The sequence below is a fragment of the Sinohyriopsis cumingii genome, chromosome 4 (assembly GCF_028554795.1).
Source record: "Sinohyriopsis cumingii isolate HCF-2022 chromosome 4, ASM2855479v2, whole genome shotgun sequence".
In the NCBI taxonomy this organism is placed as follows: domain Eukaryota; kingdom Metazoa; phylum Mollusca; class Bivalvia; order Unionida; family Unionidae; genus Sinohyriopsis; species Sinohyriopsis cumingii.
Genome location: NC_142964.1, coordinates 76,013,177 through 76,064,504, shown reverse-complemented (window position 1 = coordinate 76,064,504; position 51,328 = coordinate 76,013,177). Strand labels below are relative to the sequence as shown.

The 51,328-nt window shown below is 34.6% G+C and overlaps 2 protein-coding genes across 4 annotated transcripts in view; both read left to right on the top strand.

Moving 5' to 3' along the window:
* The first annotated feature begins 893 nt into the window (after nt 1-893).
* Nucleotides 894-22,884, top strand: LOC149801481 (uncharacterized). 3 transcript variants are annotated; one of them, XR_016420656.1, is made up of 4 exons: nt 894-2,109; nt 15,871-16,051; nt 16,444-17,202; nt 21,553-22,884. XR_016420656.1 is itself a non-coding variant. In XM_089955628.1 (4 exons), exons 1-4 carry the CDS (start codon nt 1,959-1,961, stop codon nt 21,936-21,938), a joined length of 915 nt encoding a protein of 304 aa, XP_089811754.1. In that variant the 5' UTR covers nt 894-1,958; the 3' UTR covers nt 21,939-22,884. The 3 variants fall into 3 exon arrangements, 1 of the variants encoding a protein (XP_089811754.1); XM_089955628.1 differs by having other exon boundaries at nt 17,006-17,202; XR_016420657.1 differs by lacking the exon at nt 894-2,109 and adding an exon at nt 11,698-11,829 and having other exon boundaries at nt 17,006-17,202.
* Nucleotides 22,885-43,686: 20,802 nt separating this feature from the next.
* The window catches only part of LOC149801480 (uncharacterized), a 22,344-nt gene continuing 14,702 nt past the window's right edge, over nt 43,687-51,328 (top strand). The window contains exon 1 of the mRNA XM_089956806.1: nt 43,687-44,088. Coding sequence (XP_089812932.1) covers nt 43,687-44,088 — 402 coding nt within the window. The remainder of the gene's footprint in view (nt 44,089-51,328) is intronic.

Genomic DNA, 51,328 nt, shown 5'->3' with positions numbered 1-51,328 from the left:
CAGCAGTGATGTCTGAATCGGATCGAGTTAACATGGCTTTGGGGCGCTCTTCATCACAACTGTATGTACCAAATCCATACAGATATGTTCAAATCACGTTAAATGTTGCCGTGCATATTCTGTAACACAACTGTATGGTGACCATGTGTGTCAATATAAATTATGATGCCTATATTATCTCTAATAGATTGAACTTTGCCACGGAAGAAATTTGCAAACATGTCATGAAGGTAGACTGGAGAGGAGGTCGCTGGAAGTGGTGTACATTTATTCCTTGACATTAGTTTGTTCGTAATCTCGTTGTGCTCTTTTTGCAGATGGAACTTTCAGCGAGCTTAGTACTGTAGTGTGCTGATTTTGCTGCATGAACTATGTTTGTAATATTCTTCTTAAGAGCTTCACTGATCTGCTTATAAATAGTGAAACTGGTGGAAGACAAATCCACTCAACCTTACAACGTTCTCTTTTAGCAGTGAGATGCTGGTTCTTAACACTACTGTACCATGGAGAATACGTTTGCATTTATACTCTGCACCTGGTTGCTGGGCATGTTTATCAAGCAATAAGCGCAAGTACTTGTCAATCTGTACAGCTGTAGGGTGTAACGAAGTTAGTTTGGTTCTGTTTATCATACGAGGGTTTCTCTTAGTAGCAAACAGAGATGGATGCCTTCAGACTGACACGTTGGGATGGCATACGACGCAGAGGTGATCTGATGCATGTTCTTGGGACACCAAAGAAGACTGTGTAATATTATCGTCAGGTCTATGAAATATCCAGTCTAAAATATGACCATGTTTATATGTGAGTCTGCTAACTGTTTAAGGTTGAAAATGTGAATAGAATCTTCAAGTCTGAATCGTATTGATTGTCAGGACAGTTAAAGTGAAATTTTCAATCTCCAAGAATAATCAGGTTGACATCTATCGAATGTCCATATTCCAGGAGGTTAGAGAACTGTTCCAAGAAGAGAGATTCGGTTAGCTTGTTTTTTGGATTAGGAGGAATGAATTAGAGGTATAAAAAATGGACTGACCATTGTTCCATTGTGAGTGAGGTATGGACCAGCTCAGATGATGTGTGTTCGAATTCGAAAGCTGTAGTATAGTTAAGACGGTGAATTATGGAGTTCTTTGCGATGACAGCAATTCCACCTCCACTGAAGTGGCGTGGGAACGACTTGATGGAGCAACTGGAGGGTGTTAGATCCACACACTTTAGATGATTACCTGATTTTTAACTATGTTTTTGTTCGGGAAAAGCCATCAGTATCTTGAACATTGAATATGGAGGACATTTTGAATATCATTTTGAATAACTTTTAAAAAAAGTATTTGGAGTGATGTCACGAATAGTTTCGTGATATCGAAGCAATAAATTGAAGATATGTTCAAATCATTAAAATTGCTTATAATTATTTAGAAAAATACCATCGAAACTAAAAAAAATATATTCGGGTTTCTAAATGCCCATCACAGCTTCGTTTTGATTATTTAAACGGTAACAAACAATCCTGGCTGATAATAGTCGATTCTAACCGGTTCCATATTCTACAATAAATGCGATCAATACTTTTTATCAAAACTATCTGCATAAAATCATATCTGTAGGCTCTTTGATTTGAATCGAATAATTATGATGGTATTTGTTTATCTGGATTTATATTTTTAGCTAGGCTTAACCGTTTTTATGACAAAAGTATCACTGTAACTGATGGACTTGTCTTTGAACAATATTCCTGGCATCCATCATCCGCAGCCATACCTTCTAGATTCTCGTAGCATATCGGATTATTCCGTTACAATTCTTCATTATTTTTGGAGCAATAAAAATGTCACCCTTGTTTTAATCAGTACGTGCCCCACGGTAGTTACGTTAATTGCAAGATTAGTTTTTATTACATTAGCTTCAAGGATATGTAAAATTTAATAAGGTCATAATAATAATAGTAATACTGGATGAAGAACATTTACAACCTAAATATGACACGAACAGGTCGTAACAACTTCATAATAACATCCATTGATAGACGCCTGAAAAAGAAAATTAGTGACACGTTCCCAGTTTTCTTTGGTATATTTCTGGTGATAGTCTCTTCCAGAGGAAATGGTAAGTTTGCCATCTAGTCTGATGTTTTCAAAATTCTTTCTATTGATTCTGTGCGCATGCCCCACATTTTTAATAGTCTTTTGTTAATTCTAGTGTCAACGTAACCAAACAATCTTCTACGCACTCAATAAAATCCAAACTCAAAACATAAGTGATTGATATTGGCTTCATATTCTTGTCTTGAAATATACTTGTTTTTATTATTTGCTTTTGGTTTCTATTTTTGCCATCTCGTAATTTAGAAACGAGAGTATGGATGACATTAATTTTGTTCTGTTTTCATTCAGTTTCTTATAGCTCGCTTTGTTCTAAATCACAAATTAGAATTTGCAGCAAAATTATTATTAAACCTTTTTCCCATGTGGGTTTATGTGATTCTGTCTATTAGGCAAGTATTTGGGATATGTCAATTTAACTAATTTAATGTGTGGTTTCCTTTTGTCGCAATTAAAAGAAAAGACGTAAATGCATTTCTTTTGCTTTTCTAGCTGTATTCTAGCTGTATTGACGAAGTATGATCGCATTCATATGCAAGCAGAAATGTCACATTTCTGAAAGAGTAAGTTCCAGAAAGCATGAAAACCCTGAAAATTTCATTACAATTCGACAAAATCCAAGTTGTTTTGACAAAATGATCCCATGAGAAAAGGGAATTGTCGATGTGGTTTCGAAAATTCGAATTTCTTTTTAATATAGGTCTTAAGCATTGACATCGTATCTTAAATGGCCGTGTGACATAATATAATCTCTGTTCATTTGGATCAAATCTTGATATAGGCCCAACTGTTGGCTACATTCAACGGTTAGATTGTTACTTTTTCCAGCACATGTTTGTCTTGAATATCTGACCAAGTGCAAAATTCTTTTTGTTTATCAGCATGTATATGAAGTCGGAATGTTATTTAAAAAAACTGTAACTAGTTGAATACCCACAATTAATTTTATGATAAAATATATCACCATGTTGTCATCCTCAGATTACTAATCATTCTATCACTTGTTGAGACAGAATAGAGAAGAAATTATTCTGAAGTGTGGGCCACCAGACCAGTATCCAGCTACCAACAACGTGTTTCGCTCACGTGAATAGAAGTGCAAATTATATGGAAATAATTTCTTGATGAAAATAACTGCTATTATACCCCAAGAGCAAACTTATGTTCATGTTTCTTAATGCCTCTAAAATTTATTTTGCGAGTTGTGGTATCACGTAAACACTGTCATAATTCTGAAGGGAATTATATTTATCACTGCATGAAGATTTTACTTTTAATGAATATGCTGTTTTCTAAAAAAAAATGGGTTCGCCGTACGAAGAGAAATATTCGTGCTCCATGAGAGACGGACAGAAGACACATATTCGTTCGTATTTCTTAATATTAATTTATCTCACCTGTTTTGTCATAGAGGAGTGATTAAAACTGCTAAGACGTACAAGAGCGAGAGTCAGATAAGTGATATTTAAAAAAAACTATGACAGATAATGATATACTGACCTCTGGATGAAGCAGCTAAACTGATATGCGATATTTTTATAGCAAGGAATAATGTTTAATCTTTTGTACAAAAGATGAAATGTTAATTTTCATCTTCAATCTCTTACGACTTCTACAAAGTGCGAGACTGTATTACAAAAAGAAACTGATTTATTTTATATACCCAATATTTATATACCCAATATTTTCTTCATCATCAGATCAGTATAACAATGATATTGGCATATGAATGTTATATATTTTAGTAACGTAGTTGATACCCAGGAAGGTTACCTATCACCTTCTCCAAGTGCCATAAAAGTATTGGATTTAGGCTGTTCGTACATCAACCTATTCACGCCTACTGGTACATGAGCACATTAAATACTTGGAATTCATTCGGAACGCTCTATACATTTTGACACATGATAGAACATTTTGGATTATTTGGGATTTATTTCACAATACTAAAAGCTCCTTTTAAATTTTCCCTTTGTGTTCTAGGGAAGTAAATTATTTGTTGAATTTTACAAAACCTCTTGGTTTTGCTTCTTTCTGTTACATAGTTTTAGACCTTAGAGTTGTAACATTACTCAGTACCCGAATCATGCTGCCACGTAACTGACCGCTAGACTATTTTAAAACAATCGGCTCCAACCTACAACTTGCCGATTATATTTCTTCTTCCTTGAATGAAATATTATGTGTGGAGAATGCCAATTTAAATTTTAAATATTTTAAAATTATTTTCGCTCTATTACAATTCGCATCAACAAGATGGCCGCTATCGCTTAACCAGCTTGAAGCAGCTGTTCCGTTTTTTGTGCCGTTTTCATGATATATGTGCTTGTTGCCTGTCTTCGTTTACGTTATTGTGTTCATCGTGTATTGGCTGTTCTTTTCTTATGTGTTTCTTCATCTCCTTGTTTTGGAAACGAGAACAATTAGACTTTTTCTCAGCTGTCTTGCTCCACTGCTACACCTTCCTTTATTTTTGAACAAACCGCCATCACATGATACTCGCCAATCAACCCGTTTACTACTCCTTGGCTCTCCACACTACATTGTGCTCTAGACTAAACGAACTGGGAATACATTCATCATTACCTAAATGTAAACAGAAGCGAAAAAAGAAACGTTGTTTCAAAGCTGGCCGGCGTAGAACAGGAAGAATAATTCCAGTTATCTCCCTTATGCCCTTTCCGGCTCAACAATTTTAAAATTCGACCGTTAATTTAGATAACCTAATTCAAATCCCTATTAAATCGTCAACATTTGTGTCAACTATCCAAGAGATACCTTTGCGTATTGCATTATTCAATTCTCAATCAGTAGGACCGCCGGAAAAGCGCACAGAAATAGTTAATTTTATCAACAACTAGAATATCGACGTCTTTTTCCTGATAGAAACATGGCTAAAAACATCAGGCGATGAGCCCAAGTGCGCGGATTTTACACCCACTGGTTACTCCATCAATTCGTTCCCCCGTAACTCTCGCGGAGGTGGAATTGCTGTCATCACAAAGAATTCCATGATCAAACGTATTAACCACACCACAACATTCAATTTCGACCACACATTGTTTGAACTAGTCCAAACCACACTTACACTGGAGCAAAGGTCAGTCCATTTTGTCGGCCTATACCACCCTCCTCCTAGTAGAAAAAACAAGCTGACTGAACCTCTCTTTTTGGAGCAGTTTCCGAATCTCCTGGAGTATGAAAATTCGATAGGTGGCAACCTGATTATTCTTGGAGATTTCAACTTTCACTTTGACTGTCCCGGAAATCCAAACACATCAAAACTCCTAGATTCCATTAATGTTTTCAACCTCAAACAGTCAGTTAACCAACCTACCCATAAACATGGTCACATTTTAGACTGAATTCTTCATAGAGCTGATGATAATATTTTACGGTCCTCCCTGGTATCCCATTAACTTGCATCAGACCACCTCTGGATTATATGCCATCTTGAGGTATCAGTCCCTAAACCTCCACCTTTTATCTGTACCTAAGAGAAAGTTCCGTATGATAAATAGAACCAAATTAAGGCACGACATCCAAGCAAACCTAACAACTTGCTTACCTCGTACAGCAGAACAACTCGATAATTGCCTGCGTTCATTGCTCGACAAACATGCCCCAGCTACCAAGTGCAGAGTATCAATTCAAAAGTGTTCTCCATGGTATAGCATTGTTAGGGACCAGCTTCGCACTGCTAAATGAGACGGCCGTAAAGCTGATGGGCTTTGGCTTTCCACCAGACTCACTATTCATAAGAAAATCTATGAAGCCGCTAAGAAGAATGTCACAATATAGTGCTTAGATCCAGTGTTGCCTTCACTAACCGATGTTATTAATACCTCTCTTTCATCCAGGGAATTCCCATCATTTTTCAAAACTGCCATTGTAAAGCCTCTGCTGAAGAAACCAACACTAGACCATAACAATTTAAAAAACTATCGCCCAATTTCTAATCTCCCATTCATATAAAAAAATCTTAGATAAGGTTGTTTTATCCCAGTTTGTATCTCATCTTAATTCAAACAGTCTTTTTAGCAATGTACAATCTGCATATCGCCCTTGCCGCAGTACTGAAACTACTCTTCTAAAAGTAGTTAATGACATTCTCTCTGCTTTGGATAGCGGAAAGATAACAGTCCTCACCCTCCTTGATTTGTCTGCAGGATTTGACACAATAGACCATGGTATATTATTTCACCTTCTCCAGCATGTATTTGGCATTCATGATACAGCCTTACTGTGGTTCAAGTCCTACTTGGTCAACAGGACAAAACGTGTGTCCGTAAATGGAATACACTCCAGCCCAGTTGATATATCTTGTGGTGTTCCACAGGGGTCTGTTCTTGGAACTGTTCTCTTCATTCTGTACACTCAGTCGCTCTCAAGTGTCATAGATCATTATCCAGTGTCTCACCAATTGTACGCTGATGACACTCAAATATACAAATCAAGCCACCCAATTGAAGTTGATGCTACCATCCAAGGTGTAGAGAGGTGCATTTCTGATATGAAATCATGGATGACATGTAACAAGCTGCAGATGAATAATGATAAACTGAGGCAATTCTGATCACAACACAAAGGCTTTCTCATTCACATCCTTTACATCAAACAATAAATATCAGCAACACCAACATTAAATTCACACAATCAGTACGAAACCTAGGTGTTAGACAGTACTCTCACATTGCACCAACATGTCATGAACATATGCAAGGCTGCATATCTTGAGCTGAGACGCATCAGTAACATTCGCAAATATCTTTCAGTTGATGCCACTAAAACACTTGTGTGTTCATTAGTACTTTCAAGACTGGACTATTGTATCTCGATTCTGTTTGGTTCATCTCAATATCTACTCCAGAAACTTCAGAAAGTTCAAAACACAGCTGCTTGGATCATACTTTGAGTACCACGATCAGAGCACACCTCCCCGATGCTCTGTACCCTACACTGGCTATCCATTCGATCCAGAATCAAACACAAAATTTGTTCTCTGTGCTACGTTTCACTGTCGGACTCTAGTCCAACATACCTCTCTGACCTCACCCATGTGTACACACCAACAAGATACTTAGGCTCCTCTTCTGACAATCGTATACTCATTATTCCCACTATGAAAACAAAGTCATATGGACAGCGTTCTTTTGCATACCAGGGCCCAGCAACATGGAATGAGTTGCCCACTGAACTTAGACACAAAGACACAGTGATCCAGTTCAAGAGTGGTCTGAAAACTCACTTTTTTCGACTGCAAGAACAAACTTAAAGACCTAATAATGTTTCCTACCTTAAATATTTTCAGCATGTTTTTTATGTTTCCTAATTTTATGGTGTTTTGTTTTTGTAATCATAGCATTATATATGTTTTTTATGTTATAGGTGTTGTCTAATGTTGTAAAGCACTTAGATCTTCCAAAGATTAAGCGCTATACAAAGTCCTCATTATTGTTGTTGTTGTTGTTATTATTATTATTATTATTATTATCTTGAACTTACTGCATGGTAGTCATCTCTAAGATTTTAAATTAAACTAAAATTGCTAAATCAGAAATGACTATTATTCTCAGAGCGGTACGTGCCTTTCTTCTCTGACAAGCATTGTGTTTCTACTATATACATCTCGTTGCAAATACACCAGAAACAAAAATTTACATAAAAGACAAGGATAATTAAAAGCAGTACAGATGAAGGTGTTACAAATAATCTATTAGTGACATGGGCGTGTAAACGCATGACGACAATGACAATGTAAAAATAATATTATAAAGTCTGAAAAAAAGCATTATATACTTAGACAAATTAATCATGGTTTGTAATGTATGCGAGACACAGGAAGAGCATATCAACATACTCACAGTAATGAAGTATTACACGGAAATATGTACAGTTGAACTGACAGTATATAAGGGCATTGATTCTTATCAATTTATCCGTATCAACGAAACTGTCCACGTGATAAGTAAGCATGAAATTCGGTATTTATTTAAAGCCTTATCTTAAATATTTACGCACCACCCATAATAAATTTAAAGGTATTAAAATGTTATAGACAGTTTTAACAATATTTCTTGAAACCTTTTAAAAATAATAACTGATGTAAAATCTTTATAATCTAAAACATATCATACATTAAAATGTTATCATACGAAAAGTTATTTCAAACACCTTTCTGTGACGCTACACTATACTACAGGATGCTACACCCGCCAATACTAGACTACACCATACACATGAACTTAAATACTAGTAGTAGTAGTAGTCGTAACAACAAAAACACTACTACTACTACTACTACTACTACTACTAATAATAATAATAATGATGAAATCAGAATTACCCAAGTCGGTTGCCTCAATGTGTTATTGGGAAAGGCGCTTAGCTCCCATTTCCTCATGATAAATATGAATGTATATTTTGTGATTGCATGTGAGTCAGACATGTAAGTATAGTTATATTATTATTATTAATGAGCCGAAAGTGCCGTTGAACTCCACAATAAAAATTTAAACCGAGCACAGAAGAAAACATACATTGTAATTAATTTCAACGAGGTAGGAGTAGTAAGAGTACACTCCTGTAATTAAAAACAGGTCATGTTTAGTCGAGCCCCAAAACATTCACATTCATGTTTTAACTGACACTTAAACATACAATAGTCACGTTTGGTTTACGAACCCATTACATTAATGACCACTATAGTTTGAACACATTAACACTATGACGTGAAGACATCTTCACATATGCTCTTCGGTACATTCATAGGGTTGTTTCAAACTTTCAAATATTTTGGACTTTTGCTATTTTTAGTGAAGTTTTACAAACAAGAAATTGGTTGTCTAGTTTCAGTTAAATAAATAATTTTAACTTTTAGCAGTTCCCATAATGTAATACATGTATTCCTTCTATCCATTAGAATTAATTACAATATATAACGTACATACTCGCTTTTAAGTCGAGTCAAACTGCAAACAACAAAGATCCCGATCTGCCATAGAATAATGTTTGTTTTACTGAATAATCCAAACAAACTTGCATAGACCCAGAACTGCCGGCGTTTTATGCGACGGCAGATCTGGGTCTGTACAGTTTGCAGTTGGACTCGACTAATAAGCGTCTATACACAGTAGTTTATAATGTGCTTATTGAAGTCATTGTCTAAATACATAGTTTAATGGCCAAATTGAGTTTATTTAGCTTAACCACAGGTACATGATCCGTGTCATATCCAGGGCCTGTCCAAGGGTTTTTGGGGCCCTAGGCGAACTATGACTTTGGCTTCCACCCCCACCCCCCATAAACATTCACTTCCATCAGGCCTTGCGTTCATGGCGACCTCCTAATTGGTCTATATGGTTCGGGCTGGCCCTGGTAATATACATTTCTACCTAGTCGAAGCAGCAATAAATGGAAGGATATTCTAAACGCATACACATTTTGCAACTAAATGTACAATTTCCTTGATAAATTAACACGAGCTTAATTATGACATATTCATGACAGTCGAGGCACGCTCCTCTTTAGTAGCCGTTTGTTGATGGCAGTGGAATATTTTTATTTCTTTAAAACGTGAAAAGATTTATCAAAATTAGTAAACATAAATGCAGCTTCTAACTTTTCCTTTCAATAGTTTATTTATCTTTTCCACGTTGATATTATACAGCTGCAAGTCAGAATCATTCATTTTAGTTATTTGATTTCTGCTTAAAAATGACAGTGTACACCGTGTCAGCACGGAAAATAGTTAATTATGTAGGTATATGAATTGTGGTGTATTTTCTTAAATCTTATCTTCAAGATCTTTTTATTGGTGTACTTACCTTTTACTTTGATGATTTAAGTTGGATCAACACCATCCCACTTTGACAGGCTTACTCATCCTAAATTGGTAACTTTTTCATCCCTGAGTAGCACTAAACTGACCCACATTAACCCATGCATCTAAACACGAACTTGGCCTAATTCCCGGTAATTTATGCAAAATGAGACAAGCACATGAGTGCAATATCACAGGAGTACATCACGACCACGAAATCATAGTGAAGTCAAAGTTTAGAGGATTTAGTCGTCATTCGTGTTTTATGGAAGTGTGCATATTTTTCGGTAGTCCATGGTGAAGTCAAAAGTTTAGTGGTCATCCGCGTTTTATATGAAGTTGTGCATGTATTTCGGTTGACCATGGTGAAGTCAACGGTTAGTGGTCATCCGTGTTTTATTGAGGTGTGCACACATTTCGGTTGTCGTTGATTAGATGCGCGGACACATATATCAGCACTGAACGCAATCACCTCATTATTGACACATTGGTATTTATATTAAGAAGTAAAAATGAGATATTTAATTTTCAAACCCAAATAAAATATAATATTTACCTAAAATCTACATAATTGTGACGTTGAACTTAGCCATGTTTTGTTTTCTCTTAAATATTACTTGAGTTCTTGCATGCATATATTACCACAATGCCATAAATACAGCCTTGGCACAGTGAAAGTGTTCCCGGATTCTTTTCTTGCTCTAATGTCACCGAACCCAAGTTTGTGCCTATTTATGACATCACCTTACTAAAATTGCACTTGCTTCAGGTAGAACTGTGTTTAAATCCTTTTAACATCTGACTTCCGTTTTCACTTATTTTTGGTACGATTGTTCTCGAATTTTTGGGGTACTGTTCCCGTTGCTACTATTCTTGTATTCTGTTTTATCATGATCTATTACCTTAAAGTTTTAACAGATAACTGGTTCCAATTATATACCACATACTCGTACCTTTTCCTTTCTTTTATTATCTTATATTACTTGACATCATATCGGTGTAGTACGATATTCAGTGCAATGCATTATATTGCTATCAGCCATTTTGTATTTTATTTGTTCATGGGACAGTTTATAATGTTCTCCTTATTCTTATCAAATTTATTTTCTTTCCATTGAATACTGGTAGAGAAGACATAACGCTCACAAGAATCCAAATTAAAATGACTGTCCTTCTTGCTACCAAACAAGTTATGTTTGCGTGTATCTAATAGGGCCCTGTCTTTGAGTTCATGCTCGCATTGACTGTCTTCGAAAAGGTGCAGATTTGCCAATCAGGATCAAAAACTTAAAACAAGTATGAACTTGTATTAAAGTCGTTGAAATGGAGTGGGGGGATTTTTCTTTATTTTTAATTAAGAATGCATCGTTTAAGGAATCAATCTTCGTTACCTTCTAAACGGTCCTTCCACCTGCTTCATGACAGGAATATGCAATTATTAAAAATCAAATAAATTATTTCTCTGTCTAAATGATTAAAGGTGGTGATCAGACGATTTGGTCTTTTTATTTTCCTTTTCTATATAAATAAAACAATAATAATTAAACACAAGCTTTGCAGAGTCATTAAGAAATAATTTCTCAACGCTAATCTGGCATTAATGTTGTCACATGAGGCACAAGTAAGACTGAAAGAGGCGAAAATGAGCACACCTAGAAATATAATTAATTCTTTGCGCATCCAGCATGCTAAACCTAGTTCCTGTCTTGATTTTTTTGTTTGGCTATACCATACATTTCCAAGTGATGCACTAGTACAATGCCCCCAAAACAATTACGACTAGCAAGCGTGTCAAGAACGTTGTTTAATCAAGAGTGTAGTGTGCAAATCAAACAGTGAGGAGTGACAAAGTGCAATGTGCAAATTCAACAGTGAGGAGTGAAAAAGTGAACAGTTTTCACTGTGAGTCAAATGTTTTATAATACGATTTTAAAACAATCTAAAATCAGAAACACAGAACCAAAAAATAATAATTAAAAAAATAATCAGCAATCACAATCACAAGTGCAATGCAAACTGAAATCAAAGATAATATTCGCATCGCATTTTACTATAAACATATTATTGAAGTAGAACCGATAGTTATTTCACATATCAAGAACTAGTTAAATTAGAACAATGGATCATAACAGTTTTATTTCTTTTTTTTTTAAAAAAACAAACAACAAAAACCAAAGTAATCTCTTTTAAAAATAAGCAGTCTCTTAATATTTTTTATCTCTTCTTAAAGAGATAAGTAATCATTATTTTAAAAAAAAATAATCTAAATAAAAATTAATGGCATCGGCTAAAAGAAAATAATCTGTATAAAAATTAATGATATCGACAAAATGAAAATAGGGACAATGTACTTTAGATTCATTAACTATGATGATATATTTTCCCAAGAAACATGCTATCTGTTCAATGATTTAATGATATCTTTTTACAAGAAACATGCTATATGTTTAATTTAATGATATCTTTCTCTAAAAAACATGATATATGCTTAATGATTTTAGTTTATATATCAAATGGTGTAGCGCTATTGTATTTAAAAACGAAAGTGAAGAAGAAAGAACATCATAGATAGCTATTTGAGAAAGCAAACAACAGTGTAAGCTACGGTGTAAAATGTTTTTAAAAATAAATTTTCAAGGGACACACTTTCAGATCTAAATCAATTACATATATATATATATATATATATATATATATATATATATATATATATATATATATATATATATATATATATATATATATATATATATTGTTATGTATATCTATTATTTTTGCATGTTTTATTCATGACCATAAATTGTAGTAATTGTCTATAGCTACATTTTGTACAGAGGTACAGGTTACATTTTAAGATCTTAAGAGTGTATATTGTTAGGATCTATAAATAGTTTTTAACGCGGGTGTTTACGACCATAAATAATGATATCAATAATCATACTATACTACTACTACAATTACTACTACTACTACTACTACTACTACTACTACTAATGATAATAATAACAACCTGTTGTCAACTTTGGAGTTGTTCTCATTGATTGGTGAATTCCTAGAAGAAATTCAGTTTATTTCCCTTTGGATTGGTTAGGTCACAGGAATAGGTATTTCTATTGATTGATTTATTGATTTTTACGGAGCACCAACACTGTTAGGCTATTTAGCGCCATACAAATGGTTATATGTATGATCATTTAAAAATGATAAAAGGTTTCATATCGACCAGCGATATCAAAACCAAATAGTTGAAAGTAAAACGATAAGACGGGAAGGGTAATATATAAAGCTTCCCGATCAATGCGGAATGTAAATGGCGTATGTTAGTAAAGACAGATGAAAAGTTATGGAAAATATGGGATGGTATATACATGACATTAAAACGCTCAAGGTATGGCATAAAAGTTATAGCTCAGAGTAAATGTTTACTTGTTTTAGGAATTTTATAACACAAGTGATATTTATTGTATCAACAAGTTCCTTCATGTCATGCACATTATAATACTGATCGCGCGTATGTTGCAGGTCGAAACACTCTATTATAAAGTGCTTAACAGTGAGTGGTTCATTGCAGGAAACGCACTCTGGTGGATCTGTGCCTTTTAGTATGTGGGAGTGGGTTAGATATATATGTATCATAAATGCCATTTGTTTCATACGGTTATTCCTGGCAAAGGGAATATAAACAAGTACGTCTCTTCTCAAATCAAGATGAACCCCATGCATTTTTTCTTTTCCGGATTAAATTTCTGTATTTTGTAATTATATCCACACAAATAATACAAATGCTACATAAAGATATTCAAGCCTGTCGACTTTCTGAAAGGTGAGGGGATGGGGGATCACCTCATATGGCTGCAAAGGTCTGCCAGTTTTCTCATAGCTGGGAATCTGGAGTTGTCCAAGCAAATAAACAATAAATCACATGCATAAAAATAATAGTTATCTGCGTTATTGATAGCAGGAGCTTTTAACGGCTTACTTAGATTTATGAAGAAGAATATTATAGAACAGAACAGAACTTCATTGATTTTCACGTGTGCAAAAAGCACATATTGCAATACATAATTGCATACAGAATACACTGTTACATACATGAATGAATAAATGAATTTATAATGGCAATAGAAACATGTGCACACATAAATCATTTATGGTTGTTGATAATAACAATAGTTTAAAGTAACCAGTTATTAGAATATATCTAATTTCGAATTCATTCATCTTCATTTTTAGACCAATTTTAATATTTATTTTTCTTTTAAATCCGTTTCCTCTAAACACAGTTCCTCGGAGGATTCAAAACGATTTGAATGTACAATAATTCTAAATATATATATTATCTTGCTGTGATTTTTGTAACCTGGACACGATTAGATTTTCTTGTATTTTTCTTTGGGGGGATCTATATATGTCTATAATTTATACTATGTCTAAATATTTCAAGATTACGGTTTTGAGAAAATATATTAAAATGACTACACATCTGTACCGCTCGGTAGACAGATTTGTCGACATAACTCCATGGATGAATAATTATTTTCAAGCGATTCACTTAATCAGAGAAAAATGCAGAAATTCTAATTACCTATAAAAAAATACTAGATCAGCGTGCATAATACAACAAATCAAAACATTTAGGAACAAATTACTGTATGAATTAAACCAACAGTACTACGATTATGCATTGTTACGAAGACGTCATCGCTCCAGACTGAATGGACTTTGATGTGACAGGATATTGTAGCGAATGTACCGTTTTCAAAATAATACACATTAAATGAATCTTTTGACTAAATCATATTTCGGGACTTGTGTTATTTAGGTGGCACGCCAATAAAGCTAATAACTGATCCTCACTTTATGAAAATATTGATCACGATGTTTCTTCAAATCACCATAGTGACAATGTTTCCAATGGAAAGGTAAAAGAAATTAAATATCCCGTTTTAAAATATATCTTTGATTTTAAACAGAACTCAGCTTCTTTATGTGTAGTGTTTGTATCATACGACAAGACATCTTAGATGGTTGCACATGTATCAATATATAAATATTTATGAATGTTTGAAAATTTGTCTAGACAAAAGGTAATAAAGAGAAGGCATACGCCTTTTCGAAACATAGTGCTAATCAGAAGGCCAATTTAAATAAGAATCATGCAACTTAAAATACAAAGAACGAGAAGTTTTAAAGCAGAACTAAAGTTGAATATATGCCGTAGTACGCTATTTAACTAGAGCTACTAGCTACCTGTACGTCACAAAGGGCCCTGCTCCCAACATTTGAGTTGGCATGACCTTACACGGATGAATTTGGGAAACAAATTTAGGACCATGCAGTCAAAGATTAATAGTAAAGATGTGTGAAAAACCAAAGTTAGGAAGATGGATAATCAGCAGGCACAGCCCACTTAATAGTTTTTGGACGCTGGAACTTGAACTCATTCTGTATCTCATCATTGCAAAGCCCCATGCCAAATTTGGTTGGAATCTAACAAACTTTGGTCACTTTATGCTACATATACCAAAGTTAGAGGCTGGGAAATCAGGTGTCATAACTTATGCAAATTATGTCCTGGAATGTTGGAAGTCAAACTCCTTTAAGGTCTCATCAATATAAAACTGCAAGCCAATTTAACTGAAATTCATTTTTCCTTGAAAATAGTATCATGTGGAAAGCAAATTAGGTGTTATGAGAATTAGGGAGCATTGTTAGCGAAAATCCAGTAATTTTCAGTAATGTTATCATAAGGAAACCAAACTGTTTACGCCTTATTAAACTATTTCTAACTTTAAGAAAACTTGAAAATAAAATGTTTTGATGGTTGTCCAAAAACTATGATGTATCATTTTGACAGAATTTCATAGATGATATCTACATCTGTTTACGTATTAAACATAACGTCTTCACGCAAAAAATTAAAAATAACACAATGTCTTATAGAGGCAGGCACGGAAGAAGGTTGCCCTGTGGGTTGGAATATGTATAAGGATAACTGCTACAAAGTGGTACCCGAATATGCTGAGTTCAGCAATGCAGTCGGTCGCTGTAAAAGACAGGATGCGTCGTTGGTTTCTGTATCGTCTGAACAGGAAAATCTCTTCCTTACCGATCTTAAATCAATGTAAGTGTACAGTATTTGTTTTATTCTAGCTTTGTATTTCTTTTCTTATTTCTGCATCCAGACTAACGAGTGAGTTGGAAACAATACCTTTGATTCACATTTCATCGTTGAAATATGAAACCAACATATTTCAAGCCGAATCGTTTTAAGTGAATAACCTGCGTCTTATAGGCGAGAATATACTCTTTCTTTTTTAATGGCTGCCTACTACACAATAATGTCTGAATAACTGGTAAATGCTTAAAACGACAGTGATCTAGGCAAGATTGTATATAGTCCAGCCTTTTGTCCACGTTGTAGGCGACGCTGCTCCATTTGTTTGTAAACGACACTGCAGTAACATGCAATGAGAATAAAATCATACATTTCTGAAGAGAAAATCTCTGTTTCAGGACCTCTAGTGTCAGGTTATGGAATCTCACTTTTCAAACTCGGTTCAACAGTTGCTTCTTTGCTGGACTCCCAGGTTATAGAGGATTGTGGCCATGGACTTCCACTATAAAAATATAATATAGAAAACCCTGATACATCCGATACGTATGTGTTTTTTAAATTTCATTATACAGATATAACTAAGACGTGATCAGATGTAGAGATAAACAAACATGGACCCAAATATATAAAATGCAAACAGCCCATTCGCATTGAATCTTGTTCCTCGTACACTTCTCAGCTTAATATGTATGGGGTAAAAGTCGTACATTCCGGTATCACCTGCAATTTGTATTGGCATAAACATGAAATTCTGATCTTGAAGCAGATCGTCTGTGCAGATTTATTGCGATGTATGGAATTAATATATATCACTTTGTTTTGCGAAATATGTTGCTGATGAATGTACTTGCAAAAGTTTAAACAAAATTAAAAGCAATACTATAAAGCATATGTATTTAAACGTTTATATCTGAAAACAGTATCTTTGTAGATCTATATAGCATGTATACCCTTTTAAAGCTCTGAAGACGATACATTCTGGATTGGTTTGAGACATGAAAGAACCCATCTCCGCTGGTTGGATGGAGCGTCAGTCACGTGGTCAGCCTGGAGCGGCGTAAACGAACCCTCCATGTCATGCGGTCTGATGGTAAGGGGTCGATGGATGGCTGACTTCTGCGGACATTACCATCAGTTCATTTGCAAGAAATCTAGAGGTATAAATATGTTTTTTTTTTTACTTGATACACTGGATTTTGAAACATCGCTACTGCACTGTTATAAACTATCCACAAAGGATGTAATAATGATTTTATTTCATGATATATGTATGCTTTACCTCTGTCTCTTCAAAACACGCATTGTCTTATGTATATTATGTGTGCTCACTATCTCTTTATTATTAGTATTTCTTTTGATGACAAAATTAATGTAGGTACACGGAAAGAAATGATGAAATTGCCTAGCTAGTAGTAATGTTTTGCCAAAGTGTTCTATGACATTAATTATAGCTAATTTAGGTGGAAGAACATTTTATGAGCATGTTTGGGTAATAATGACATTTGTAATCACTGGAATCAGAATGGGCTTTTTCTGTTCAGTTTAATGATATGTAGTGCTGGGTAATTATTGGTCCTTTATGTGGAGATTTTGATACTATCGCAAATAAGAAATTAAAGTAGACACACTTCAGGTGTACTTCAAACATTTCTTCCTAACAGAACGTAAATTCTCCGATTCACAATTTTGGAACAGATTTGACGGAATAAAAAGCAGCGTTAACCTATTGGAATCAAGTGTAACGGGGTTCTTTTCCCTCCATTACTGGGGTGGGGGGGGAGCATAACAACCATATCATTATGGTTCAATGTCAAATATTTTGTAACCTTAGAACGAAAGTGAGAAAGAAAGAGGCAGACCTGCCAGGTGAATTCTAGTAGATACGACTGCTGAAATCTTTTTCAAGGAATCAACCCTTTTGTTATCAAAGAAAGGGCTTTTATAAGAGACATACTTCTCACTCACTTCATGTGTTTATTGTACAGTGCGTGCAATAATGCGTTCAACCCGTGCATATGGTCTAATACAACTATTAATATCTGTGACATTATTACCCTTTTTAAAAATAATGGCTCCTGTCATTTCCTTGAAGTGGAAGAAACAATAAGAGAAAATAACTCAACATGAAATGAAGAATAAAATATTTGATTCTTCCGTGCAAGTAAATTACTACCAAATCAATATTTGATACATCGGTTATTGTACAGTGCCATTCAATAATATGAGCAACCCGTGCATATGGCCTACCTACCGAATTACCTTATGTATCCAAAAATATTAAAACCATATTTTTATATGACATGTGGTATATATATATACCCATATGAGTGACATATGGTTGACAATGGGAATTGTTTTAATTTATAATTATTAATAGTTAGAGACATAAGTATTATTATTATTATTAGTAATAATAGTAGTAGCAACGGGGAATACGATGCTTCGCAATTGTGCTCAATGAAACTGACAGCGCATTGGATATCGTAGATAAATGATATGACAACAATCATCGATTCAGCTCTTCACAACACAAGGGATATTTTAGTTCTTAAATTTTACAGCACTTTTCAAAATAATATTTTCTACTAGTTTAGTTTAAATTGTTTTTATATTCTTCTTCTGTTCCTGAGGCCTTTTAAAGTGCTTTCGGTGATATTTGTGACAAATTATGTAAGTTAGGATTGTAGTGCTCATACAGGTATGTAAGTTGCAATGTTAAGTTCAAGATATAACAATGAATTGCCATATGTTTTCTTGTTTCTATCCATTGCATCTACATATGTGCAAAAAAGTGAACAACAAAATCGCGTGTTCTTAAAGTATAGATTAAGTCTTATTTTAAAGTAGTATACATACGCAAATAGCAGTAAGGCACTATATCGGTTCTTTTGACCATATTTCCATAAAGTAAATCTGAAAAATAATAGATATTTTGGTAAAATTATGAAAGTAATTAATCGAAAAGGTTTTTACTTTGTAGTAAATTAAAAGAGAAAATTTTGAACTTTGTTCCTAGCCAAGTTATGCCAATTTGTGACTTAGAAGATTGGAAATATGGAACAAAGGAAAGGAATCGCATTTTTCAACCAACGTGATCGCGTATCAAAGATACGAAGATCATGTATAATGTATCGCGTATCCAAGGAACGAGGATCAAGAAGATGCTGGCAAGGAACTAAATGGTACATGACACTGATAATCAAGGATATGGAATGACAAATTCTTTCTTAATAAACTCTTTGTCATCCTACTCCTTATAGAATGGAATTCGGAGACGTCCTGCTTGCTTGGATGCATATTTTAAATCCGGGTAGTACATCGATAACCTTGTTTTGTTATTATGTAATTTGGTCATTATCTCAGAAGCATATGTCCAAAATTAATCGCCTCGTGTTTATTGCCGCTAATTTGTAATCTAATTAAGCCTTGTGAAAAAGATTGAAGAATTGTACTTAGTGTCTTTCCATGAATTTGTTTTCAAAAGAGTCAGCACTTTACGGTGATACAGGTTTGCAGAGTATCTAGAGAAGTAAATGAGTAGTACATACACAGGTATAGGAATTTAAGATTACCGTGAAACATGATTGTGTACCTTTATGGGACCCAGGGCGGTACACCTCAATAAAAAAAATTTCGATTTTTTATTCCTCTGGGCCCTCACTCACATGTGCTTGACATTTAATCATTCATATCATAAAGCAGTTACTATCATGATCATATTCATGGCTTTATTTATCTCAAAAGTGTAAAATACTCGAATTTATCAAATGACTACTGTTTTATATACGTTAATATATTCATAAATAGAGAATTTATTCAACGAGTTTCGTAAATTCAGCCTTAAATCATGATCCATTTGAGACTAAGTTTATCACATGGATTTTATTTAAATGGAAATAGTTTAGAGACAAAGAAGAAAGTTCTTTCATACTGTCTTAGACGATGCATCTTTCACTGTTTCGCGTAAAATAATGTTACCATAAGTCGGTTGAATTAATAAGTGACATTTAAAAGTAGATATAATTACAACTTATAATTCAAAGAGCAATTGTACTTCAAAATCAATAGAATATTTGACACAGACAGCGTTTAAATTTATATGACGTCACATAGTTGGTTGACTCTGTTTATGTTAGTTAAGCCACATACCGCTATTGCGATGAGATTATTTATAATGTTGTGTTAGTTCCACTTCTAAGCATGCAAATTATCGAACATTCATGTGAAGAGACGATTACTGGATGCAAAAATTCCAGATTTATTAAAATGCATTGCGACCGGATATTTGCATTATTTGATTTTTGAATAGTGCAGTAGGCATGGACAAATTTTATTTAGAGTCGACATTGTATCACTAAATAAAAAAATGATATCGTTGGAGCTTCTTTTTTTTACCGCGTAACAGAGATGCTGTGGTTGGATAAGATTCTGTCATTTGAGAGGCCTGCATATGTCCACATTTGTTTCTAAACAGAGGTGAGTTTATTTATGGCAGTAAGTTTACATTTAAATCACGCATGTCATACAGTGTGGTTCGCGTTACAGGTCCCCACACCCCTCTATTCATTCACATATACACTTAGTTGTATTGATAATGAGCCCCTAAAGGGTAAATTGGCATATTTCAACAAACATAACCTATGTTCACAGTGTTCCTTGGATAATTGACTTGAAAAAATGGACAAAATGTTGATAGTGAGAGTAAAAAAGAGAAAAAGTTTCAAAAGGCGGGGTAAGGAAACTTCACAAGGTTTCGGCAAGTGAGTAAAGATAATACTTCGCACGAATTTCATGGGTTTATTTGGATCAATAAGAATCATATAAAGTGATATGTTGTCATATCAAAAATATGAAACTGCACATACTACATGTAAATTGTACCGACTGTCTGAAAACAGACTTTATTACACGTGTTATATTTCATTTATCACATAGTCGGTACACGTTCTAAATGGGGATTTCTGCATTCAGTAATCAAACTTTCAATTGAATATCGCAACAATGGAATGGTTAGTGAAGTATTAATGTAAACATCATTCGTCTACTCTACCCTAACCGGTACATCACATACATTGGACATTCTGTGTTGAAAAATGATTTCTTTTTTCATTGTAAAATGCCCTGTTTATTCCGAAAGACACTTGTTCTTTGATTTATGATTTGCCAAAAAAGACAATTTACCTTCAAATGTTAATAACATCGTTTGGGACTATTTTTACGAACAACCAATGAAGGTGCATGGTCACAGTCATAATGAACAAAATTATTCCTTCTTTATCACTAAATAATTTCCAATAAAATAAAACTCTGTGATAAAAGCAATATGAAATAATTTAATATCAAATTGATGAAATTTATTAAACTCACCAAGGCTCGCAAAAGCTGGACATTATTCAACTACTTTCATAAGTTCAGTATTAAATCATTATCCATTTGAGAATCTCTGTATATGTTATAGCGCATCATGACGTGTTTGCAACCTGTAATAGCAGTTATATTGGTTACAGCGAGAGGAAGAACAACCTCACAAATATCGAGTAATGAGCAGAGTTTTCAAGGTATACCGAACACAAGTGCCACCAGTTTTCAAACCTTTACAACGGCAACATCGACAGAGATCTCCCAGCCAAACAGACAACTACAGCCTACTACAGAAAATGTCAGCATCCGAATGGAGACGGTAAAGCCCAAGAAAAACCCTGGCAGAACCAGAAGCGACAATCGAGTATCTTCGATTGGGATCGGTAGTGTTGGGGCATTCGTACTGATTGCGATAATCGCGTGGATCATAATTCTAGATGCAAGCAGCTTGTACAGGGATTTAAATGGGTTCGCTAAAAGGGTGAAACGTCTATGTGAGCGAATGTCTGACATAAGTACATGTAATATTTAGATCATCATAGCTGAAGAACAGTCATTTTAGTGTCATCTGAAATTGATTTGGCTATGCGCATGGACGATTTTGGTCTTTCATGTGGAATTGTTACATTGGTATCTCGTGTAAACGTAATGGTTCATATTTAGATTAACACTTCCTTATGACAGAAATTATTGCCTAATGTTTCCAACGAAGGAAAAACTCCATTATAATATGTCGTGTAATTAATAGGAAGCATGCAATGGCGACAAAAAGCGGTCCTACAACAGTGTGGTGGACATTACTCTTATGTCTCGACAAAGCTATGGCAACAGACTCCGAGCACCGTACTCATGATATTTAGGTAGAGGAGTTTTCGTGTATAGTGGACCTTTTTATAAGACTCAGCACAAATGAGTTTGGACGGTTGCCAGTCAGACGTCATAATGCTGAGTCTAAGATGGGAATCAAAATTTTCCTACAAGCTCTAGGCCCCGGAGTCACGAAACGGTCTGAGCACAAATGACTGAACACGTGCTCAAACGTAAACAATTTTTATCTGCAATAACTTAGTTCCAAGTGATGTTTGAAAGTTTCACAAATAGTGTTGCTTTGCTATACATGAAGGTAAAATTGCAGAAATATTTAAGGACTTTAAAATTATTTTTGATATTTGGAGTTGTAAGCCAATTTTAATGTATGTTGATCGCATTTTCATTACTATGGAGCGATGTCTTGTGTGGCTTTATACTCATCGTTTGTATAATTAAGGAGTAAGATTTTATGTGGCCTTATGATCAACATTTTCATAACCACCGGGCCAGGACTTTTGTTCAAATGTAAGATGCTATCAATTGCATTACGAAAAAGACTCGTTCATCCGATATGACATTTTCCTTAATTATGCGTGTAACACAAACAAATTAAGTTTGACAAAATTGTACTTTTGCCTTTCTCAGAGCGACGAATAAAGTTTCTTTCAAATGGTACTTTAATATAATTCTTTTGTTCTTGTAAAGGTCCTTCATATTCCTGTGGGTTGATACATAATGATTCTTACAAAAAACGCCGACCCACAAAAATGATATTTCGGTAACAACGTAATTTTTTTTTATCGAGAGAGAGAAGGTCGTAAAGAAAACTAGAGAATGATATAACGGGAAACCCTTCTGAAATATGCAACAGAAATTTTGTTTTCATTTTGTCCAAGTAATGTCATCCAAGCATATTGCATGGAACACCATACATGAATATGAGAATAACCACTTTAAGCACGTGTGTTTTAATGGTCCATCGTTTCAAAGATTCAAGAATATAGATCATTCCATTAAAGCCGCCATTTTGTGACAAATACCTGGGTCAAACAAAGAGCTTAAACCGATCAAAATTTTGGCCGTGTTTCTAGTAACTTCATACAGTATGACACTTCATAATTGCCAACATTGCAATGCTGCGTATAGCGATCTTATTGCCAATGTGCTTATCTCGTGTTTAAAAACTCAAAGAATGAAATAATGGGGAGGAGAAAACCTTCATAACAAATTGAAACTCATTCATTATAAATCTACATAAATCTCAAATCATTCAATCAACTTACTATTTAAATCTTGGAGAATTTATATACATATATCTTACACACACAGAGTGTGTGTGTGTATACATATATATATATATATATATATATATATATATATATATATATATATATATATATATATATATATATATATATATATATATATATATATATATATATATATATATATATATATATATATATATTTGTGACAGTCCCATCTGCCCATTGGATGTTAAGCATAACAGATAATATTCCAATTGATGACAAATGGTCCAATTATTTAAATATTCCAGAACTGTATGATTGCAACATAACATTACGCTAAAATACGGAGCCAAAAAAGATTCAAAACTTCGTGGTCGGACTAACTCTCGGAACGTTTGGCATTTATAGCTTCCTATCCGAAACCAGCATTATTCTGCATTCGCCCCGATAATTCTTTACAAATCCTCAGAAACATTAAAATATTTATTTTGGGTATGTAATAAAACTGACTCTTTCTGTAAAACTTTGTTTTCTTGGATTAGCCTTAATTGCCACATATTCAAGACTTTCACGGTCGATAGGATGAAACTAACGACAGTAAAACAGAGAAATTGGAAAAAATGGTTCTACAGGGTAACAGTTATCTGCAAATGAAACTTGAAGAAGATGTACCTCTCTTACAATGTTGAATAAAATATATTAATAACCTTTACGAAAAGTACAATATATTTCTATAATGCGTTACAGATGCAACACAAGTAGAGAGGAATTTCTTCCAGAGCTGTCGCAAGTCCGAATATAGTCTATCATATATGTATAATAATTAACAAGTAATACATTTTTAACAATCGGCATATAGTCAAGTTTCTTTGTAATCCACTACATAGAAGTGATAAGAACTTCTAAAAAATTAGCAAGTTATGTATGTTTCTCTCTCTCTCTCTCTCACACACACACACACACGCACACGCACATGCACAAATGCAAAATGTATGCATAGGATGTATACACTATTGTCCGACAGTAAGCTTAGTGTATCGCATCCACAGCAATGACTATTTTTGTGAAAGTAAATAATTTTGTTTCTAAAACTGGGCGTTAAAGAATGTGTTTATATATATATATATATATATATATATATATATATATATATATATATATATATATATATATATATATATATATATATATATATAACACCCTTATGGCAGTTTTCAGTCTATACACGTTGCTTTTGTCATTGTCTCAGTGTTGACAGTTTTATTATAGAATCCAATGATGACAGCAATATAAATGTAGCTGATGTAATGCCGTGATGAAATAATACAGATTTATGCGTGACAGCGATGAGAATATCCATTACGTTGTAGATCTAAATGTGAATCACCTTTTCAGTGTCGAGATGGTTAATACAAGAGCGGTTTGGTGTCACCGCCTTTATTAAATGATGCTGTGTTTCATCATAAACACTTTATTGCTTCGAATGTCACTAACACAAGTTACACCCATTTCCTTCCTAGTCAAGTTTTTTATCCCTTCTATGCAGGAGTTACTGCAAGCTGGACACTCATAAACTAAATCAATGTACCCTCTGCTCATAAGATTCACGTGATATGGTACATATGACACACATGCCAACATGGAGTTATTCACAGACAGCCCGTGAGCAAAAACTATAATGACCTGCCTGTATTTTGCAGCAATTTCTGCCTACTCTGCGTGTTGTTTTACCTTTTTCTTTAGTGCAAAGAGCTTTAATTTAAAACTTCTATGTATCTGGTATCTAAATTATCAGCAATTCTTTAGTATCTATTTTTCGATTTATTTCTGTATGAAAGTCTGCTTTCCCTAATTAAATACAATTTAGTAAGTTTCACCTAATATATGATTAGAAATATATGTACCTATATCAAAGGTCTTGGATTCAAACAATGAATACTTATTGTTATCTCTTTATAAATTAGTATCAAAGGAAAACTACCAATTAAGCTGTATGCTGCAGATTGGAGTAGGGCTTGGCAATGTTCTAACCACCTGCGCCATGCTCAAAAATCTTCTTACGGCTATAAACACCGACTTATAAAATCTACACATCAGCCTGAATTTATCAATAAACCCTACCAGCTCTACGTCATTAGTTAGATAATGGTGCACTTATAAAATTATTTTAGATTACAAATACGAAACTTTCACCATAAAATGGCTTGTAACTATGGTATTAAGAAGATGTCAATTTTGACATAAATGTGAGAATCCACATCTATAAGCAAATGTATTCAGTCCACAAAAGGTCTTCTACTCATTCTAGTGATGAAGATTTCGTTTGAATCCTTGGAATATATAACTAGAAACGATCCGTTGTAACTTTCAGCAGTGTGATTAATTGAAAGTATTATTTTGCATTTAATTGCCCGCTTTAAAAAAAAAACAAACAACAACAACAAAAAACAACAACAACACCAGTAGCAGATAAGGGTAAGAGGGAGGAGGGTGTAGTCGGCGAGCTCTCCGATAAAATGTGTGCGAAACAATTGGAAGGTTTCCTAGAGTAAGTTTTGTTTACAGACTGTTGGCTAACATTATGCACTCTAAACGCTTCAAGTGCAGGAGGGTCAGGGTGCTAGGCCCACCCGAACCCGCGGGCTTCATTAGGGTTTCCATCCAACAGACAACTTACCTATCTATTTATACATCTTCCCCCAAATAAATATTATTTCTGTAATCTCCCGTGAATTTCACATCTTTTTCAAAACATACATACATACATACATACATAAATACATACATACATACATACATACATATGTATTCGCTTGATCAAATGATAATATTCGCACATATGTTGATAACAAATCTGCAAAGCGTGTTTCATTCAAATCTGTGCACGAATAAAGCCTTGTGTGCGTCCACGAGATTAGCCGTGCAAAACCCAGAGTACCTCTTTAATATTCATGATTTTTGCTATGTATTTAACTACTCTCGGATCTTCTTGAAAAAAGACTACATTAAAAAATTAATCAAAATATATTCGTAGCTAAAGTTTCTAGTATGTACACAAAGTCATCCAAATTAAGCTCAGATCAGTTCATCAATGTTCTCAGATCTCGATGGTTGTTAAGCGTGCTTATAAAGTTTCATCTAAATATGTTTATAAATAAAGCATTAGTGTGTCCACTTGCTTAGACAGACACCAAAACTCCTCATTAAGATTTCTTTTGTTTATCGACCTGGTTAAAAATCTTAGTGACTCAAAACTACATAGGAAGTTTCATTAAAATCTGTTCATAAACAAAGCATCTGGTGCATGCACAACACTAACCAATCAGAGACCAGATCCACCTGGTGCATGCACAACACTAGCGAATCAGTGACCAGATTCACCTGGTGCATGCACAACACTAGCCAATCAGATACCAGATCCACCTGGTGCATGCACAACACTAGCCAATCAGAGACCAGATCCACCTGGTGCATGCACAACACTAGCCAACAGTGACCAGATTCACTTTGTGCATGCACAAAACTAGCCAATCAGAGACCAGATCCACTCATAAATATTGCTTTCTCTACTGGTTATTGAACTGGTCTGAGATTTTGTTGATATGAAGGTTTATAACAAGTTTCATCAAAATCTAATCATAAATACAATTTTTAGTACGTTCACAAAGTCAGCCATTTTACTCATTATCGAACTTTTACGAAATCTTGTTGATAAAACTAAAGAGCGTCCACAATGGCGGACGTTCAAATCAGGATCGATGGCAGACGTAGGGTTATGCCATAAGCTCTCTCGACGTTCGATTATGTGAGCTGAAACAAAGACAAAAAGTCGTTATTGCTGGCAGATGAATGACCGGAACGTACCATACCATAGAGTGCTGTCCAGTGTAGAACAAGAAAATGAATAACAAGATGACTCAGCACTATACCAGCAGGCTTTGCTAAAGAAATAAAAAGAAAATATTTTCCAGGGATCAAGGGTCGTACGCTTTTATTCTGAATAACTAAATAAATGTGTCAACGGAACAAAGCGCGTCCTATTTTTACTCATGTTTAATATCTAGGATTCGGTCACTTGTTTCGTCATCAAGTACATGTGCAATTCCTTCTCTGACTGTACCAACGAATTATAGAAAGCTTGCAAATAATACAGATGTCGGAGGAAGAGGGGTGGTGTGACTTTGTGTTATGAAATTATGGAACTCCAATGTCATGTGTAACAATATGACTAAACATCTTCCAAAATTTATAATGCAGTTATTAATGAGGTCCACAGATCAGCTTGAATATATTAATGAAACATACAGCCTGTACCAATACAATTTTGGAAATCATTACCTGTATATCTATGTTAATGCAATTAAATTGGTTTTGTCTATCAGCAAATTGTTGTTTGTTTTCCTATTTATTTTGCATCAAAATTTGAAATTTTATCTCACAAGACAGTCGTACTGAGATTATTGAAAAATCTGAAGAAAAAGCAAAAAATACACGAATGGCGAAACAAATTTATAATGACACATAGATTGACAGTCAGATACATAAATCAAAATATTCGAAAATTTGATCTCTACCAGCAGATTTAGGAGCAATATAGAGACATTTATCTTGATAAGAGTACACGAGCAAGAGAGTGATGATAAAGTATTCATCAATTTTTTACTTTGAAGTTGACCTTAAAAACTATGAGGAAAATTAATCACGTATGTCATGTGCACGTTATTTATGGCAACTTGAGCCGGTTTAAGACTAGAGCGCGATAAATTCCGTTTTGACAAATTATGGGCACATTTCATGTTCCTCTCTAAACTCAATGTTTGTACTGATCTGGATCTAATTTCTGCATAGGTATACAAAACACAGCGCCGCATAGACAGCTGAAGCGAAACTATATTTGGGCGCAGGTATGTTACATAGAACTCTCAGGCTACTAATTATATAGAAAAATGGGAACCGGTCTAGATATGTGTTACCCTATGAATATACGGGTGTGGATGGCCATGATTGGTTGTTAATGAAAAAGTACAATTTTAGTTAAAAGAATTGTTTGAGAGTTTACATATTTGTAACTACAAAAACAGAGACACTATTCTATTTAAGCAATTTCAGTCTTTTTACAGAGTTGCCTTAGGAATACTCAATATCGAAGTAACGCGTCTTCGCGGACAAATTTTCCGGTACTCGTGAAGACTGCAGGTAATTTTTAACCTCTGTCTTTAGTGAAAGTACGGAACCGCCGTACGTTTTTACCAAGATGCACTGCGCCGATATGAAGCCACCAACAAATCATTGCAATTCACAGCGACGTTTCCAAGCTTACTGTTATGGGCATTACGTGATTGATGTGCAAATGACATCAGTAATTAACCATATGGGAAACAAATATTTACTAATTAGAGATTCCTGATTCATTAGGTGTGGAATTAGAAAGATATTTTTCAGACCTATGCAGATCAAACAAATTCCGCAGCTCATATTGTTTTCTACATAAACATTAAACAACACATTAAAGTGAGTCATCTGCAACTTAAAACTTGTATATACTTTGGATATATAAAAACGTTAGACCCCATAACATGCAAAACGAAAATACGATGTCAATGAACGTAATGTGGATCGATAGACCACAAAGGCTGGGCGGACATCTGCAGATATATGTGTGTGTCGTAACATAATTAAATGACAATGACGTTTATGAAAATAATTCTGCTACTTGCAAAGAACATACTATAAAATCTAGAAGTTCTTTGTTTATTCTTAGACTGAAATCAGGGTCTGTACAATACTATACTATAAAGTTCTTTGTAGTGAACAGTAGATCAGCGTATCCCCTGAGTGCACTACCCATGTGGCAATACACACTTTCGCACTCCGAATATACAATTTTAAAATGCTTATGTGTATTCACTTTTTTGGTATGTTTTTATACATGTATAGCTGCACTTGCAATCGCATGGCGTCTTTCAAAACGTCTTAACAATGTTAAGTGACACTAGCAGAAAAAAGCCTGGGTATCTATCTAGACGATCGATTCTTTTGTATTTCACCACTTCTAACAACCTGCTCTCCAGTCGACCTTCTGGATCTGTTTGAAAAAATCTTCCGTGACAAAGTACAAACCATTAGAGATAAGCTTGACAACACAATTCTAATGATTCGTAGTAGAAAATACAGTTGCGATACAGAAATTTCAGCGGCAACCGTTAACAGCATTTGAACCTGTCTCTATGGATTTTAGTACGATCAGTCATGACGAAGAGTGTATTAAAGTCATGTGAACTTGATCAAATTCCAACATCACTACTGCTTGAGGCTTAGATCCAGTATTGCCTTCACTAACTGATAGTATTAATACATCTCTCTCATCCGGTGAATTCCCATCATTTTTCAAAACTACCATTGTAAAGCCTCTGCTGAAGAAACCAATACTCGACAATTCATATAAAAAATCTTAGAAAAAGTTGTTCTATCCCAACTTGTATCTCATCTGAATTCAAACAGTCTTTTTAGCAACGTACATTCTGCATATAACCCTTGCCACAGTACTGAAACTACTTCTCTGAAAGTAGTTAATGACCTCTGCTTTGTAAAGCGGAAAGATTACAGTCCTCACCCTCCATGATTTGTCTGCAGCATTTGACAAAATAGACCATGATATATTACTTCACCATCTCCAGCATGTATTTGGCATTCATGATACAGCCTTACTATGGCTCAAGTCCTATTTGGTCAACAGGTAACAAATTGTGTCTGCAAATGGAATACACTCCAGCCCAGTTGATCTATGGTGTGGTGTTTCACAAGGGCCTGTCCATGGACCTGTTATCTTCATTCTATACACTCAGTCGCTCTCAAGTGTCATAGATCATCATCCAGTGTCTCACCAGTTGCACGCTGATGACACCCAAATACACAAATCTAGCCACCCAACTGAAGTTGATGCTACCATCCAAGGTCTAGAGAGGTGCATTTCTGATGTGCAATCTTGGATGAAATGTAAAGCTGCAGATGAATGATGATACCACTGAAGCCATTCTGAGCACAACACAAAGACTTCCTCATTCACATCCTTTACCTCAAACAATAAATATCAGCAGCAACAACATTAAATTCACACAGTCAGTACGAACCCTAGGTGTTACTCTCGATAGTACTTTCACATTTCACCAACATGTCATGAACATATGCAAGGCTGCATATATTGAGCTGAGACGCATGAGCTCCGTTCGCAAATATCTCCAGTTGATGCCATTAAAACACTTACGTGTTCATTAGTACTTTCACGACTGGACTATTGTATCTCAGTTCTGTCTGGTTCGTGTCAATATCTACTCCAGAAACTTCAAAACGTTCCAAACACAGCTGCTTGGATCATCCTTAGAGTACCACGTTCAGAGCACCCCACACGCCCGCTCTGCACCCTTGACTGACTATCCATTCAATGCAGAATCAAACACAAAATTTGTTCTCTGTGCTGCGTTTCACTGACGGAGTCCAGTCCAACATACCCATCCGACCTCACTCATGTGTACACACCAGCAAGATATTACGCTTCTCTTCTGACAATCATATACTTATTATTCCCACTATGAAAACGAAGTCATATGGACAACATTCTTTTGCATACCAGGGCCCAGCAACGTGGAATTAATCGCCCACTGAACTTAGACACAAAGACACAGTGATCCAATTCAAGAGTACTCTGAAAACTCACTTATTTCGACTGCAAGATCAAACTTATAGACCTAATAATGTTTCCTACATTAAATATATTTAGCATGTTTAATGTTTTCTGATTTCTTGGTGTTTGTGTTTTGTAAGCATATCATTATATATGTTTTTTGATGTTTTTATTTTATGTTTTAGGTATTGTCCAATGTTGTAAAGCGCTTAGAGTTTCAAACGATTAAGCGTTATATAAAGTCCTCATTATTATTATTATCTATTATTTGGATCGATTTGTGGATTCTGCACGTTTTATCTGATCTACTATTATTTTCTCTGGAGTAGGGTTCATATGACAATCCCATTCAAAATTCTATGATCACTCTTTTCATATTTGGTTTAGAGCTGATTGGCGATTTCAGCCCGAATCTATTTTTGATTATCAGCCTTTAACAAAATCTGTGACCCATCTTGCTCGAACCTTTTAGAACTTCAACTGATTCTTCGCTATTTTCAGAATACATGACAAATTAATTTCGTGACTGCAGAAATATCGGTCACTATGTATCGAGCATCTTCAACCATTGTTCCATTCACAACAGACACATATGGCTCACCAACTGTCGTCCAGAACGTGGGCCAACTTCCATGGATTTGCAACCATCTTCATAAAGATGAACCCACCTGAACATTGTATGATATGATAGAGACTTACATCCGAAGATTTAATCCAAATTGGCCATGATATGAGTGGGAGAGTGCCGTAAGAGCGCCCGGATTTTACAAAATACACTTTGTACAGTGATATAATTGTTCTCCTCACCTTAACGTCAGTGTCATTAACCTATGTTACTTCTCATGCATATATCTACAGTTGTCCAGCTAGCTGCCAGTGCAGCTGCAGATCAATTTACAGAACGTACACTTGTGTCTATCGATCGGCATTAAATTTATTAACAGGTTTAAAGAAAATAAACTGAAACAAGATATTCAGAACCTTTCATATACCTTGTGTAAACGAGAATAACAATAACGACATAGGCCAATGACAGCGATATATAACTTCTGTACTTGGCACTACAGTGGCACAATGACACACTCGTAAACTATTTATCTAATAAATTAATTTATATAATGATTCACCCAAATGTGAAAGGTGGACCCATTTTGAAAAGCATAAGGCAATAATTCAGTGTTTGACAAACTGACCAATTAATTTATTTGAACAGATGGCTACAGGCATGTCATCTTTCAGATGTTAAATTCTAATATCTTTTATGAAAAACAGAAGTTCATGACAAGTCTCAGAACAATTATATTAAAAAGTACAGATTTAATTAAAGAATAGGGTTGACATCACATATCCAATCAATATTTCCTTCGTCAAAAATATGTGCTATATTCAATAAGCGATAGTAAGGTGGAATGAGTTTTCGACGATGTTTCTGTGGATCAACTACTTCTCTCTCTCTGTCTCTCACTCTCTCTCTCTCTCTCTCTCTCTCTCTCACACACACACACACACACACACACACACACAGAGTGTTGACTGTTGTACTAGGCGTGGCGACTAAAATTAAAATAGAACAGTATAATTATACAAACAGTACAAATTTACGTTGAAACAGTACAATTAACAATCAACAGACGTCCTGAGACTTCGACGAGTGCGCTAGATGGCTGAGGATGAAGATAACTAGCTTAGCAACTGTAAAGAGAGGATAGGTATGTTAACCATATCTGTTGTAGATTCTTATGTATACAAAGAGTTGCTACAGATGCTTCCCGATAAGGTCGCTTGCAGACGATATTATGTCCATTTTACCTGGACGATGGGAACATGGCACTTTCTCCTATATGCGACAATCAAAACTGACAATTTTGAACACGGCAAACTGAGGCAAAAATTACCGTATAAATTACAAAAACAGATATTAAGAGAACGCATGATTTATATTCTGTTTATGTATGTACATTTTTGTAACAGTATCTTGTGATTCAGCGAATTTATTTTAACTTTTAAACCACCATATAAACTCAATGGCAAATCTGCCAGCATACTAGCCAGATAAATCAACCCCCCAAATCTGTATTGGTACTGAGGAATGATATGTGGGTCTAATGTTACCTGTTCATTAAAATGTGCAACTAGCCTAGTTACTGATGAAACAACTACCGATATTTGGAAACAGCCATATCTAGCGCGAATTTAAAATGGCCACAGGACAGAGGGTGTTATTCCAAGTAGCTTTATAAGTCACCACATACAAGATTTACTCCAGAAATAGTATGTAAATGTCACCAAATAAACCCTTCATCCTACGGCCGCGAGAAATACAGGTAAGTGCGTACAATGTATACCGATGTGTGCAGTCAAAATTTGCTGCAGACGTTTGCTGGTTTTAATGAATTGGTGATATCAGCCTGTAACGTCACTCTCTTAGTACGAGGGGTGGTTAATTGGATTTGGCTGGCGCTATCTAGAGGATGAACTCCCTCGATATTATAGCCCGGTGGGAGTAGATAGATAGAACATCAGCAGAAAACAACTGAGCAAGACTATCGGGAAGAAAAAATGCAATACGAGCCCCCTTAGACAAAAAAACATAACAAAATTTAATCAATAACAATTAATAACGGCTACTCTAATTCAGTATAAGCTATGTCAACAAAATTTAATAGCATTGTCTAATTTTGGATTCATTTCATCATAAAAACGAGCGCGATGTCCACCACTGATTACATCTCTTTCCTCTCTTTGATCCTTTTTTCACGTCTTCCTATTCTGAACGCTTCATCTCTTTTCCGTACTTCCTAGTCTTTTATTCTGAACAGGTCATCTCTTTTCCGGACTTATGACTTCCGTCTTCTGACTGTCCTGTCTCTCCCAGAAAGCTGTTTCCTTAAAGGACAATGTTACCCTTAAATCTATATATGTATCACTTTCTATACGTTCATAAAATGTCCTCACTTGCATTACTCAGAAGGATTACTAGCTCTCCAAACAATGCATACATTGTGACCTAATTCAATAGATGATTACTCTCGCTTCACAGCGACTGACCATAAATTAAAACGTGAGTGGTGTATCATACAATTCACAAAATTCTAGCTCACATTACAAAATCAGATATAAACATGTGATTATCGTTAACTCACGAGAATCATTATCGTCCTAACAAACAAAGGAAATTATTTCATATAACCTAATGGAATCCCACACATATGAAAATTTGGATCGCATTCAATCCGTCAATTCTACCAGTGAACTAGTAACTGTAAAATTAAAGAGATAAATTGCATAACAGCTCTAGCATCAATAGATTTCCATGAAATTGAATAAACGATACATAATATGGATCCTAGTCATATAAAACACATTTGCATTTAACAAACAATCAAAAACAGAAAATTATAAGAAAAATTAAAATTGCGTACCTTAATGCTGTTCTCTTTCAGAAATAGTACGTCCCAGCACTAAAACCTGTCTTCTCTTACAAGGCAGCCACCTAGTCCATTTTTCTTGTTTAACTAGGAAAGCACTATTATTTTTATGCTTCCTCGGAGCCAAACTTGTTTTTTATCTCAGGAAATTTCTAACTAAAGCATTTCGACCAAGGTCGTCACTTTAAATTCACATTACTTCCAAAGTGTACGTCTTAATTTACTCTGACCAATCGTACTCAGCGGATCCTAAAGTTTTCCCAAGATAAGAATTTCTTTCGTCAGATTTTGGACCGTCTAGAATCTCTGAACTACGTTGCAATCAACTTCCCTTTGAAAATGACTATTTGACATGGGTTCCTATCAAACGGTTATGGTTGGTAGCTCAGATATTTACTTTATCAGGACAGCGTTGCAATGCCCTAATCAAATCTCAGTGAGTAATTGATGTTGGCTTTTCAAGTTTAACGCTGACATGGGGGGGGGGGAGAAGAAAGGTCGAAGTGACCCTTCACAATGACATTTCTGGCTTAAATGTGATAAAATTTTGATGCTCAATGCATTCAACTTTAAGGTTCAATACTATTCAAAACTGGACACTTTACACAATCAATATCATCACGGGTGAGTAGCTGATTTATCGGCCTACCAGCATACCACAAATATGACTGCTGATGATGTCATCCAGGGTCTATCTAATACCACAATAACATCTTGTTTAGTATGAGAGAGAGAGAGAGAAAGAGAGAGAGAGAGAGAGAGAGAGAGAGAGAGAGAGAGAGGGAGGGAGGGAGGATTTGGCACCACTTAACAGAGCTAAACTTAAAATAATCTTTCATGGCAACTATAATGTTTCGGGAAAAATAACCCTTGGCGGATGTAAAGACATTAATAAAAGTATATATGTTAGGGTTTGTTGTAGTTAAGCTTGATAAAGTGTCCATGTATTTAATAATCTCTAGTGACGGTTAGGGCATTGAAGTGGCGACGGTCAGGACAATGAAGTGATGGGTTGTTATCTCATGTGCAGATGAATAATGGCTGCTTGATCCAAGTTCACCAGATGGCTAAATAATTTCTTGGTGACACGAGCAATGGCCCGCCATGTGTAAGGTTATGTTTATTTTGTAAAAATCTGTAACAACACCATAACCTACTGACACTATTTTTTCCTCTCATGGCGTTTGCAATTCATTCAGTGTTAACTGTAGTGAACACGAATAACGCCCAACTTGAACCAGCAAGAAGCGAAAAGAAAAGAGGGTTAGATTCATTTGCTATAAAATTCAGCTGTCGTGAAGGGACATCGGAAAAGAACTATTTTATCATCATTTTCACGTGCGTAAATAGCTCCACATCTTAGTTTCAGCTTGATTGAAATGGGTAGTGTGTGTGTGTGTGTGTGTGTGTGTGTGTGTGTATGTGTGTGTGATTTGGATTTTTAACGTAGCTTTAACATTTTTTCAGTCATATCGCTACGATATCTGAAGTGTGGCAGTTTATATTCTAGCATACATGTAGCACGATGTACCACCCAGTCATTTTATCCTGATGTTATGTACAAACAATAAAATAAGGACGTAAATGAGAGCAATAAAATTTGATCAATGTTTCTTCTTTGTAGGCAAACGTATTTCTTAATTCAATAACTGATCCACAATTGCATTTTGACAAGCGCTGAATATGTTTATGAATGAGGTTATCTATGTAGGAGACATGTAGGCAACCCATGTGTGCACTCTTTAGATAGCTACAGGAAGTACACGTAGCTCAGACGTGTTTTTACGCCTGCTAGCCTGCCCTGCATCTGTTTCGTGGCTCGTGCACAGCTAGCAAAACAGCTATGATGTCAACATTTCGAACTTCCAATCAGGATCGGTCGTACTTTGGGAGAATAAATTATATATCTCATTCATTTGTAATATGGGAAAATGTTTCCTTATTCCCGTACTGCTTAGATAATATTAAATAAGTGAAACCTAGTAGCGAGAAAGATTTAAGAGTATCATTTCTATATCTCGACAACGCGTGACGACATCTGCATGTGGCGTTTTGTTTCGTTCGTGAGTCGGAAGAATTTTTTTTTATTTGTCGTTGAACTGAAAACAAGAGTAACCACTTTAGGTGCAACAATCTAATGATCGATAAAGAAATCTGCGGAACTTTATGAGCACTCAGTAGTTCATCTTGGTTCTTTTCTATAACGTAGCAAGCACAAAACACCAGAATATAACGACGAAGAATACAGGCGCTTCCGATACTAGTATTTATAGAATTTACATTACGTCTTTTGCATATGCAATATACCTAAAGAGCTTGCGTTTGGCTCCGCCACGGTTACTCTCAACAAATTATGCATACGTTATGTTATTTCAATCGTGCAATGGAAACTATCTTATACTAATGCCATTTTAATCTCTTACCTTCCATAATGAAGTTCACTATTGTCTGGCTTCCAGTTTTCTCGAGATCTTAAGTTAGAATTATTCTGCATTGATTTATATCGAACATGTGAACTAGCAAACGTTCTTCGTAAATAGCCGGTATTTTTTGTCCTGTTCTTGTTGCGACGAGTGTTTTAAATACTACACTCATACCTAGATTTAACAACCTGGGTTTGTCTTCATTATACCAAATTCGATGATCAGATAATTCACTATACTTCTTTGTTAATTTCATTTCTAACGTTTGATGCACATATTTGCTTTCCAAAACCAAGCAGTGACTCTGAACACACACTGAGCTAGACATCCACAACATCATGTACGTATTGGATTCTTAAACAAAACTAATTCATTGCAGCATAAGCATCATACCTCAAACAGCAAACAATCTGATTGTCCAATTTGAGAATTTTTAGTTACAAATCCATCGTGGGACTTAAAGTTTCGTCCGCCATTAAAGTTCATGAAACAATTCGGCTGTCTCTTATTTAATGTGCCTTTCTTGAAGCTGTCATACAACAACTATTTTGAATAAAAACATAGTATCTATTTATATCACGATTATATTAGATGTAAACTAAATTTAATGGTTTAATATTAAAATAGGTCGTGTGTAATGACCGATGTCGCGTAGCATCGTGTCGTGGAAATAAAACGAACTGTGTGAATTCTAAGTGTAAAGAAATTTCCCTGACATTACAAGAAACAAATACCAGAACTGTCGTTTGATTAACATTAGAGAATATTTTGTAGATTTTAATCTATGGTAAACTTCAAAGACACTTACTTGGCTTTCGTCGTTTTTTTTTATAATCAGGCATGTGCTAAAGGTAGTAGGATAATGGCGGCGACCACATGTACTTCATGTGCTGATATTTTCAGATTGTCAGGGTATAGATTTTACATACGATGATTTACTTTTACGCGTCGTCTTAAGAACTTGCTATGCAGAGGGCATTGGAACCCGATTAACTTCACTCGCTAAAATGTTATGTGCAGCTAGTGACGGGGGTAGAATTTTATCATATTTTTGTATATAATGACGCTTTCATGGGGATATATATTCAATAACGCAAAATGACCAACAAATGTGTGAGTAATTTTTCAAAACATTTAAACGTCAACATGCACATGCTATGATCTTTAGCAAATCCATTGACTCGTAACGTTTTTTGTCCATATTTGTATGGAAGAAAACTGATAATTCATGTGCTATACCAAATCCATTGTTTGGTAACGTTTTTTTTTTATATATATAATTTTTATGTAAGAAAAGTGATAATTCATGCGCTGGACCAAATTCAGCTAAGAGATTTAGATTATAACCTATCTATCCAGCTATGTAGGCACGGATATACGTATCTATCTATACACATCATTCATATTTTCCTTCCGTTATTGCTTTAATATACATTTATGTGCGATAAATAGCTCAATATATAATTCATCAAATCGGTAATTTGTCCCATTTAGAGGTGCAGCCAGCAGTGACATATCCATGCCCACACATGCTACTCTTTTCACCACCTTTGTTTTGCTGTTTTACGCCACATCAAGGCAAGTTGACAATTTAGTACCGCGGCAATTGGTGTTATGTAATACCTCCTGCCTACCAGATCGATCCGATGGTAGGATTCGAACCCGCACCCTTTCAGTTGCGAGTCCAATATGCCAACCACAGATCCAATGCGACTTTTGCCAGCTTTAGTAGACTCTTACGGTATGCAGGAGAGCGCATCGGGGCAATTCTATATGCCCTAGCCGTTCATAACGTACCATTCCAATCAACCTAATCCAGTTTGAATTGTATGTAACTGAATACAGCATTATAAATACATCATTCTTTGTAGTTTATTGCCATTTTTATGTGTAATGTCAGTTTTATAGTGCAAAGCAGGATTAATAATCGACTGTGTAATAATATCCATTTAGAAAGAGGGCAAGGTTAATGGGACACTACAACACAAATGAATTATGATTACAGAAAGATGACATTTAGTATATAATAATAATCATTATTTATTTATTTATTTATTTATAGAAGTAAGCTCCGGTGCAACCAAGTGTTTGTTGGAGTAATTACCTCATTGTCCATATTGTATATGACTATAAATATAATGAAATATCGTACAAGTCACATGGTCCGTTAGGCTTACTCGTACATATTAATGTTAGCGTGACAACAGCAACTAATGTACCTTCAGAAAGTGAGAAACTTACTGCGTTGGTGGAAAAGCGTGAACATTAAGTGCACCAAGCAGGTACATACGCAAAGTCATTGATGGATTCCATCACAAAAGCTACTGTAATAATTTCACAACAACCCATTTTGACCACCATTGTCCTTATATGCATAACCTATTCGAAAATAAATGAACGAAGACAAACTCCATGCCAGTTATTGCTTGTTCGAGAAGATTGGAAATGGACTAAGCCCTGAACTGAGGTCAATCACCGACATTACTACTAATGCATGGGTTGGAATGCCGTTTTTCACAGCTATTACTTGACTGTATCATCTCGTTTTTCTGTTCTGTGTTATAAGATATAAGTGATATCACTGGAGTTAGTTACTGAAAATGACATACCTACACGTCAAACATGATTCATTATGTGCAAAGATTGCTTTCCATTTGTTGTAAGATTTTCTCATGAGTATTAATTGTAAACGTTTCGTTCTATTCAAGCTTCTATACAATGGTACAGCAGTGTATGAAAGGTATAAATCTATGGTATTCGAGCAAAAAGAACTTTTCATTCATTTTAGTGTTAATAAAACAACTATATCATATCTATTTCGAGACGATCTGTTCTAGTTGCGAAATGTAAAGACCAGATGTCACCAGACTTCTTTATTAAAGAACAAAATACAGATGTTGAATTTGTAAGAGTGTTGTAGAAATATCATGGTCCGCAATAAATAGAAATAATTTAATACTTTATTAATATGTACACATATTCTTGTTAAAATTAATAGTGTGCAGTCTGCATAAATAACAGGCTGGTTTATTATATTGTATTGCCTTAAAAATTTATCTAATTGTACTTATCGCATTATTGTTTTTTCTTCTAGACATCAGCTGAAAAACATAAAAGAACATTTGCGCTTGGACCGTACACATAAGTTCTTTTATGAGCCTTCATTATGAAATTTATGATACGCGTTAAATTATATAGTAGGGCAGTAACGAAAGAACTAGACAATAGTTAAATTAAAAACAGTAAATAATTTATTTACCTTGTCGTCCACGCACAGTTAATATAATAAAACAAAAATAAAATACACACAAAAGTTAAACAGGAGAATGCAGAAAACATTAAATGAAGGATATAAAGAATGACAGACAATCGAACGAAATTCTGTTTTGATATCAAACAGTTGAAACAAATAAAGGAGACATATATAGAAAATAAATGTGTTTTAGTCTATATTTTGATTTATGTAAACGAATGATGACGCATTTGATGCAAATCACTGTCACGCAATTGCCTTGCGCATAACAATATAAAAGTAATTTAAAACGAAACTATCATGATCTCAGCTATTTGTAGAACTTCTCAAATATCGCAGACAGATCTGTCCGTAACACATGAGAAAACATTCCAATCACTGCTAGACACCTTTTATTTCATGCGGCGTTTCAGCTACTGTCTGTTGAAAGGCCTTTTAGCGACATATACATTTTGTTCAATCAATATTGAGCTATCAATCAGATGCGACTTTGCTTTTGCGAAATGGTAGTTTTGGTCATGTAGCTTGGATATATGTGGCTTTGTCATATCATTTCTACGTAATTAATATGTGACCATTATTGGTGGTGCTCTACAGTTTCGAAGTCAGCCTTTGCGACGAATTTAATGTTTGAAAGAAAAATAAGTTCCTAAATTTTCCTCACTGGCTAACCTGGCTATTTAAAAAGACATTGTATATCGTAGGTATTGACAGAGAAACTTGTATTACCCTTTGTGTGTATGATTAATGGATGTAATTCGTTATTTTAGAGTGTTTAGCTTGGCCTTACTTCAGATGTACACTATCAAAAAGATTTCACCTTCTTGACTTCAAAGGTAAATTATAGAAAAAAGATCCAATAATACTTTATTGTTACTTTTTATATATTTTGCAATTCATGCATTGCACTTCCAGAAGCTGGTATTTCAGAAGCTGGTATTGCCTACTGTGGGAGAAGTATGTTTCCCTATTTTAACACCTGTAAAATTAGTTTACTTTAGAATAGTTTCAGTCTTATTTTTCGAGGACATGAGGGCAGTGATATTGATCAGATTTATTCTACACTGTAACCCCAACTGCTCTGTGGAACCATGCTAATAGTCACATATTCATCGCCTGACAGTTTCCGCAGACACCTGTAATAATTAAAGATCAGCTACATAAGTGAATCGTTCAGCATGAGAACACATTATTTGAGACATGATTCAAGAATAAAATACAGAAACAATTAAATTAAATGGAAAATCGAAATACAAAATACCATGGACACAATGATCGCATCAGATCAAAGAGAATAATGGAGAACATGAAAAATGAGAATGCAACATCAATAGAGAATCACATGTGAATGTGGAAAAAAATTAAATATAGGATCAAAGCATTTGCTAAAAAAGTAACTTTTATACTGATTCTTGGGTTAAGAAAGCTAACACTGTCTGTAAATGAATCAATACCAGATTCAAATACTAAATAGAACATCATATTACCATTATCCTGCAACTGAACTTGATGGGTTTAATTGGTTAAGGCACCAAAAGCAAGACAACCTATCAAAGGAATCTAGCGATATCAAATTTATCACGCTAGAAAGATTTTTGTTCATATTCAAGCCATTAAACATGTAAAACCATATTTTAAACTTTGACTTTGGTTGGTTTTACGAAAGTTACAGGTCACAGCATGACATCAACTTAGGCAGCATCAACTGCACAGAACAGCGCTAACAGTAATATCTGAACGCGGAATGTTCTTAGTGCATTTGACAGACCAAAAAATACATGATATTGTCATATCAGTACACAAATTTGAATGGAAAATACCTTGACCAGATGATGATGCGTTAAAATGAAACAACAACAGCATAGATATGGAACAATTTAATTTAACTTGCAAAAATTTCAGAATAATTGGATATCCGCAAGGAAAAAAACAAGTATTTAATAGAATATGAGTCATAAGAATACGAACCATGCAATGTTTTGTGAATCCTGCACCTCCCACGGTATTAGCTACTTACAAAGGTAAATATAACAAATTGATATGGTATAGTTAAATACTGAAGAATACAAAAGTAAATATAACAAATATGTATGATATTATTGAATAATGAAGATAAATGTTAGATGATTAGGTGAATTCGACGGTAGATAAAGAAGAATCTACATTACTGTTAGCTGATGAAGTGATTTCTACGGTTGGTGAAGAATCTGCAGGCTGGACGTGGTTGTTGTTATTGTAGGGTTTAACGCCATTTTTCAGTACAAGATAGGCCAGTATAAATTGTGGAGGAAGAACCCGGGAGAAGCTACTGGCAAGCTTTCTCACGTACCCACATTGACCGAGTACGAGACTCGAACCCACGCAGACAGAGTTGAGATGGCAGTCATCCGTAGCTGTGAGCGCTTTAGACCACTCGGCCATTCGGCCATTCGGGGACAAGCTGGACATACTTTTAGTTGATGAAGTGATTTCTACGGTAGGTAAAGAAGAATCCACAATACTGTTAGTCGATGAAGTGATTTCTACGGTAGGTAAAGAAGAATCCACAATACTGTTAGTCGATGAAGTGATTTCTACGGTAGGTAAAGAAGAATCCACAATACTGTTAGTCGATGAAGTGATTTCTACGGTAGGTAAAGAAGAATCCACAATACTGTTAGTCGATGAAGTGATTTCTACGGTAGGTAAAGAAGAATCTACAGGCTTAACATAACATCTTTCTGCATGACAGTGGTGATCTGAAGGACGAATTGTTTTAAGGCTGATTGAAAGGTTTTTAAGGCTGATTCAAAGCTTTTTAAGGCTGATTCAATGGTTTTGAAGGCTGATTCAATGGTTTTTAAGACTGATTCAAAGGTTGTTAAGGCTGATTTAATGGTTTTTAAGGCTGATTCAAAGATTTTTAAGACTGATTCAAAGGTTTTTAAGGCTGATTCAATGATTTTTAAGGCTGATTCAAAGGTTTTTAAAACTGATTTAAAGGTTTTTAAGGCTGATTCAAAGCTTTTTAGGGCTGATTCAATGGTTTTAAAGGCTGATTAAATGGTTTTAAGGCTGACTGAATTGTTTTTGTAAGGCTTATTCAATGGTTCAATGGTTTTTAAGGCTGATTCAAAGCTTTTTAAGGCAGGCTCATTCAAAGTTTTTTTTTAAGGCTGATTCAATGGTTTTAAGGCTGATTCAAAGTCTTTTAAGGCTGATTCAAGGATTTTTAAGGCTGATTTAAAGCTTTTTAAGGCTGATTCAAAAGTTTTTAAGGCTGATTCAATGGTTTTTAAGGCTGATTCAATGGTTTTGAAGGCTGATTCAATGGTTTTTAAGGCTGATTCAAAGCTTTTTAAGGCTGATTCAAAGTTTTTTTAAGGTTGATTCAAAGATATTTAAGGCAGATTCAATAGTTTTAAGGCTGATTCTATTGTTTTTAAGGCTGATTCAATGGTTTTTAAGGCTGATTCAAAGTCTTTTAAGGCTGATTCAAAAGTTTTTAAGGCTGATTCAATGGTTTTGAAGGCTGATTCAATGGCTTTTAAGGCTGATTCAAAGTCTTTTAAGGCTGATTCAAAGTCTTTTAAGGCTGATTCAATGGTTTTTAAGGCTGATTCAATGGTTTTTAAGGCTGATTCAAAGTCTTTTAAGGCTGATTCAAAAGTTTTTAAGGCTGATTCAATGGTTTTGAAGGCTGATTCAATTGATTTTAAGGCTGATTCAAAGTCTTTTAAGGCTGATTCAATGGTTTTGAAGGCTGATTCAATGGTTTTTAAGGCTGATTCAAAGTCTTTTAAGGCTGATTCAAAAGTTTTTAAGGCTGATTCAATGGTTTTGAAGGCTGATTCAATGGTTTTTAAGGCTGATTCAAAGCTTTTTAAGGCTGATTCAAAGTTTTTTTTAAGGTTGATTCAAAGATATTTAAGGCAGATTCAATAGTTTTAAGGCTGATTCAATTGTTTTTAAGGCTGATTCAATGGTTTTTAAGGCTGATTCAATGGTTTTAAGGCTTATTCAATGGTTCAATGGTTTTTAAGGCTGATTCAATGGTTAAGTTCTTATGTAATCTACATATTATGTGTAGTTGCACAAAACAGAATATCGCTTACAGAATAGTTTTCTATAGCATCATCGCGCTGTTGTACAGCTAATTGATGTTAGCTCAAGAACGACATGGTTAAGAAACAGATTAAAACATCACTTTATAACTTAAGTAAAATGTAATAAATTCAAAAGTGAAATTAGACTATGCCGTTGGTGGTAACGGTAATCACATGGTTAACGACTGAAATGCTAATGTAAATGGATAGTATCGTCGGATATAACAATTTATAGAACTGTACATCTTATCAGAGCAATTGCTGAGACCAGCACAGCTATTGTTGTAGCTCTTTTCAGCAGCTACTGTTACAGACTTTTCTTTAAACAATTGCTTCAGCCTTTCACCTTCTCTACATATGCTCTGCAACTCTAGTACATTTAAGCTTTCATGATCTCAGACCTTACCAAATGTTCCTGTGTTAAATCCATTTTTGTGGGTCCGTTTCTTTGCTAATTTTATCTTATGCTTCGCAGTCTGATGTCCACACATTTCACAATTGAGTTTCATGAAATCTTATTTTAATTAGACAACTTCTACAGCATTTGACCTACCCTTTTGTGCTGTCGAAAACCGTTTTATTTTCACGGGTGGAGGTTCTCAACTTTTGAATTGTATTGTTTCGTAATACACACTTATAATTCCTTCTGCCTCATATACTTGGCTAACAAACTACTGATCTGATGATATTGTTGGAATCCCAGTGACTTGTATATTCGTTCCCTGATTGTTTCTTTCGTTTCTTTAATTGTGGGAAATGCATCACCTTTGTATTAGATGTTAACAAATAGTTTTGAACTAATAATTTGGAATGACTACATGGTCGCCAATTTAGCTTGTTTGAAATCCTTCGTTCTATTTTCTCTATTTACCTACAAATCTATTTTTAGTTGGTTTTCAGTGAGGATTTCTCGAGGTTTGTTTAAAGTTTATATTCTAGCAAAGCATTCCGCTGCGTCGTAAAATATAGTGGTATTGTCTTGGTTTCTAAAATAATTTACCACTGACTAAAATTTGTCTTCAACTTTTCTTAATGACGCATTATGCACTCCTTGGAGTACCCATAGACAAATTCTAACTGAAGATATTTTTGAGAGTAACGAAACATGTCCTTGATATTTTAGATTAGTCTAAATGTGTTTTAACAATCTTGAATAAATCAATATTTTCAATGTCTTTTATGATACAATCGCCAAGACTGTTTTGCTCTTCCGTTTCAAAATCTTCACTTTTAGCAATTTTCAGCATTTAAAAGACAAAAAAGATAAGTCACAGTTGGAAAAAGAAATAAAATTCACGTTTATTTATTATATGTGGTTTATCGACGTCAAAAATAGCACCGATGTTTAGAAACTGAGTAGTGATGCTATGATATTTAACTTGTAGCGTGTGCTTCATTTTTATACGTAATTGAGTGTAGGAGTTTAGTGGCACGTGACTAATGTCATTTTTTAAAATATGTTTGTTTAGAATTGAGTTCAGGACCTCGGTTTTTCGACTGAAAATTCTGTTGTTCACCTGATTTGCATATTGTGTAAAAGTTATAAATAAGTTGTTTACTGATATTTGAGTTCAAGGGTTATACTTATTTACAAAATGTAAAATGTTTTAGAAGCAAACGTGTTTAAGAACTTTGATGGGAATATGAAGCACATCCTGCTCATGTTATTGTATCTTAGGTTTTTATATAAGGTTCTGATAAACAAAATCATTCATTCCTATTTTTATATCAGTCTTTGTGGAATCACTGTTGTGTTCAGATGTAATTAGAGAGGAATATTTTTTATTTAAATCATTCATCGGAATTATTAAAGCGCTCATATTTAAATCATTCATTAGAATTATTAAAGTGCTCATTGATTCGATTAACACTATTTTTGGACTATTGTGAATTTATTCAAAGACACTTTGGATTACATAATTGTGATATATCAAGACTATTAGCACGTCAGCACATTCAATTTTGAAACTCATTCGGAACACTATACGTTTGGATTTGTGCTAGAACTTTTATAAGTATTTGTATTAACACTACTGTAATTTCCTTTTAAAGTTTCGCTTTGTAACTTAGAAAATTAAATTATCTGTCGATTTTAATTAACTTGATAGTTTTGCTTCTTTCTGTTAAATAGTTTAAGGCCAGAGTCGCAACAGTACAAACAGGGATCATATATCTGTTCAAAGATAACTACATGAGATCATACCTAAAACGTCTCTTCAGCATTCTTGTCATTTACACTATGTTTGTAAATATCTGCATATATCTAAACTAAGCGATAGTTTTAATAACTTTCAATCATTTCTTTTTCAACAAAACAAAAGAAGGCAATAGATGTCAAAGACTAAGCACAGCCCTACTTTTAAACAAATGCTTGACAAATACAATATGTACTGGTTGCATTATTATTGGTGAATTTGTAACTAATCACACTCGTTACAATAGTCCTAATTGCACGAGCAACTAGGTAACATCCGCAAAAGTTTTAGAGGGTGATAGGTTAGACAATACTATTATAGATTTCCTCAACGATAAAGTTCTAGATCTTGATCGATTCGAATATTTTCTGTTAATCTTATCTTTACTCGAAGAAGTATAGTTATTGTTTTAAAACTTGTTTCTGCTGGCTATAAGGTATACATCAAGTAGAACCATTTCGTTTCTTATTTCGGATCAGATAAATCAAAAGAAGCATATGATATTAGGCGCTCTATGTCCAAATCATAATCACTGGCACATTCGGGATTTCTCACATTCAACCATTTACTATAGAAATCAACATACGGAACGTTTGGCGTCAAAGTTTGTAAACATTTTACATCAAGCCTATTGATGAGTCATACATTTTTGTGATTGTGGTAAATTAAAATTTTTGTCATTCATTTCTGTATGCAGTCTTTCCTTTGGCTCTGTTGTCGTCTATCATTGTTCCTGTATTTAGTTTACGCATTATGACAAAGTTCACAATATAAACTAATTTTGTAAAACTCAGAAATGTTTACACTTTGTTAACATTTTGACCATGTGTTGAAGTCCGTCTCTTTACTTACCCACATTTACTTCAAGTTATTAACTAGTAAACAAAACAGTCGAATCGTAAGTCATCTTACAAAGAAACTATGTTGAGATTGATTTTTATGTTCATTCGTTTTGCAGCATTATTTGACATAAATATGGAAGACAGAAACAACAAAAGGGAAGATGAAAATAAAGTTAACAAAAGATAGGTTCAGTAAGTACAAAAGATCCACGAAGAGTGGAACGTTGAAGACAACTTGGAAGATGTTGACATCAATATAAAAATGCAGAAGCTGACAGCTTAATAAAAGAACACTAGTCTACAGGACCACAATATCATGGACTCATGTTAAGTGAAAGAAACTGAAACATCACAGTATATGATTTGATATGCGCGGGTCTAGCTGTTTAAAGATTCGTGTTCATTTAGTCACATTATAAAATTGCTGCTTTTCCATCCAGCAGAAGAAGTTAAAGCTAACAATGAACACTCAACCAAAGTACAGCGGTAAAGTCCAAGCAGCAACGATAAAGCCGGGAATACCTTCAACGTAAGTCTGTACGAAATACAATCCAGTACTAGAAATGCTTGAGAGAGTCCATAGGCCCCCTTTTCTATTAATAAAACCATTATTTATATTGAAGAAGACAAAACGTACCTGTTTACCATCCGGCAATTAAATATGCTCTGACACTTACATACAACTTGCTTTTGAAACGTTGTGTCAATAACAGATAAATCACAACAGGAACCACGGATACTGATAAAATTGCAAAACTAATCATTCCATTTCACTTAGCCAGTTCCAAATTGACTCACTCATGGCAATATATATATATATATATATATATATATATATATATATATATATATATATATATATATATATATATATATATAACAAAGATAAAGACCCCACACATATGAATACAATTAACCACGGAAACATAAAACTCTGTTCTTCTTTGTTAATGCTACTTACGTTTACAACTGAACCACCAACAACAACGGATGTTGATGTTCAAAATCGATTGCTGGATAGAACATAAACTTTTACCTGTAAAATGATTCAAACTCAATAAATGAATGCCACAAATTGGTATATTACAATAATCTTCTTCCCTGACAATTTTCAGATCCACTTAGTAACAAAAAAGTCCTTTTCATTGAGGAGAAATGATTTTGCTTGTGTGTATATATATATATTTGTGATACATCAAGGCAGTTAAGACGTCGCCGCATTCTCGGCTCTTGGCACATTATCACATTGGATATCAGAGTTCATTCGGATCACCACGGGATTTCATTCGGAATACTCTATACTTTTGGACTAGTGATATAACTTTTGGGCTATTTGGGATTTAGGTAACAATACTTTAAGTTCCTTTTAAATTTTACTTTGTATTCTAGGGAAATGCATCATTTGTTGAATTTTACAAAAGTTGTTGGTTTTCGCTCTTTTCTGCTGCTTAGTTCAAGACCATACAGTATAAAACAAAACATTTAAGATGAACTCAAACAATCTCTTCTACTGCATCAGTAACACGAGTGAAATAATGATTGCTTTAAGTCCTAACGGATATTACGACCCGAAAAACCATTGAAGAGATAACTGTAAATGGTGATAACGAAGGAATTATTGATGTTGCATGATAGAAACACAACTCAAACGTTTTAATTCTACGATTTAACATATACACATAATTCACAACGAATTATAATGCTAAATTGTAGGGATTCATTAACCAGCAAGTTGCACAATCATCTATTGACTCACATACAGTTTAGAACGAACAACAGAAAACCCCACATTTCAAGGAACTATGCCATTAAAAATGCTTCCTTCATGGTGACTTTAATGCATTGGTAACGGCCATTAAAAACATTGCACAGGTTTGCAAATAACAGATTGTATCAGCATCAGAGATAAACATGGAAAAGGAGTCGATTTTTACAGTATATCTGTAACCCTTATTTTCGATGTAAAATAGAGTATACCACATATACAATGACTGTTAAGGTGCAACAGAAAAAAGATCCCCCTACCCAAAAAAAATAATAACCAGAAATACAGATGACATAAACAATAATATTAGTGAAATAAATTCACGATTAGGGTTCTGAAAAGAACTGACGAGGTTACACTTTTGATTGATCTGATCAAAACAAAACAAGAATAAATATTTAAAGGAATTTTATAACTAATTACAAGGTGAGATTGATCGATCTAAACGGAGTACAAAAAAGAGTACTGTATACTGGTTGAAACGAAAGAATTAGACACAGAGTATAATAGAAAAGTAGACGAAAAAAAAACTGCAGAATGTAATGAAACAGAACAAAGATAATTGACTAATTGAATATAAACAATGTAAAATCAAAACTTGTTGACTCAGTACATAAATAACCTGGGCGATTATTTTGTTTACGTGCAACCACTCAGGGATGATGTCGTGAATTGTTTAAGCGATTCTGAAGAAAACAAAGGTGAATTTTAAAACAAAGGCAACAAAAACTGAATGATTTATACCAACATTCTGATATAGACAAGTACTATCTGAATACAGCTTCCATGCGCTTGTGATTCGTATTATGTGTTTGATGCTTACAACGTATTTGACTGTAACGGTTAATTTTCCAACACCATAAATAGCATACATGTCTACGTATGGTTAATACATAACTCCTAACAAGGGGGGTCTGTAATGCTAATTCCCATTGAGGCTACAGTGACCCTATTCACTACTCATAACTCCTAACAAGCAGGAGATACTATTCCAAGAGGTTATATAACTTCATTTCAACATATCATTATATTTCACACGCCTCTAGCACTATTAAACCAGTGTCACAGACCTGTGTACTTCATGGCAATGCATTATATGTGAAAGAAAATTCGGGTTTCGTTGCCATGTACAGCGTTACCCGAGGTTGGTTGTTGTTTTTGGCCGTCGGTATGTAATATCCTGACTTAGATTTCCCAACTGGCGTTCGCATAAACCCGATTACTCCGAGTTCTATGGCCATGGATTTCACCATAATCAGGGTAGTTGTATCTCTAAATTCTCTCCGTAGTCACAATACAGAGGATTTTTTTCAGACAGCTTGATATAATTTCATATGCTACAATTGCTATTTTATAGTGGATGTTTCAGAATTTATTCTAAATTTAACAGAAAGTAGTACCTATGTCAGATAACGCCATGATATCAGACAGAATATAGTTTGTTTCAAGTTCGCCATTTTTATAGCAGAACGGATAATGTTCGAATTCTTATAATCCTTTGAGATTATTGTTGTCGAACACGTGGTTAATAATAATCTCGTACAGTAGTTATGACAAAATAATTTAATGCTGCGGTCGATGGTGACGTTGCCTTGCAGGACGATATCGGTTTGAAGGACGAACGGGTCTGCATCAAATAACGAGGCTCTCAAGGGATCCTAGGGCAGACTGGAAGGACCTGGAAAAGCGTGTGTGTTCCTTGACTATTCAACGAGAGCAATGGAACTGGAAATGCATCGTGATCATTGACTACACGCCATGAGATGCATAAATTAAGTTCCATTATTGAATCATAATATGGTTGAAAGTTTCATTTAATATCCCTATATTGGTGAAAATCAGTTATGCATGCATCGTACTTGTCTATGACCCGAACAATGTGCTAGTCCAAAACATGTACGATTCATGCATCATACAAATTCTATACATTCATCATAATGGTGATAGGTCCATGTTTGTTTATCAGTTCCATACATTTATTACATCGCTGATTTGGTCGTTTTAAGAATGATATAAATTTCCTGTAACCATTTTTAACTCTATGCGCATCATTCTGTTAAATCAATTTTTGGACTTTATGCAAACGAGTTTTGTGTCAGAATCATTTATCGTTCAACTAAATTTTAAAAAAAAGTCATTCATGAAACTTTGCTCAATATCCTCGATAGATCCAGCCCCAACCCGGCTTCA

What these genes read in the sequence shown, in the direction of transcription:
- LOC149801481 (XM_089955628.1), top strand. Translation starts at nt 1,959, where the DNA reads ATGAAGAACATTTACAACCTAAATATGACACGAACAGGTCGTAACAAC. An exon ending in CTTACCGATCTTAAATCAAT is followed by an intron (nt 16,052 to 17,005) that starts GTAAGTGTACAG and finishes ACCCTTTTAAAG; the next exon opens with CTCTGAAGACGATACATTCT. An exon ending in CATTTGCAAGAAATCTAGAG is followed by an intron (nt 17,203 to 21,552) that starts GTATAAATATGT and finishes TATTGGTTACAG; the next exon opens with CGAGAGGAAGAACAACCTCA.